Raw genomic sequence first — 51587 nt, 5'->3', positions numbered from 1 at the left:
GTGCTGGTGCTGGAGCTGGTGTCGGTGCCGGTGCTGGTGCTGGTGCAGCTGCTGGTGCTGGTGTCGGTGTCAGTGCCGGTGCTGGTGCTGGAGCTGGTGTCAGTGTCGGTGCTGGAGCTGGTGCTGGTGCTGGAGATGGTGTCAGTGCTGGCGCTGGAGCTGGTGCTGGGGCTGGAGCTGGTGCTGGAGCTGGTGTCAGTGTTGGTGCTGAAGCAGTGCAGCTCGAGCTGGCGCAGGGGCTGGTGCTGGCGCTGGAGCTGGTGCTGGAGCTGGTGTCGGTGCCAGTGCTGAAGCTGGTGCTGGTGCTGGTGCTGGAGCTGGTGTCAGTGCCGGTGCTGGAGCTGGTGCAGCTGCTGGTGCTGGTGTCGGTGTCGGTGCCGGTGCTGGTGCTGGTGCTGGAGCTGGTGTCGGTGTCGGTGCCGGTGCTGGAGCTGGTGCTGGTGCTGGAGCTGGTGTCGGTGTCGGTGCCGGTGCTGGAGCTGGTGCAGCTGCTGGTGCTGGTGTCGGGGCCGGTGCCGGTGCCGGTGCCGGTGCCGGTGCAGGAGCAGGAGCAGGGCTGGCAGCGGCGGGCCGGCGGGGGCTCGGGGTTCGGCGCGGCCCCGGCACGGCCCGGCCCGCTCCCGGCGCGGCCCCGTCGGGGCTCCCCGCCCCGCGCCGTCTCGCCCGCGCCCGGCTCCGCGGCCGCTCCCCAGACAGCACTTGTTGCTGGGGATTGGAGCAATAATCGTAACCGTAACGAGCCATTATGGCCTTTAACAGCTTCTGCTTTGCATTAGCGGGGCCGCTCCTTCCCCTCCAGAGCCCTGATCCAATCACCCCCATTAGCGCGGCTCCAGGCTCCGGCGGCTGCGCCAGGGAGTCCGGCCCGCCCGGCCAGCGCCGCCAGCACCCGCCGCCCCTGGCACCCCTGCACCTGCCGACCCTGCACCCACTGCCCCCGGAACCCCTGCAACCGGCACCCACTGCCCCCGGCACCCCTGCACCTGCCGACCCCAGCACCCACTGCCCCCGGTACCCTGGCACCTACCAACCCTGTACCCACCGCCCCCGGAACCCCTGCAACTGGCACCCACCGCTCCCAGCACCCCTGCAACCCCGGCACCCACTGCCCCTGGCACCCACCACCCCCAGCACCCCAGCACCCGCCACCCACTGCCCCCGGCACCCCTGCACCTGCCGACCCTGCACCCACTGCCCCTGGAACCCCTGCAACCAGCACCCACCACCCCCAGCACCCTGGCACCCACTGCCCCCAACACCCCCGCACCCACCAACCCTGCACCCACCAACTCTGTACCCACTGACCCTGCACCCACCGCCCTCGGCACCCCTGCACCCACTGCCCCCGGCACTCCTGCACCAGCCAACCCTGCACCCACCACCCTCAGCACCTCCTGCACCCCCTGCCCCCGGAACTCCTGCACCCACCGCCCCCAGCACCCCTGCATCCACTGACCCTGCACCCACTGCCAAGCACCCCCTGCACCCACTGGCCAGGCAACAGCACGCTTTTGCCTCCCCGGCTGCCAGGGCAGGGCCGGAGGCACGGCCTGAGCCACGCTGCCACCACGTCCCAGCCTCCCCGAAGCAGGGCCCCTCGCCTGGGCACGCGCAGCAGCGCGCGTGAGAACCCTGGCCGGGGCCTGCCTGCTGCCTGCGGCCCCAGCGCCGCTGTGCCATGGCTGCAGACACCGCAGAGCCCAGACTGGCACTGCCCTGGGTGCTCCCGTAGGCACCGACCAGCAGCAGCACGCAGTGAGCAGGCCCCATTGCAGGACTTCTGCCTGGCTGAGCAGGACCCAGTGCAGGATCTCTGCCCAGCACCGACCAGCAGCAGCACAGCGAGCAGGACCCGGTGCAGAACACCTGCCCGGGTGAGCAGGACCCCGTGCAGGACCTCTGCCCAGGTGAGCAGGACCCGGTGCAGGACCTCTGCCCGGGTGAGCAGGACCCCGTGCAGGACCTCTGCCCAGGTGAGCAGGACCCGGTGCAGGACGTCTGCCCGGGTGAGCAGGACCCCGTGCAGGACCTCTGCCCAGGTGAGCAGGACCCGGTGCAGGATCTCTGCCCGGGTGAGCAGGACCCCGGTGCAGGACCTCTGCCTGGGTGAGCAGGACCTGGTGCAGGACCTCTGCCCAGGTGAGCAGGACCCGGTGCAGGACCTCTGCCCGGGTGAGCAGGACCTGGTGCAGGACTTCTGCCCAGGTGAGCAGGACCCGGTGCAGGACCTCTGCCCGGGTGAGCAGGACCCGTTGCAGGACATCTGCCCGGGTGAGCAGGACCTGGTGCAGGACCTCTGCCCGGGTGAGCAGGACCCCGTGCAGGACCTCTGCCCAGGTGAGCAGGACCCGGTGCAGGACCTCTGCCCGGGTGAGCAGGACCCGGTGCAGGACGTCTGCCCGGGTGAGCAGGACCCCGTGCAGGACCTCTGCCCAGGTGAGCAGGACCCGGTGCAGGATCTCTGCCCGGGTGAGCAGGACCCCGGTGCAGGACCTCTGCCTGGGTGAGCAGGACCTGGTGCAGGACCTCTGCCCAGGTGAGCAGGACCCGGTGCAGGACATCTGCCCGGGTGAGCAGGACCCCGTGCAAGACCTCTGCCCAGGTGAGCAGGACCCGGTGCAGGACCTCTGCCCGGGTGAGCAGGACCTGGTGCAGGACTTCTGCCCAGGTGAGCAGGACCCGGTGCAGGACCTCTGCCCAGGTGAGCAGGACCCGGTGCAGGACCTCTGCCCGGGTGAGCAGGACCCGTTGCAGGACATCTGCCCGGGTGAGCAGGACCTGGTGCAGGACCTCTGCCTGGGTGAGCAGGACCCGGTGCAGGACCTCTGCCCGGGTGAGCAGGACCTTGTGCAGGACTTCTGCCCAGGTGAGCAGGACCCGGTGCAGGACCTCTGCCTGGCTGAGCAGGACCTGGTGCAGGACCTCTGCCCGGGTGAGCAGGACCCGGTGCAGGACCTCTGCCCGGGTGAGCAGGACCTGGTGCAGGACCTCTGCCCGGGTGAGCAGGACCTGGTGCAGGACCTCTGCCTGGGTGAGCAGGACCTGGTGCAGGACCTCTGCCCGGGTGAGCAGGACCCGGTGCAGGACCTCTGCCTGGCTGAGCAGGACCTGGTGCAGGACCTCTGCCCGGGTGAGCAGGACCTGGTGCAGGACCTCTGCCCAGCACCGACTGGCCACAGCACACGGCGAGCGTGACCTGGCACTTGATGCCCCCCGGCACCTGCTGCACAGCCAGCGGGGGGGGGGAAGCGAGCACGGCCCCAGGCGCAGCACAACGCGGCTGCCTGCTGCCCAGGGGGGCACAGCCCCGCAGCGCCCACGGCCCCGCTGGCACTCAGCACGGCCACGTGCAGGGACCCCCGACCCCTTCCCATGGGGGCAGCCAGGACCGCGCCGCACCTCGTCCCTGTGAAGGTGGGGGGACCCTGTCCCCAACCCGCGGCTTCCCACCCCTGGCCCCAGAGCTGCCCCATGGCCCCCGGCACCACACAACGCCGGGGTCAGCCAGCGGCCCCCGCAGAGGGTCCCACCCGTGGGTCCCCCCATCCAGCCTGACCCAGCCGAGGGGGCAGGGATGGGAGCCCTGGGGAAAGGCTGCACCCCTGGAGCCCTCACACTCCCCCACACCCCACAGCCCCCCGAGTCCCTGGCACCCCCCCAGCCCCCCCCAGGGCCCCTGCAACTCCCTGAGCCCCGACACTCCCTAGGGACCCCGCAGCCCCCTGCACCCCTGGAGCCCTCACACTCCCCCACACCCCACAGCCCCCCGAGTCCCTGGCACCCCCCCAGCCCCCCCCAGGGCCCCTGCAACTCCCCGAGCCCCGACACTCCCTAGGGACCCCGCAGCCCCCTGCACCCCTGGAGCCCTCACACTCCCCCCCACCCCACAGCCCCCCGAGTCCCTGGCACCCCCCCCAGCCCCCCCAGGGCCCCTGCAACTCCCCGAGCCCCGACACTCCCTAGGGCCCCCGCAGCCCCCTGCACCCCTGGAGCCCCCACACTCCCCCACACCCCACAGCCCCCCCAGGACCCCTGCAGTCCCCCGAGTCCCTGGCACCCCCCGAGCCCTTGGCACCCCCCCAGCCCCCACAGGGCCCCCACGCACACCAGCCCCCCGGGGCCCCCGCAGCCCCCTGCACCCCCCACACTCCCCCACACCCTGCAGCCCCCCGAGTCCTTGGCACCCCCCGAAGCCCTTGGCACCCCCCAGGGCCCCCACGGACCCCAGCCCCCCAGAGCTCCCCCAGCCCCGACACTCCCTAGGGCCCCCGCAGCCCCCGGTCCCCTCCGCAGTGCTCTGCTGCCGCCTAGCGACGGTCAGCGGAACTAGACGCAGGCAGCGGCCTCTCTGATTGGCGGCGGCTGCGGTCTGTCAAGAGAGTGCCCCGCTGCCATTGGCCCACGGCCAGGGGGCGCCCTCCCCCCGGGAAAGGGCCGGTGGCGACTGCGCCCCGGGAGGGCACGGGGGTCACGTGACCCCGGGGCGGGGGAATGGCACGTGATCCGGGGGCAAGCGACGCCGGTCGGGCGGCCGCGGCTCCCCCCGCGGAGCCCGGCCCGACCCCACGCGTGACCGGGAGTCACCCCTGCTCCGGCCCGAGAGCCCCCGCGGTCCGGCCTGCCGCCACAGACGCTTTCGTACGGGCTCCCCCCGCCCCGCGCCGGGGTCAGGGTCAGCACCGGGGCCGGGGATCAGCACCGGGGTCGGGGGTCAGCACCGGGGCCGGGGATCAGCACCGGGGTCGGGGGTCAGCACCGGGGCCGGGGGTCAGCACCGGGGCCGGGGTCAGCACCGGGGTCGGGGCCGCGCTGCCCGCCGCTCCCACCAGGGGGCGCGCTAGCTCTTTGAGCGCGGCCCGGCCGCTCCCAGCATGCCCCGCGGCCAGGCGGGCGCGCGGGGCACGCCGGGAGGGTAGTCGCGGCCGGCGGCGGCGGCAGGCTCCGCCCCGAACCCGGAAGTGAGTGGGGAGGCGGAGGAGGTTCTAAGATGGCGTCGCCTCCTCAGGGGGGCCCGATGGCGATCGCCATGCGGCTGCGGAACCAGCTCCAGGCCGTCTACAAGATGGACCCGCTGCGGAACGAGGTGAGCGGGCCGCGGGCCGCGTCGGGCCTGCGGGAACCGGGCCGCCGCGCATGCGTGGGCGGAAGAGGGCGCCGGCGCCCGCGGCCCGGGGGACGCCGGGGAGCCGCGCAGGCGCCGTGGCGCCTCCCGTGCGCATGCGCGAGCCCGCCCCTCCGCGTGCGGCCGCGGCGCGGAACGTGCCGGGCGGGCGAGGCCGCGGGGGCGGGGCGGGGCCGGGCGGGGCGGGGGGCCCGGAGGCGGAGGGGCGGGGCCAGCTGTGGTTGGGCGGGGCACAGGTGGAGCAGTGGGGCAAGGAGGGGGTGGGCCGGGGGCAGTGGGCGGGGTCAGGAGAGGGCGGGGCCGCGAGCAGTGGGCGGGGCAAAGGCAGGTGCAGTGGGCGGGGCGGGGCCCGGGGGGGCAGGGCCAGGCATGGGGCGGGACCCAGGTGTGGGGGGGGAGGCCAGAACTAGGGGCGGGGCCAAGTGCTGGGGTGGGGCAGGGGGCGGGGCCAAGTGGGACAGTGCCAGGCATGGGGTGGGGCAGAGCCAGGGGCGGGGCCAAGTGGGGCGGGGCCAGGCACGGGGGTGGGGCACGGGGCGGGGCCAGGGCCAGGGGTGGGGCCAAGTGGGGCAGGGCCAAGCATGGGGGTGGGACATGTGGCAGGACCCACGTGTGTGGGTGTGGCCAGGGGTGGGGCCAAGTGGGGCAGGGCCATGTGTGGGGGTGGGGCATGGGGCAGGGCCCGAGTGTGGGGGTGGGGTCTGGGGCGGGGCCCAGGTGATTGAGGCCCAGCCGTGGGTGGCTGTGCTGGGCTCTGTGGGGTTGTGTGAGGCTGTGGGTGCTGGCAGCCTGGTTCCTGTGGGTGTTGTGCCCCACAGCAGGACCTGGGGGGCTGTGTGAGGCTGTGGGTGCTGGCAGCCTGGTCCCTGCGGGCGCTGTGCCCCACGGTGGGACCTGGGGGGCTGCCCCCGATGGCAGCGCTGTGCCCCGCCGCGGTGGTGGCTCGGCTCTGCCCCCACGGCCCTGCCCGGGGGGCTCTGTCGCAGGTGAGCTGGGGACGCGGGGTGGGGGCGCCCGGCAGGGCTGCTGCTCCGGGGCCCCTGGGGCCTCTGGCCCCGGCGCCGCCAAGGGGGTGTTGGCCCACTCTGGGGCGTGAGCCTCTGCCTGGCCGCAGCCCCCAGCCCCACGCTCCCGCCTGCCCCACTGTCTCCCGGGTCGGAGCGCTGCCCCGGGGGCTTCGCGTGCTCGGCGCTGCGGGGCCGGCGGTGCGGACGCAGTCAGTCTCTGCGGAGCCTGCTGGGCTGGGCAGCGGCCGCCGCCGGCGGGGAGCGGTGGTGCAGGGCGCCCCGTCGTGCCAGCCGCCGCGGGGCGCCGGGCCGAGCCCGGCAGCCGGGGTGCTGCGGAGCCGACTGACAGGCGCTTGTCTCTGCAGGAGGAGGTGAAGGTGAAGATGAAGGAGCTGAACGAGCACATCGTGTGCTGCCTGTGCGCCGGGTACTTCATCGACGCCACCACCATCACCGAGTGCCTGCACACGTGTGAGTCCCCACGCGGTGGCGGCAGCAGCCTGCCGTGACCGGGCGCTCCAGCTCCGGCTGGACACGGGGCTTGGCCCCGTTGCTTGGGCGGTGGGACCCAGCTGTGTCCCTGCTGGACCCTGGCCGTGTCTGGGCAGGGCTGCGCACCGCCTCTCCCAGCTGCGAGTGTGTCTGTGCTGCTCTGGGACTGTGGCTCCAGCCCGAGGGTGCTGGGGGCGGATGTTGGGTGCCGGGTGACACTCAGTGTCCGGGGGTGCGGGGCTGTCTCGCGGCCCCGACCCCTCCGACATCCCGTCCTTCTCGCTGCAGTCTGCAAGAGCTGCATCGTGAAGTACCTGCAGACCAGCAAGTACTGCCCCATGTGCAACACCAAGATCCACGAGACACAGCCGCTGCTCAACCTCAAGCTGGACCGTGTCATGCAGGACATCGTCTACAAGCTGGTGCCCGGCCTGCAGGAGAGTGAGTGACCCCAGGCGTGTGGGGTGAGGGAGGGAAGGGCTCGGGGGGCTCATCAGCCCGGGAGCGCAGTGGGGAACGGCCATGGTGAGCTGTGTGTGGGACGTGTCCAGAGGAGAGGCAGACTGGAGGGACCTGCTGGCTCTGTCGCTCTTGGGAGATGCCTCCCTGCAGCGTGCAGGGAGACTGCCGGTGGGTCTGGATTTTCAAGATGCTTCTGACCGCCTCTGTGGCCTCTGCTAGGATCCGACCAGCCCTTGGGGGAGGATCTTCATGCATAAAAGCAGTTTTAGAGCAGAGAAAAAGAAAGCAGGAACACAGTGCTCACAAAGGTCAGTGCTCACAAAGGAAGGAGGTCACAGGGGCCCTGCTGGGTTGTGCTGCTGGATGCGTGCGTGGCTGCTCTGGGATGAGGAGTAAAGCGAGGTGGCAGTTTGCTGCTGGCTCTGTGTTGTTCAGCACTTTACATCAGGCGTGGAGACCTGCAGAAAACTCTCGCTGCCCCAGGGCCGTGGCTCTGCGTGTTTTGCTCGGTGGTGCTGCTGGGTTAAGTAGCTGCTGCTCCCGTTCAAGGGGGGCTGGGTTGCTGTGCTGTGCAGGGACCCAGATTGGAGAACTGAGCTGGGTTTAAGTCTGTGCTTTATTAAGGAGGTGTTTTTAACCCAGCTCAGCTCCCTGATCTCATCACTCCGGGGTCTTGCAATCAGTTGTGCTTGGCACAGTGGGGTCTGAGCTGTGGGAACAAGAGCTACTTAAGCCAGGACTGCCTCTGAGAGGAACGTCCCTGGAGCCAGAGTGTGAGTGACTGCGCGATTAACACAGCGACGAGAGCCGGCGGTGATGAATGCAAAGCAATGCACGCAGGGCGAGCAGCCCTGGCGCTGCAGGCACAATGGTGGGCTCAAGATTAGCCGCTGTCACTCAGGGCAGAGATCAGGAAGGCACTGGGGATATTTTGCTGAAAATGTCAGCTTGCTGCTCGGCAGCAGTGAGGAAGCAAAGGGGTGTTAGGCATTGTCACGGAGGGATGGAGAACAAACAGAAAACGTGATTACGCTGCTGTAGGAATCCACAGCAAGCATACAGCTTGGTCCCTGGCCCTCCACCGCAGAAAGGGAAGAGGAAAAGTGGGAAAAGGTTTGGAGAGGAACGATGAGAGCGTGGATGGTGTCTGGGTTGGAAGAGAATAACCAGACAGGGCTCTGCAGCCTGCAGAGTGGTGGGTTTTGATGGAGGTCTGCAAGATGGTGCAGAGAAGGTGAAGAGGGAAGGAGAATTCGTGGCTGCTTGCTGCACAGGAATTGTTGGGTGTTTGCTGAATTGCCAAGCTGCAGGAAGAGCAGCGAGACAAAGGGCAGTGAGGAGCGGGGGGACTCCTCGCCTGTGGGTGTCATGGGGCCAAACCCCGGATGAGTTCAAGGATCAGCCAAGCCTCAGGGTACGGCCAGGGAGCGATGTCCCCTGGCGTCTTGTCAGCTGCCCTGTAGGGTGGCCCCAGGCGCGGGGGGAGCTGGGTGCCTGGGCACAGGGGGCGCAGGGTGCAGGGCCAGCCCTCAGCACCGCTCGTCTCTCTCCCTGCAGGTGAAGAGAAGAGGATCCGCGAATTCTACCAGTCCCGCGGCCTCGACCGGGTGACGCAGCCCAGCAGCGAGGGTGTGCCGCTTGCAGGGACTGGCGTGCTGGCCGGGCACCTGCCGGGTCTGCGCTATGCGGGCGGGGGGGTTGGCCTGTGCCAGCCGTTTGGGGTGGGGGTCCTGGGTGCAGATAAAGGAAACGGAGCTGGGGGGCGTCTCGCTATGGCACCTCTGGCCGAGACCGGCTGCTGGCTCCGAGCTGCCCCGCTGCCAGTCCAGGGCATCCCGGCCTCGGCTGCAGGACGCCGGCTGGCTCGTAGGCCGCGCTGGGCCCCGGCCCCCAGCCGCGGCAGCTGGCAGTGCCGGGAGCGCGATGTGCTGGTGCCGCAGGGGCAGCAGCAGGCTGACTCCTGCCCCACTCTCCGTGCCTCCCCAGACCTGGTTGGGGGCGACCCCATGGGGCTCCCCTACAGCAGCTTCGATCACTCCCGCGCCCACTACTTCCGCTACGACGAGCACGTCTCGCTCTGCCTGGAGAAGCAGAGGTGAGTGCCGCGAGGCCGGGCTGGGGCCAGGGCAGGCTGCTGGCCCCGCGTTGCCCGTACCGCAGGTGGGGAGCGGGGCCTGGGGAGGCTTGGAGCAGGGGTGGACAGCAGGGAGCCGCGGAGGCGGGCCTGGGTCAGCCAGCGCGGTGCTCAGGGCGATGCACCGCGCTGGGGCCACCCACCCAGGCGGGACCCTCTCTTGCTTCTGCCTGGGGGAAAGGGGACGCGGCTGAGGCCTGGGGCCCCTGCTGCCCCTCTCCTTTGGAGCTGCCCGCGCTGTCCCCCCCTCCTGCAGCAGCTCCTGCCTCGCCGTTCTGAGCTTTAATAAATGCTGGGGAGGGCGTGCTGCACAGCTGCCTGCTGGCTCCCGACAGCAAAGTCAATAAGCGGCAGCTCTGGGAGCTGTAATGGGATCGATGGCTGCAGCTCAGCTGCCAGCCCTGGCCGCGGCCCGGCGCGCGGGCCGTCAGCCTGCCCAGGAGCCGCCGAGCGAGGCCCGGCTCCGTGCGTGCGTGACGGGCAGAGCGAGGGGGGAGCGCCCAGGCAGGCAGGGAGGGAGATGCCGAGGGGCTGGCCTGGCCCGGGGCAGCCCCCGGTGCAGCCCTGCGCCGGGTCCCGCGAGCGGCCGGCGTGCCCGCGCTGAGCCGCAGGAGCATCCGGAGCCGCCAGCCCTCGAGGACGCGTGCCGGGGGCTGTGCCCGGAGAGGAAGCAGCGGTGGTTTACGGACCCTCCCCGGCGAGCAGGGTGCCCCGGCAGCGCAGGGCCCCCTGCCCGCGCGGGCGCGTGGCTCCCGCCTCACTGCGCTGGAGCTCTCGGGCTGCCCCTGCTTTTCCTTCCACAGCTCCAGCAAGGACAAGAACAAGGCTGTTCTGCAGGTGAGCGCGGGGCTGTGCGGGCACGGAGCAACGTCTCTGCCGTCTGGCCTTGCCCCTGAGCGCTGTGCGTGCTCCGGGAGGCCGCAGGCTCTGCCCCAGGCACGGCCTCGTGCCCAAACGTGTCCTCAGAGCAGGGAGGAAGGGCAGAGCCCTCCCTCCAGGCTGGTGTGCGGCGCTGGGACATGGTTTGGCTTGGCGTGCGGGGTCCCGGAGGGAAGGGGAGGGCGTGCAGACGAGGCAGGCGAGGAGACCTGCAGCCTCGCCGTGTGGGTGCTGGGCCCAGCGCAGGGGTCCGTGGGGGCGGCGGGGCGCCTGGCGGGCCCCCGCCGTGACCCGCTCTGCCCCCCTGCAGCAGAAGTACGTGAGGTGCTCGGTGCGGGCCCAGATCCGGCACCTGCGGAGGGTCCTGTGTCACCGCCTGGGGCTGGCGCTGCAGCACGTGAGTGTGGCCCCGGGCTGGGGCCGGGCTGGGGGCTGGGGGCGGGGGGGGGTCACAGGCCCCCAGGTGACACAGCGTCCCCGTGCGTAGGTGCAGATCCTCTTCAACAATGAGATCCTCCCCGACCACATGACGATGAAGCAGCTCTGGCTCTCGCGCTGGTTCGGCAAGGTGGGTGTCCCCGGCTCGGGCCAGGCGGGAGCCGGCGCAGGCGCGCCGCTGTGCCGAGTTGCGTGGGGCCCCGGTGCCTTCTGCCCCCCCGTCACCGGGGCTGTGCCAGCCCGGTGCATCCGGCACAGCTCCGGGTGCAGGCAGGGCTGCGGAGTCCCCGTCCCGGGCTGGGAAGGGGCAGGGAGGGTGGGAGGGGGGTCTGGCAGGGGCCGAGCCTCCCGGGAGAGGAGGCTCGGTCGGGGAGCAGCGTTCAGCCGAGGAGCCCGCGGAGGAGCGGGGAGTCGGTGAATCAAGGATGATTAATGTTGCCAAGACCTGGGGCACCCACCGAAGTGCGCAGGCAGGCAGCAGGCTTAGCGCAAACCCGGGGCGGTGCTTTTCCACGCGGGTCGGAAGTGTAAACGGGTCCCAGAAGGGGTTAGACAAGTTCATGGAGCGCAGCCCTGCGGCTATGAAACGCTGCCTGGGGCCTGATGCGCCGGGGAAGGGTCGCTGTCGCCTGCCCGCAGCATCCCCTGGTGGGGTCCGGGGTCCGGGCGAGAGCCCCCCCAGGGTCGCCTCTGCGTGGGGCCTCTACGCGGGGTGGGGGGCTGCAGAGCGGCCCTAGGGCTGGTGGGGGGCAGGAGGCTGCGTGCCCCGCGGGGGCTGCGGGGTGCCTGTCCCAAGGCTGGCGGGGGGTACGGGCCCTGGGGCAGGGGTGGCCGCTGCCCTGACTGTCCCTGCTTGCCTTGCAGCCCGCGCCCCTGCTGCTGCACTACAGCATCAAGGACAAGAGGAGGTAGGGGCTGGGCGCGGGTGCTGCCCGCCTGGAGCGCAGCCCTGCTCCGCACCCCCGGCCCTCCCCACTCCCCCTAACTTAAAACCCCCTCCTGCTCGAGTTTATTTTTTGAATAAAACAGTTGAAAATCCCCTGACTGGTCCCTCCTCCGGCAGGAGGGGGTGGCAGCTGGGGCTGGGGCTCCACCTGCAGCGGGGAGCGCGGGGGGCTGCTGCTGCCCTCCCCGAGCAGGGGGGCTGAAGGCCCAGCTGCCCCAGCCCCTCTAGGAGGGGGGTTGCAGGAGGGGGAGGGCAGGGACCGCTGCAGATGCTGCCAGCGTGGGGGTGTGCTGGGGGCGGCTGGGGGGTCGGCCATGGGCTTCAGGGGGTGAGGGGCTGAGCTGGGGAGTGCAGCACTGAGGGGCTGCAGTGGGGGGGTGCAGCACTAGGGGGCTGCAGTGGGGGGTGAGGGGCTGTGCTGGGGGGCTGCAGTGGGGGTGAGGGGCTGTGGGGGGGTGCAGCACTAGGGGGCTGCAGTGGTGGGTGAGGGGCTGTGCTGGGGGGCTGCAGTGGGGGGTGAGGGGCTGTGGGGGGGTGCAGCACTAGGGGGCTGCAGTGGTGGGTGAGGGGCTGTGCTGGGGGGCTGCAGTGGGGGGTGAGGGGCTGCGCTGGAGGGGTGCAGGTGGTGCAAGAGGCAGGTCAAGGAGCTGGGTCGTGGGGTGCAGCAGGGTGGACAAGGGGCTGGGCTGTGGGGCGCAGCACTGGGGGGCACGTGCGGTGCAGCAGTGGGCTGCACTGCAGGGCCTGGGCAGTGCGCTGTGGGGCGCAGCAGAGGCAGCGAGGGGCTGCGCGTGGCGCAGGAGGTGCCGCTCGGGGGGCTGCAGCGGGGGGGTGCAGCGCGGGGGCCTCACCGGCCCCGGCCGCGGTGCGCTCCGCCGATCAATCACCGTCACGGTTGCCTGCGAGCGGCCCCGGCGCGGCCCCCCGCCGCCTCCGCCGGTGCCAGAATCCCGAGGAGGAGCCGGGGGGGGGGGACGGGGGACGACCGCAGGCTGCACCCCCCCGCCGCCCCCCGCGCACAATGAGCCGTAATAAAGTCATGGGCCCCGGGAGCCCCGGCGGGGGGGCCGCCGCGTCGCAGCCATCTGGGCGCTGCCGCCGCCCCCCCGAGCAGCTGCCGGCGGGGGCCCGGCCCGGCCCGGCCCGGCGGCGGCAGCCCCCAGCCCGCAGCCCCCAGCCCGCCGCCCCTCTTCCCGCAGCAGGAACAGGTGCCCGGGCCCCGCTAATCCCGCGGCGCCGCCGCCGCTTCCTCGGGGCGGGGGGCGCCCGGCTCCCCCGGCCCCCCCCGCCCCGCCGCCCGCCCCCCCGGCCCCCGCCGGCCTCGCTCACGGGCCGCGACCGAGCGGCCCCGGCGGCGGTGCCCGTGCGGGAGCCCCGCGCCCTCTGCCCACCCCTCCGGGCCGGCGGCTCCTGCCGGGGCGGCGAGCGCGTCCCGGTGCCGGTGCCGGTGCCGGTGCCGGTCCGCGCCCTCGGGGCGGCGCTGCGGGGGGATCCGGTTACCGGCCCCGCGGCCCAGCTGTCCCCATCCCTCAGCCGGGCGCCCCAGGCCCAGCGGCACGCGTGGGGGAAGGCGGGCCGGGGGCTGCGCGGGGCGGCGGCGGCGGCGGGGGGGGCGGCCGGGCCCCCCCGTGTCTGTCAGCAGCGGCTCTGGCAGGCGGCGCCGGCGGCGGGGCCGCGCTGCGCGCCGCGGAGCAGGAGCAGGAGGGCGGCCCGGGGGGGGGGGGGGAGCAGGGGGCGCCCCCCCCCGGCGCATCCCGCGCTTATCAGCGGCCGCGAGAGCGCAGGGAGCCTAATTCAAACCAACTGCGGGGCTGACGTTGGTAAATGAACATCCGCTGCCCCGGGGGGGCTGGGGCCGGGGCTGCGGCAGCCCCGCCGTGCCCCGGGCACCTCGCACCCCCCCGTCCTGCCGGGGAGCGTGGGGGTGCACGTGACCTGGGGGCGGGGGGGGGGGAGCGTGGGGGTGCAGGTGACCCCGGTGGGGCAGGGGAGGCCTGGGGGTGCAGGTGACCTTGGGGGAACAGGTGGGACCTGGGGGTGCAGGTGACCTGAGGGCACAGGACAGCCGGGGGGGATAAGGGTAAAGCCGGGGTGCAGGTGACCCCAGTGGGGCAGGGGGGGCCTGGGGGTGCAGGTGGCTCGGGGGCATGGGGGGGGGCTAGGGGTGCTGTGACCCTGGGGGGACAGGTAAGACCTGGGGGTGCAGGTGACCCCGGGAGCACAGGACAGCCGGGGGGGATAAGGGTAAAGCTGGGGTGCAGGGGGACCCCAGGCGAGCAGGAGCAGCTCAGGGATGCAGGGTAAGGCTGGGGGTGCAGCGCAGCCCCAGGGGCGAAGGCAGAGCCTGGGGCTGCAGGGCAAGCCCTGAGGAGCAGGAGGGGCCCAGGGGTGCTGGGACACAGTGGGGAGCCTGGGGCTGCACGGGAGCCCCGGAGGTCCAGGGAAGCCCAGAGGTGCAGGATGAGCATGAGGGATGCAGGGAACCCAAGGTGCAATGTGAGCCTGGGGTGCAGGGAAGCTCAGGGATGCAGGGGGTGCCCGGGGTGCCGGGGAGCCCAGGGGCACCCTGGTGTGGGCCGCGCTGCCCAGGACAGGTGCTGGGCTGGGCCGGGCCCGGCTGCGAGCAGCAGTCGCAGCGCTCAGCGCAGGGCGAGGGCCTTCTCACATCCCGCCCCGCGTCATGCTCCGAGGGGGCTAACGGCCCCGGGCTGCAGCCCAGCCCAGAGGAAAGCTGAGCCCCCCGCTCTGCACGGCCCTAACGCGGGGGGCAGCTGCAGAGCCCTGGCTGGGGAAGGCCACTCCAGCCTCAGCCCTGCGGGGCAGCCCCCGGGCACAGCTTGGGTCAAACCGCAGCCCTCAGCTCGGCTCTCAGGAGCTCCCCAGCCATGCAGGGACCCCAGGAGCTCCCCGGCAGAGCAGGGACTCCTCTGGGTGCTCCCCAGCCATGCAGGGACCCCAGGAGCTCCCCGGCGGAGCAGGGACTCCTCTGGGTGCTCCCCAGCCATGCAGGGACCCCAGGAGCTCCCTGGTGGTGCAGGGACTCCCCTGGGTGCTCCCTGGCCGTGCAGGAACTTCTCTGGGTGCTCCCCAGCCATGCAGGGACCCCAGGAGCTCCCCGGCAGAGCAGGGACCCCCAGAGCCAGGCTAGGTGAATGGTAACGGACAGGCTCAGCTGGGGGATTAACACGGCTGGGTCTGCCAGGGCGGCTCGGCCCTCCGAGGGCAGCACGGACCCCGCAGCCCCCATGCCCAGGGCAGCCCAGCACTGCCAGCAGGTCAGAGCCCAGGGGGACGGGGCAGCCCCAGCCCTCCCCTGTGGGCTCTGTGCACAGCCAGGCTGCTGCGCAGCCCCCCGAGGCAGCTCCAGCACTGCCGCCTCCCGCTGCCCCCATGGCCCCTTGTGGGGCTCCTCCCCCCACCCTGTTCCCCCTTCCACGGGGCCCTGGGGTGCTGACTCTGGCCTGCAGCATGGGGATGGGGGATGCTGTGGGGTCATGGTCCCCATGGGGGAGGCTATGGGGCCATCATGGCCATGGGTGATGCTGTGGGGCCATGGTCCCCGTGGGGAGATGCTCTGGGCCATAGCCTGCATGGGGGATGCTGTGGGGCCGTCATGGCCATCGGTGATGCTGTGGGGTTGTGGTCCCCATGGGGGGATGCTGAGGGGCTGTAGTCTGCATGGGGGATGCTGTGGGGCTGTGGTCCTCATGGATGACGCTGTGGGGCTGTACTCTGCATGGGGGATGCTGTGGAGCCATCGTCCCCGTGGGGATGCTGTGGGGCTGTGGTCCTCATGGGGGATGCTGTGGGGCCGTGACCCAGGCCGGATGGAGGACCCCGTGTGCCCCTCAGGGTCACGGCGCTGCCACCTCCAAGGGCCTCGTTCGATGGGGCTGGGCGGCGAGGGTGTGCTCGGGGGCCGCCGGGGGGCAGGTCCCAGCCCCACGGTGCCGTGTGCTGGTGGAGGGGCCGTGCGTGGCTGTCCCGTCCCACCCCACTGGGAGCTGGGGACGCCGTCGGGGCGGTGCTCAGCATCCACCGGCTGCAGCCCCCTCGCCGCCACGCTCCGGCGGCCCTGTCTCTCGCCCCATTGCCTGCCCCTCACCATGGCCTCCCGGCGCCGGCCTCCGCTACCGACGCCGGCGCCGTGCAGCTCGGGCCAGGCCGTGGGGGCCACCGGATGAGCGGGGAGGCGAGGACGCGTGCGCGGGGCGGGGGTCACCGGTGTGCAGCATCCGTGGCACCGGCAGCCCTGGCCCCGGGGCGCTGCCGTACGGCTGTCGTGGCGGGAATGAGCTGTCATGCCGGAGCGGGGAAATTACCCCGTAACGAGGCGCGCTGGAGATTAGGCTAATGAGAAAATCAAAACGCAATTTAATTCCTGTCACCGCCGGAGCGTCTTTAAACGACTCCGCGCGGTTCCGACGGGCCGGGGGGCTGAGCCCGCGCACCCTGCGGTGCAGCACCCGCTCCCGGCCGCCCCGGCCCCGGCGGCCGCCGGGAGGGCAGCGCCTCGGCCTTCCTCGGTGAGCTCGCGGGACGCTGGGCGACGGCCCCGGCGGCAGCGCCGAGCCCCGAGCCTGCTCCCGGCCGGGCCAGCGCTGGGACCTGCCGCCTCCACGGCCGGGTGCCCACGGCAAACGGGGCGCCGGGGCAGGCAGGTGCCTCGGGGTCCTCCTCCAGGAGCGCCGCGCGTGGGCGAGCGGCAGGGGCCGGCCTGGCGGCCGCGGGAGGACGGAGGAGGTGGGACGGGCAGGGTGAGCTCTCACCTTTGCCGGTTTATCTTGGACGGCGACGTTTCCTCCGTCTCTTTGTTTGCAGGGCTGCGCGCCGCCTGCGCCCCACCCTGCCTTCCTCCCGCAGCCGGGCCGCCGGGCACTGCGCTCCGGGATGCACGCCGCGGCCGGGGCCGGGGCCGCAGCCCCCAGCCTGCTCGATGCCTGCGCGACGCTGCCCGACGGCCGCGCCGCCCTGGGCTCTCCGCAGCCCCGGCCGGTGCACACACGGGGCCCGTGCATGGGGTGCGCACGCAGGGTGCACATGCACGGTGCATGCGCGCACGGACTGCGTGCCCGTGCAGGATGCGTGCGCCGGTTGCGTGCCCCAGGTGCACGCGCAGGCAGGATGCACGCAGGCAGTGCACGCGCACGGTGCTCGTACGGGGTGCGTGCAAAGCTGCCTGCCGGCTGGGGTGCTGCCCGGGGCCCCGCCGGCACACGGGTGCCACGGCGCTGGGCCCGGCCGGCCCCGCTATTGTTGTGGCCATGGCCCTGCGCGGCCTTTGAAGTTGGCGAGACTTCCTGCCCCGAGGTTTTATGGCCCGATCTGTCTGCACCGTGCGCTTCCCCCTGCCCATAAATCACTCGGCACTGGGAGGCTCGGGGGAGCCCGGCACGCCCAGCCGCACACCCGCAGCCCCGGGCCAGCGGGACCAGCCTGGGCCCCGCGGTCACCCCGCGGCCTGCCTGGCCTCCCGGGGTGGCAGGGGACGGAGCCAGCCCCAGGCCCTCCGTCTCCCAGGCCGCGTGCGGGCTGCCGACGGCCGGGCCGCCCACGTGCAGCGGGACCGTGCACCCGGCTCGGGAGGGTGCAGGACATGGTGGGCATCTCCCGCCTGGGACCCCCGGAGCCACCCTGCCCGGGGGCATTCCCACGCCACGGAGGGGGCACGCCGGGGTCTGCCCACGCCTGCAGCCGGCACCTCCTCGCCAGGGGCCGGGGAGCGCTGCCGCCTGCCGGCGGGCAGCTGCCAGGCTCTGCCAGCACCGGCGGCCCTGCGGCTCCGGTGGTGCTTGTATGGGGCCACACGGAGTCCCCTGCCCGGGCGCTCGCCCCTGTGCCCCCGCGCTGGGACTGGTGCCGGCCCTGCCCCTGCCTGCTCCATTGTCCCAGGGAGCTGGTACCCAGCCGGCCCCGTCCCACAGCCCTGTCCCTGCCGGTCCTCCCCCACCGCCCCCCCCGGGGCAGTAAAACAGGCAGCGGTTTAACTAGCGGGACCCGAGGTCAGGCTTTTAGGGCTAATCGCTGCAAGATTGGAAACACTGGTCGGTTAGAAAGACAACTGAGCCCGGGCTCCCAGGGCCGGCCGGGAGCTCATCTGTCCCGCTGCACCCCGAGGTGCTGTCCTGTGCCAGGGCGCAGGAAGGTGTGGGGGCTCAGGGACAGTGCTGGGGCGCAGAATGATGCTGGGGTGCAGGGATAGTGCTGGCGTGCAAAATGATGCTGGGGTGCAGGGATAGTGCCTGGGGTGCCAGACAGTACCTGGGGTGCAGGGGCGGTGCTGGGGCACAGGATGGTGCTGTGGCACAGGGACAGTGCTGAGGTGCAGAGACAGTGCCCGGGGTGCAGGGCCGCTGCTTGGCTGCAGGATGGTACCTGGGGTGCAGGGACAGTGCCTGGGGTGCAGAGACAGTTCTGGGGCACAGGATGGTGCTTGGGTGCAGGGACAGTGCCAGGGAACAGGACAGTGCCGGGGCACAGGAAGGTGCAGGCTGCAAGGACAGTGCCACAGGACAGGACAGTGATGGGTGCAGGATGGTGCCACAGGACAGGAGGGTGCTGGGGTGCAGGATGGTGCCAGGCACAGGGATGGTGTCACAGGACAGGACAGTGGTGGGTACAGGACAGTGCCAGGGCACAGAAGGGTGTCAGGGTGCAGGAAGATGCTGGGTGCAGGAATGGTGCCACAGCACAGGAGGGTGCTGGGGTGCAGGAGGGTGCCGGGGTGCAGGACAATGCTGGGGTGCAGGACGGTGCCAGGCACAGGGCAGTGCCACAGCGGAGGAGGGTGCCAGGGTGCAGGACACTGCCAGGGTGCAGGATGATGCTGGGGTGCAGGAGGGTGCCAGGGTGCAGGATGATGCTGGGGGGCAGGAGGTGCCGGGGCGGGCAGTCTCGTCCCCGGCCCGCGCTCCCACGGCTCCTCCGGCCCCGGCTGCCTCCAGCCGCCCCGCCGCTTCCGGCTTGACTCAGCAGCGCAGACGGGGCGCGCGGGCTCGCTGAGCCGCCGTTACCTTTGCTATTCAGAGCATTTCCTGGGTTTTATTGTCTTCCCCTCCTTGTCCCACCTTCCTTGCAGGAAGCGGTGGGTCCCGGCGGAGCCGGCGGCTCCGGCCCGGCAGGACCGCGCTCCCAGGCCAGCGGAGGCTGCGGCCGGCCGGCAGCGCCGCGGCGAGGAGCCCCGCTCATCCTCTCCCTCCCTGCCCCGGCCCGGGCGCGGGCCAAACGCCTGCGAGGGGGCCAGAGCGGTGCGGGGCACCGCTGCACAAGCTCGCCGCAGAGCCAGGGCTGCTCGGGGCCCTGGGGCCGGGACCCAGTGGGGTTTCTGCGGGGCCGGGACCCGGCAGCCGCCTGCCCGCGCGGGACGTCCTCCCCCGGAGGGGTCTGCAGCCCCCCCGCCGTGGCGAAGGAGACCCTGCAGCCTGGCACGGCGCGGGTGGAAAGGCAGGCCGGGGCGGTGACGCGGCTGAGAGCGGATGCCGCGGGGGGAGAGCGAGCCCCGTTTCCCAGCCCTGTGTCAATGCCCCTCCCAGAGCCCAGGGGGGACCCAGGCGTCCGGCGAGGACCCAGCCTGGCCAGGAGCGGCGGGCGGGCTCTGCCGCGCCGTGCCTTGTGGCAGGGGCTGGGCCGGAGGAAGAAGAGCCGTCGCAGAGGAAGCCCCATCCTTCCTCCTGCTCCCGCTCCCATCCCGGCTCTATTCTTAGCCCTGGTCTGTCCTGCATCCTCCCTGCCCCAGGCCAGGGTCTGTCCCCCATCCATGCCCGGAGCGGGAGCCTTTAGGAGAGCAGCCCCCTTGGGCCCTGCAGGGATGGGAGACCCGTGGGCACACTGCTGTGGGTCCCTGCTGCAGGAACCCTTCCCCGTCCCTGCACCCAGGGCCGTTGTCCCCTCTTTCCGCTCCCCACCCCCCGGCCCAGCCACAGCCGTAACTCTAGACCCCGACAGCTGTGCCGTGCCAGCTGGCTCCACGGCACGGTGCTGCACAGCACAGCACAGCACTCTGCTGCATGCCGTGGCGCTGCATGGCTCAGTGCAGCACAGCATGCTGCAGCACAGCACAGTGCTGCATGGCACAACACAGTGTGGCATGGTGCAGCACGGCACAATGCAACATGGCACCTCATGGCACAATGCAGCGTGGTACAGTGCAGCATGGCACAGTGAAGCAATGCATGGCACAGTACTGCATGGCACAATGCAGCACGGCACAGTGCAGCCCAGCATGGTGCAGCGCTGCATGGCACAGTGCAGCACGGCACAGTGAAGCACTGCATGGCACAGTACTGCATGGCACAATGCAGCACGGCACAGTGCAGCCCAGCATGGCACAGTGCAGCATGGCACAGTGCAGCACGGCACAGTGCAGCCCAGCATGGCACAGTGCAGCATGGCACAGCACTGCATGGCACAGTGCTGCATGGCACGGTGCAGCACAGCATAGCATGGCACTGCATGGCATGGCACGGGGAGGCTGGGGGCCAGGGAGCCAGCTGGGGACCGTGCCCACTGTCCCACCTGCTAAGGTAGGGCCAGACCCTTCTGTGCACCAGCATCATCCCTTGTGCAGGCCCTGGCACTGCTGGGGGTCGCTGCCCTGTCCTTCCCCACGGACCGGCCCCAGCCCCGAGGAACCACGGCGTGGGGCTGGGGGAGCTGGCACAAGGGCCCATCCGTGGTGCCCGGTGGTCCGGGGCCGGCCGCGCTCTGCAGAGCCCTGCGGGGGAACAGGGCTGCAGGGGGCCAGGCCACTGCAGCCTGCCGATGCCTCGGGCGCCAACGGCAGCGCGCCGCTCCCTGCGCTGCCCGGCCGGGGCCGGCTGCACCTCCGCGCTCTGCGTGCAGCTGGGGCAGGGCGGTTTGCCGCGGGGGCCTGGGCTGCCTGGGGGGCACTTTCCCATGGAGGAAGGCGACTCGGCTGCCTGGTGGGGGGCGGCGGTGTCCCTCGGTCTGCAGGCATGGGGACGGGTCTGTCCTGGGGACGCAGCTTCTCCTGCAGTGAGGACGCTGGGGACGGGACCATCCGGGGACAGGGGCTTTGGGACGATGCCGCTCCGGTAGGGCAACCCCGGGGACGGGGCCTCTTGGTGTGGGCTCCAGGTATGGCACCTACCCAGGAAGGGGCATCTGATGGCAGTGTGTCTCCTGGTACAGGGACACTGGGGACACTGGGGACAGTGCCTGCCCATGTCCTGTGGCCCTGAGGACAGCACCTACGGAGGGGCAGGGGCCCTGGGGACGGTGTCCCTCCCCTGTGGGGACGGTGTGCCCTGGCGGGGGTCACGCGTGACCCGCCGTGTCCCGGGGGCCTGCCCTGGGGCCGTCCCCGCGGCGTAGCGGGGTCAGCGTGCCGGGAGCGCCGCATTCCTGCTCCCCGGCTCGGCCGATCGGGTTACCTGCAGGCATGAGCCGGGCCCGGCCCCGCCGATTAATCTTCCCCTTGTAACACTTTGTAATTTGCCATTACAAAGCCCATTAAACGCGCTGGCTGGTCCCAGGCCGGGCGCAGGGGGGGCTCGTAAATATGGGCCGTGTCAGGAGGCAGGTACTTAGAGCCCTTGCACGGGGGCCACGGGAGCAGGCTAAGAAAACAGCATGATGGATGGGGACGGGAGCGCTCCCCTTTCATCTCCAGCCCCGGCCCTGCTGGGACTGATTACGGCCCGGCCAGAGGGGGAGGCGGCGGGGCCGCGGCCGGGCATGCGCCCACCTGAGCTGGGCTGTGCCGGGAACACCGCAGAACCAGCCCGCCGTGCCTGCGGGAACCGGGCCGCCGTGCCTGCGGGAACCGGGCCGCCGTGCCTGCGGGAACCGGGCCGCCGTGCCCGCGGGAACCGGGCCGCCGTGCCCACGGGAACCGGGCTGCCGTGCCCGCAGGATCTGGGCTGCCGTGCCCACGGGAACTGGGCTGCCGTGGCCACGGGAACCAGGCTGCCATGCCCACAGGAATCAGGCTGCCATGCCTGCAGGAAACGGGCTGTCGTGCCCGCAGAATCTGGGCTGCCGTGCCCGCGGGAACCGGGCTGTCGTGGCCACGGGAACCGGGCTGCCGTGCCTGCAGGATCTGGGCTGCCGTGGCCACGGGAACCGGGCTGTCGTGCCCGCAGGAACCGGGCTGCTGTGCCCGCGGGAACCGGGCTGCCGTGCCCGTGGGAACCGGGCTGTCGTGCCTGCAGGATCTGGGCTGCCGTGCCCACAGGCACCGCAATGGCTCCTCCACCCTGGGGCCAGCGCACGGCCACGGCGGGGCTGCAGGCAGCCGGACCCCCGCAACAGGGGTACTGTGGCGGGTGCCACCAGGTGCGGGCGGCGCACCACTGCAGAGCCCAAGCAGGGCTGGTGTCACGCGCGCGACAAGGGATCACATGCAATTAGCCGCCAGACAGAGACGCGGCATTTCAATAACGCGTAGAATTGATTTAGACAGAGTGAGATCGGCGTGCTGCCAGGAACGGCAAAATGAGCCTTCCCCCTCCCCAACCTGGGGACCCCCAGCCAGCCCTGGCCCTCACCAGCTGCGAAGCACCCACTTGCTGCCGTGCTGCGAGCGTGCCCGCGGGCATCCCAGACGGGGCCGGCCCCATGGGCTGCGCACAGCCCCCGGTTCACCCCACACCTCCCTGGGGCGTGCTGATAGTGTGAGGGCAGGGAGGGCTGCTGGCCGCCGGCGAGTGCCAGCGCTGGCTCTGGGGACAGAGCCCGCCGGCTGGGCACAGCCTGCTCCCTGCGTATGGGGCTGTGGGCAGTGGGGCTCGTGCAGCCCAGGCCAACGTGAAGGGTGGGTAGCAGTCCCCCCACTGCCAGGCTGCATGCGCGTGCACAAGTGCCTACGTCATGTCCCTGTGCGCATGCAGGCTCACACGCCCTCATGCATGCACTCACTGCTGTCCGTGTGCGTGCACAACAGCCGCAGGCATGCACACACGGCTGCTCACGGGCATGCACACGTGCTCCCATCACTGCATGCCTGTACACAGGCACCAGCACACATACGCACGCACGTCCTCATGCATAAACTCCTGCACTTATGTAACCATGCAAGGGCAAATACCCCTGCACATCCATGCACCCACATGCACACAAACCCTGCGGGTCCAGCAGCAGCAGAGCAGTGGGGGGGGGCTCTCCCTGCAGCAGAGCCAGGGCCTGGATGCGGAGGCTACACGCAGCCTGACTACGCTCACTGCCTGCTTGGCTGCGGGATCCCTGAGCCCACGGGCTGGCACAGCCCCCCGCGAGCCCTGAGCACTGCTGGCCTTGTCCCTGCTCTGGCTGGTGCTGAGGGCAAGGGAGTCCATGGGACAGATCGAGGGGACTGCCCCTCTGGCAGGGGGAAAGGATGGAGCAGGATGGGCAGAGGGACAGGATGAAGCAGGATGGGCAGAGGGACAGGATGGAGCAGGATGGGCAGAGGGACAGGATGAAGCAGGATGGGCAGAGGGGCAGGATGGGCAGAGGAGCAGGATGGAGCAGGATGGAGCAGGATGGGCAGAGGGGACAGGATGAAGCAGCATGAAGCAGAATGGGCAGAGGGGAAAGGATGAGCAGAGGGACAGGATGAAGCAGCATGAAGCAGGATGGGTAGAGGGGCAGGATGGAGGAGGATGGAGCAGGATGGGCAGAGGAGCAGGATGGAGCAGGAGGGGCAGAGGAGCAGGATGGAGGAGGATGGAGCAGGATGGAGCAGGATGGGCAGAGGGGCAGGATGGAGCAGGATGGAGGAGGATGGAGCAGGAGGGGCAGAGGAGCAGGATGGAGCAGGATGGGTAGAGGAGCAGGATGGGCAGGATGGAGGAGGATGGAGGAGGATGGGCAGAGGGGCAGGATGGAGCAGGATGGGCAGAGGGGCAGGATGGAGCAGGATGGAGGAGGATGGGCAGAGGGGCAAGATGGGCAGGATGGAGCAGGATGGGCAGAGGGGCAAGATGGAGCAGGATGGGCAGAGGGGCAGGATGGAGCAGGAGGGGCAGAGGGGCAGGATGGAGGAGGATGGGCAGAGGGGCAGGATGGAGCAGGATGGGCAGAGGGCCCAGCCAGACCTGCCTGCTCCCCTCTCCCTTCCCGTGTCCCCCGCAACACCGTCCCCGAGAGACAGCCCGCGCCGGGGGGACAATCAGTGGCTGCCCCCGGCAGCGCCGTGCCTGCCCTGCACCAGGCGCCCGCCCCCCCACAGCCACCGCCGCTGCGTTTCGCTGAACTTTTCTTTTTAATTAACCTCTCGGCGGCGCGGCCCAGCAGCCTTGTCGGGGTTAATGATATCAGTGACCCGCTGCGTGGCGGCCCCGATCGATCCCCCGCCCCGCGCCGCCGCCCGCCGCTACGCCGCTGCACACCCAGCGCGTGCTGCGCCGGCCTCGCCATGCAGTGCTACACCGTGCCGTGCTGTGCCGTGCTGTGCTGTGGTGCACTGTGCCGGGCCATGTTGTGCCGTGCTGTGCCATGCTGTGCCAGGCCAAGCTGTGCTGCATTGTGCTGTGCTGTGCCATGCCGTGCCATGCCATGCCGTGCTGTGCTGCACTGTGCTGTGCCGTGCCATGCCCTGCCATGCTGTGCCGTGCCATGCCATGCTGTACTGTGCTGCGCTGTGCCATGCCATGCCGTGCCATGCCATGCTGTGCTGCACTGTGCCATGCCATGCCATGCTGTGCTGTGCTGCACTGTGCTGCACCGTGCTGCGCTGTGCCATGCCATGCCGTGCCATGCCATGCTGTGCTGCACTGTGCCATGCCATGCCATGCTGTGCTGTGCTGCACTGTGCTGCACCGTGCCGTGCTGTGCCATGCCATGCGGTGCCGTGTCATGCTGCACTGCGCCATGCTGTGCTATGTCATGCCATGCAGTGCCATGCCATACCACGGGGTGATGGCAGGAGCTGCGCTGCATCCTGATCCCAGGCAGCCCCAGCACCAGGCAGGGGACGGAGCCTGGAGGGACCTCTGGTGCTGCCCACTGCCCGGTGCGATGAAGCCCCAGCAGGAGCCCTGGCTGGGAGATGCTCCCTGCGTGCCGGCAGCAGTCATGCCCGGGCAGCGCCGCAGCCTGGGCCCCGCAGCCCCCCCCCCAGCAGCTCCCTGTGCCTGGTCCACCCCCCGGGGCTCGGGGCAGCTCTGCAGCACGGTGCAGGCCTTGGGGCACCAGCAGGCCGTGGGGCCCTGGGAGCGCTGCAGGGCGCCAGGAGGGCCATGCTGGGAGGCAGGGGGGATCTGGGGGACAAGGGGAGGTCTGGGGCACATGGGGCTTATGGGCCACGGGGGGCCTGCAAGGCACAGGGGCTGCGGGGCACCGGGGGAGGGCTCCAGCACATGAGGCCTGCCAAGCTCATTGCAGCTGCCCAGCTGCAGCCGCTGCCCCCTCCCTGGCAGGGATCGTCCCAGCCAGCCCCAGTGCCCAGCCCTGGGCTCGCGTCCTGCCGGGGCCGGGCACGTCCGCGGCAGCGCTGCAGCAGCCCTGGCCAGCACGGTGTCCTCGGCCCGTTGGACCCCTCGGCCCCGGGGGTGTCCGTGCCCATTCGCCCCCCGCAGCGCTTCCCGCGGCCGGCAGCCGCCTTGCACATCCCTCCGGGACACCCAGCCGCACGGGAGCACCTGGCCCCGGCATGGGAGGAGGGTGACGCTGGGGGACACCGGCTGACGTTGGCACCATGTGGGTCCCGGCTGCTCCATCCCGCGCTGCACACAGCGCAAATCGAGGCTGCGTGTCGGCTGAGTGCAGCATCCTGCCACCCCAGGTGCTCCAGCAACCAGCGTGGCCAACATCCAGCCGCAGCCACCTCCGCCGTGGGGATGGGGATGTCCCTGCTCAGCTCTGCTGTGGGGACGGGGATGTCCCTGCTCAGCTCTGCTGTGGGGACGGGGATGTCTCTGCTCAGCCTGGCCGTGGGGACAGGGATGTCCCTGCTCAGCTCTGCTGTGGGGACGGGGATGTCTCTGCTCAGCCTAGCCATGGGGACGGGGATGTCCCTGCTCAGCTCTGCTGTGGGGACAGGGATGTCCCTGCTCAGCTCTGCTGTGGGGACGGGGATGTCTCTGCTCAGCCTGGCCGTGGGGACAGGGATGTCCCTGCTCAGCTCTGCTGTGGGGACGGGGATGTCTCTGCTCAGCCTAGCCATGGGGACGGGGATGTCCCTGCTCAGCTCTGCTGTGGGGACAGGGATGTCCCTGCTCAGCCTAGCCATGGGGACGGGGATGTCCCTGCTCAGCTCTGCTGTGGGGACAGGGATGTCCCTGCTCAGCTCTGCTGTGGGGACGGGGATGTCTCTGCTCAGCCTGGCCATGGGGACAGGGATGTCCCTGCTCAGCTCTGCTGTGGGGACGGGGATGTCTCTGCTCAGCCTGGCCATGGGGACGGGGATGTCCCTGCTCAGCTCTGCTGTGGGGACAGGGATGTCCCTGCTCAGCTCTGCTGTGGGGACGGGGATGTCTCTGCTCAGCCTGGCCGTGGGGACAGGGATGTCCCTGCTCAGCTCTGCTGTGGGGACGGGGATGTCTCTGCTCAGCCTAGCCATGGGGACGGGGATGTCCCTGCTCAGCTCTGCTGTGGGGACAGGGATGTCCCTGCTCAGCTCTGCTGTGGGGACGGGGATGTCTCTGCTCAGCCTGGCCATGGGGACAGGGATGTCCCTGCTCAGCTCTGCTGTGGGGACGGGGATGTCTCTGCTCAGCCTAGCCATGGGGTTGAGGATGTCCCTGCTCAGCTCTGCTACGGGGATGGGGATGTCCCCACTCGATTCAGCCATGGGGATGGGGATGTCCCTGCTCAGCTCTGCCATGGGGATGGGGATGTCTCTGCTCAGCCTGGCCGTGGGGACAGGGATGTCCCTGCTGAGCCTGGCCATGGGGATGGGGGTGTCCCCACTGGGTTCAGCCGCGCTTTGACCCAAGGCAGCGGGGAGCAGGCCCCGGTCGGCGCAGGAGGAGGGCAGCAGCGTTTGCTCTGGCCGGAGGCTTTGAAATGCAAACCGCCCCCGGGCCATTTGGCCGGAGTTTGGCCCGGGCCCATCTGGAGGCGGCGGCCGCAGGGAGGGGGTCTCAGGGGGAGGGCGGCAGCTGGGCCCCGTGTCCCCGGTCCCCCCGCGCGCCCCGCGGTGCACGTGCGGCCGCGCGCGCCTGTTGCCTCTGGGTGCGAGCGTCACGCGCAGCCCCGCGCGGCTTTGCGCTCCCGCGTCCGCACGGAGCGCTGGGTCTGCGTCCGTGCACGGGCGCGGGCGTCCACACGCACGGGCGTCAGGCGTCGCGCGCGGCTGTTGTGCGCCTGTTGGGCTGTGATGCACCCACGTGCGTGGGTGTTGGGGGGGGACCGCCTGCAAGCGGCGCACGGGGGCCCCTGCCTGCTCCTCACCCCGGCCGCCCCCCGGCCCCCGTGGCCACCGGTCAGCGCGCCTTGATGAGCAGCTCGTTGGCCAGCAGGCCCTGGCCGGGGCTCACTGGTGTCCCCCTGCTCCGGGCACCCTGGGGACAGAACCTGCCGTTCACCCGGCGCGAGCTGCAGTCGCCTCGGTCGCCGCTTCGCCCGCGTCCTGCCCGGCCTCGGAGAGCAGGGCTGGGATTCATTGCCGACAATTGGCCTGGCCTCCTCCCACGGCGCAGGGGCGCTGGGGGCCGGGCGCAGCGGCTCCTCCGTTAATGCCCCGCTCGCCTCCGCTACTGACAGTTTAATTTTGCACTGAGCCATTCGCCTTATTAAAGGAAAATTCATTTGCAAGCAATTTCCATGTGCAAACTGCTCTGCATTTCTACCAGCGGCGCGGGGCTGGCAGCGCCCCTAATTGCGTTACCGCCAGGCGGTGCGGCACGGCGCTGCGTTATTGAAATGGATTCGCTAAATAATAGATCAGGGGCAGAACGCAGCGCCTCGCCATAAGCATATTAGAGGGCTGCGCGGCCGCCTCCCGCCCCTAATCGCGTTACCCCGTGGCGGGGAGTTCGCCGGGCGGCGTGGAGCTGGGGCGACCCCGGGCGGCACCCTGCACCCGTGGCTGCCGGGGGCACAGAGGGGCAGCAGGGGCCCGAGCCGGGGGTGTCCTGAGCCGGGGGTGCCCTGAGCCCGGGGTGTCCTGAGCTGGAGGTGCCCTGAGCCGGGGGTGTCCTGAGCCAGGGGTGCCCTGAGCCCGGGGTGTCCTGAGCCGGGGGTGCCCTGAGCCGGGGGTGTCCTGAGCCGGGGGTGTCCTGAGCTGGAGGTGCCCTGAGCCGGGGGTGCCCTGAGCCCGGGGTGTCCTGAGCTGGAGGTGCCCTGAGCCGGGGGTGTCCTGAGCCCGGGGTGTCCTGAGCTGGAGGTGTCCTGAGCCCGGGGTGTCCTGAGCTGGAGGTGTCCTGAGCCAGGGGTGCCCTGAGCCGGGGGTGTCCTGAGCCGGGGGTGTCCTGAGCTGGAGGTGTCCTGAGCCAGGGGTGCCCTGAGCCGGGGGTGCTCTGAGCCGGGGGTGCTCTGAGCCGGGGGTGTCCTGAGCCGGGGGTGCCCTGAGCCGGGGGTGTCCTGAGCCAGGGGTGTCCTGAGCCGGGGGTGTCCTGAGCCGGGGGTGCTCTGAGCCGGGGGTGTCCTGAGCTGGGGATGTCCTGAGCTGGAGGTGTCCTGAGCTGTGGGTGCCCGAAGCCGCAGGGGTGCTGGCTACGGGCAGTGGAGGGCTGGTGCCAGGGACAGACATGGCTCCGGGGGCAGCTCCTGGCCCGCTCTGCCCTGCCTGCAGCTCCCCGGAGCAGGTGGGTCCGTGCAGGGGACCATGAGGTCTGGCCAGGGCCAGGATGCTGCCCCCCAGAAGTGGGAGGGAGAGGGGCTCCCTGTCCAGCCGGCCCCACTGCCTCCCAACCTGGGCGTTAGGGACAAGGGTGCTGCCTGGGCAGCTCCCAAGAGCTGGAGTCACCCAGCAGGGAGGCCCCGGAGGAACCCTGCACACAGTGCCCAAACCTGCATGCGGTGCCCAGACCCTGTACACAGTGCACAGACCCTGCACATGGTGCACAGTCCCTGCATGCGGTGCCCAGACCCTGCACACAGAGCACAGACCCTGCACATGGTGCACAGTCCCTGTATGTGGTGCCCAGACCCTGCACACAGAGCACAGACCCTGCTCATGGTGCTCAGTCCCTGCATGTGGTGCCCAGACCCTGCACATGGTGCCCAAACCCTGCACACGGTGCTCAGTCACTGCATGTGGTGCCCAGGCCCTGCATGGAGGTCCCCAGCCCCGGAGGAGACGAGTCCCCAGGGGACAGACATGCAGGAGACAGGGCGGGCACTGGTTGCGCCGTGCCATGGCGTGCTCCCTCGCAGCGCCCTGGGCTAGCCTGCGCACCCGTGCAGGCCAGCAGCCCCGCCGGGCCGTGGGCACCCTGCCAGAGTGGGGCCGGCGGCCAGACAGGGCGCTCTGCCCCGCTCAGCAGGAAACTGAAATTTTCCTGCAAAAATTCGGAGGGCTCTTTTTTGTTTTGTTTTCCACTTTGTGTCCTGCTTTGGGGTGAAAAGCATTTCCCATCCTGTGTTCCTGGCAGCTGGAGCTGACACTTCCCCCGCCTGGCAGCGAGCCGGCTGCCGCCACCCTGCCTGCACCATGGGGCTGGGGTGCCACGGCCACGGGGCAGGCAGGACCGTCCGGTGGAGGAGAGCTGGGCAGAGGATTTACCCAGCACCCTGCCGAGCCACGAGCCAGGCAGTGCCTGGCACTACCTCGCTGCCAGGCTGCGTGCACAGGGCGATGCTGCAGCAGGGGTGATGCTGCAGCGGGGGTGATGCTGCAGCAGGGGTGATGCTGCAGCAGGGGCAATGCTGCAGTGGGGGTGATGCTGCGGTGGAGGTGATGCTGCAGCAGGGGTGATGCTGCGGCGGGCTGATGCTGCGGCGGGGTGATGCTGCGGCCGGGACGATGCTGCGGGGGGGGTGATGCTACAGTGGGGGTGATGCTGCAGTGGGGGTGATGCTGCAGCAGGGGCGACACTGCGGCAGGGCGATGCTGCATCCTCTGAGGATGCTGCCCCACAGCCCAAGAGCCGGCCCACGGCCAGCCCAGGTCCCATCCTGCTCCTGCCAGCCCTGGCCTGTCCCCCAGCCCAGCTGAAGTGCTCTGGACCCTCCTGGCCCAGGACTTTCTTCCTAGGCAAAGTTTCCTTCCCCGTCCCCCAAGCAGGTGGAGTTGCAGGGGGACATTTATTCAGCAGAGCAGAGCGGCTGCAAACCCTGCTCAGTGCAAGAACAAGGAATTAGCCTAAGCAGCAATTTCCTGGTGCGTGTCACAGGGCAGGAACGGGGACAGAGGCGCTAGTGGGGCCCAGGGCTCTCGGCGGTGGTGGTGGCCTGGCAGCAGCGGTGCGGCAGGGGGTCGGGGCTGCACACCCGACACTTGGGCGCAGGGGCCAGCAGGCAGCAGCCCCATGGAGACCCCATGGGGGGTGGCGTGGGGGGGATCGCCGCTGCCCCGGGCACCTCACTGCCCCCCGCCCAGCAGCTGCTTTGCAGCCGCTCGGAGACATGTTCAAACCTCACGCCGAAGACGCCGAGGGCTGGTGAGCCCCGAGCCCGGCCCGCCGCCCGCCCCGGCGTTTCGTCGCCCCAGCTGCTGGGGAACGTCAGGGTTGACTTTGTCCGAGTCCTGTTCCCAGCCAGGGTCGTGCTCTGCCCTCGTCGGCAGCTCCCGCTGCCTCTCCCCATGCTGGCTGCAGCAGCGCTCCGTTCACCTGCTGCCCCCCACCGCTGCCCCCCACTGCTGCCCCCACCGCCCCCAGCTGCACCCCGCCACCCCCTGCTACCCCCCTACTGCACCCCGCTGACCTCCACCACCCGCCGCCCCCTGCCACCCCACCGGCCCGGCCCCTGCAGGTGTTTCTGTCGGCCGCTCACGCACCCCGCGCACACGCTGCTCCCTTTCCCCGCGCGGGCCAGCCCTGGGGTGCTGCCACCCGGCAGCAGGTCCCGCGTCCCCCCGGGGCCCGTGCCCCCTGCCCGAGCCCGCTGCCCTGGCGACCCTGCGCCAGCCCTCGCCGCGCCACGGGCCCCGCTCGCCACCGCCTGCTCGCCACAAGCCTCTCCCGCGCCCTCCGCGCGGCTTGGGCGCCCTCCGAGCACCCGGGGAGAGGCGGCAGAGCAGCCCGAGCCCCCGCAGGCGCGCGCCGCCAGCAGCGTCCGGCCCACAGCTCCTGCAGAGGGGACCCCGCGGCACCGCCTTCGCTGCTGCGCTGGCCCCGGCCGCCGGCGCTGCTCCTCCCTTGCGCCAGCGCTTGCTGCTCTCCGCTCCCGTCGCATCCCACTGCCCGACGTGGGCCCCAGCAGCTTGCAGAGCCCCTCAGCCGGTTCCCTGCAGCCTCCTGGGGACGCTCTCCGGCCCGAACGGAGGCTGCCTTTCCCCTCCTGCTCCCTCCGTGCAGGGCGGTCTGCAACCCCCCACAGCCCTGCGCTGCTGCCGCCCCCCCCCACTCACAGACCCCCCCCGTCCTGCCTGCAGCAGCACTGCAAATACCCCAGCCCCCGGCCCCAAGCTGCATCTTCCAACCCCCCCCACAGCCAGTCTGGGTGCCCCCAGCCTGCCAGAGCCCCCTGCCCTTCCTCTCCCCGCTGCAGGGCACCTCCAAGCCGGCCCCCCACCCTGCTGCTGCCCCACGGCCCCGCAGGCAGACACCGGGGCAGCGGGAGTGCAGGGCACGGGGACGGCAGCGGGTGCTGCCAGAGTGCAGCACTGCACCTGTGCACGCTCCTCCCCGAGCACGTTGCCCGAGCATCAGCGTGTGTGCAGCGAGGTGTGCGCGTGTGAGCATCGGCGCATGTGCAGCGAGGTGTACATGTGTCACTGTGTGTCACAAGGTGGGTGTGTGCGTGTGCAGCGAGGTGTGTGCATGTCACTGTGCATCATGGGGTGGGTGTGTGCGAGCGAGCATCAGCACGCGTGCAGCGAGGTGTGTGTGTGTCACTGTGTGCCACGGGGTGAGTGTGTGCATGTGAGTATCAGCGCATGTGCAGCGAGGCATGCGCGTGTCACTTTTTCAGGGGGTGGGTGGGTGTGTGCAAGCATCGGCGCGTGTGCAGCGAGGTGTGCACGTCGTGGTGCCATGCGGCTGTCCCAGCACACGCATGTGTGCATGCATGTGTGCAAGCATTCCTGTGCTGAGCTGTGCGCGTCACTCGGTCAGCGCGGGTGTCGCTCTCGGTGTGTGTCGCCTCCCACTTCCCGCTGCCGGCAGTTTGTGTAACCGCCCCGTCTAGGGAACAGACAGAGCCCGGGACTGAACCCCGTCCGTGCTGAGCTCAGGCAGGAGGAGCCTAGGGGCACCGCGGGGGGATCCATCATGGGGCCGGGGGTGCAGAAGCAGCCTGCCGAAATGGAGGGAATCCCGGCATCCCCCGCTAACACCCACGCGGCCCCGCACACTGCCTCACAGGGCCCAGCACACCCCTGAGCGGTCTGGGTGTTATACACACACACGCACACACACGCACGCACACGCGCACACACACACATGCACACACACACACACACACACATGCACACACACACTGCCTGTGACAGCAGCACCGGGACCTGCCACCACCTTCCTGCTGCCTCTGTGTGAGCAAGAGCATCTGTGTCCCCAGGGCTGTCCCTGCCCTGCTTGTGTACCTGACCCCCTCCATGTGTGCAAGAACACATGTTGGTGTCCCTGTGTCTGTCTAACCCCTGTGCCTGTCTTCATGTGTATGTCAGTGTCCCTCAGCTGTCTGTCTGTCCGTCTGTCCCTGCCTTCCATGTCTGCATGCACGTAGGTACTGGTGTCCCTCAGCCTGGCTGCCTGTCCTCACCCACTGTGTGTGTCCCAGCGCACACCCATCCCCCGCATGCATGCACACCCATGTGGGTGTCCCAGTACACACCCATCCCCCGCATGCATGCACACCCATGTGGGTGTCCCATCCCCATTCTTGCCCATGCCCAGTGCGCGGCTGTACCTGTCCTGGTGTGCAGTGTCCCCGTCCCAGTGTGTGGGTGCCCCGTGTGCGGGTGTCCCCATGGTGGTGTGTGGCATCCTGCTCCCAGTGTGCAGTGTCCGCATGCTGGTGTGTGGGTGCCCCACCTGCAGGTGTCCCCATCCTGGTGAGCAGTGTCCCAGTCCCGGTGTGCAGGTTTCCCCAGGCCTGTGTGCAGTGTCCTGGTCCCAGTGTGTGGTGTCCCAGTCCCAGTGTGCAATGTCCCAGTGCCAGTGTGCAGGTGTCCCTGGGCCAGTGTGTGGTGTCCCAGTCCCAGTGTGCGGTGTCCTCACTCCCAGTGTGCAGTGTACTGGTGCTGGTGTGCGGTGCCCTGCTCCCGGTGTGCAGTGCCCCGATGTCGGTGTGCAGTGTCCCCACTCCCAGTATGCGGTGCCCCAGTCTGAGTGTGCAGTGCCCCGCTCCCAGTGCGCAGTGTCCCGGTCCCGGTGTGCGGTGCCCTGATCCCGGTATGCAGTGCCCCCAGTGCCGGTGTGCGGTGTCCCCCTCCCGGTGTGCGGTGCCCCGGTCCTGGTGTGCAGTGTCCCCCCTCCCGGTATGCAGTGCCCCAGTGCCGGTGTGTGGTGCCCCGGTCCCGGTATGCGATGCCCCGGGCTGGAGTGCGGTGCCCCGAGCCAGAGTGCAGTGTCCCCCCTCCCGGTGTGCGGTGCCCCCCTCCCGATATGCAGTGCCCTGGTGCCGGTGTGCAGTGTCCCCCCTCCCGGTGTGCGGTGCCCCGGTCCTGGTGTGCAGTGTCCCCCCTCCCGGTGTGCGGTGCCCCCCTCCCGGTATGCAGTGCCCCGGTGCCGGTGTGCGGTGCCCCCCTCCCGGTATGCAGTGCCCCGGTCCCGGAGTGCGGTGTCCCCCCTCCCGGTATGCAGTGCCCCGGTCCTGGTGTGCAGTGTCCCCCCTCCCGGTATGCAGTGCCCCGGTGCCGGTGTGCGGTGCCCCCCTCCCGGTATGCAGTGCCCCGGTCCCGGAGTGCGGTGTCCCCCCTCCCGGTATGCAGTGCCCCGGTCCTGGTGTGCGGTGCCCCGGTCCTGGTGTGCAGTGTCCCCCCTCCCGGTATGCAGTGCCCCGGTGCCGGTGTGTGGTGCCCCGGTCCCGGTGTGCGATGCCCCGGTCCCGGAGTGCGGTGTCCCCCCTCCCGGTATGCGATGCCCCGGTGCCGGAGTGCGGCGCCCCGGTGCCGGTGTGCGGTGCCCGCCTCCCGGTATGCAGTGCCCCGGTCCCGGTGTGCGGTGTCCCCCCTCCCGGTGTGCTGTGCCCCGGTCCCGGTATGCAGTGCCCCGGTCCCGGTGTGCGGTGTCCCCCCTCCCGGTGTGCGGTGCCCCGGTCCCAGTGTGCGGCGCCCCGGTCCCGGTGTGCGGCGCCCCGGCCGGCGCGGCCGGCTCCCCGCGGGCTCGGCGTGTGCGGGCGGCCGGCGCGGCCTTTACGAGCGGGCGGGACGGCGGAGCTATTTGTAGCGGGTTTACGGCCGGGCCGCGCTCTGAAACCCAAAACCCGCCCGAAGCGCCGGCCCCGGCGGCCTAATCACTGCCAGACGCGGCGGCCTCTGCGCTTTTATGGGGCATTTAGAGCAGGGGAGCTAATAAATTTCTGGGACGGCAAAAGCCCCGCCGGGGGGCGGGGGCGGCGGGCCAGGGCTCGGCGGGAGGCACCGGGCACCGCGCACGGCCGGCCCCAGGAGCCCTTAAAGCGCTCGGCCGCGGGGCGGCGGGGGCTGCCCGGAGCCCCGTCTGCCTGGCGGCGGCGGGGCCGCACCGGGCCCGGAGCGGCGGCCCCCGCCCGCCGCCCCCGCGGGAGCGCGGCGGCCGCCGGGCCGGGCCGGGCCGAGCCGGGCCCCCAACGCGGCCGCCGAGCGCCGGGGACCCCCTCCCCGCCCCCGCGGTCGGCGGCGGCGGCGGCGGCGGAGGCTCCTCCTCCGGTGCCCAATTAGCCGCCCCGGCCCCTCGCCTTTAAGGCTGCGGCACCGGGGCCGCGGGGGGAGCGGCGGCGGCGGGCGCGGAGCGGAGCTGGCCCAGCGGCTCCCGGCGCCGGCACCGTGCGCTCCGCCGCCGCGGGCTCCCGCCGAGGGGGCGGGCTGCGCCCGCGGGTTTAAGTGCGGCCGCGGCGGGCGCGGACGCGCTTCATGCGCGGGCGGGGCGCCCGGGACAGCGGCTGCGAGGGGCGATCCGCCGCCGCCGCCGCCCCGGCACCATGAGGCGGGCGCGCCGCTGAGCCGCCCGGTGCGGAGGCGGCGCGGCCCGGGGACGCGCCATGACCTCGGCCCGGGAGGCGGCGGCGGGCACCCCCCCGCTGCACCCCCCCGCCGCCGAGGACCGCCGCCGCAGCGCCCTGGACCAGCTCCCGCCGCCCGCCAACTCCAACAAGCCGCTGACCCCCTTCGGCATCGAGGACATCCTCAGCAAGCCCTCGGGGCGCAAGGCCCCCGCCGGGCACGGCGCGGCCCCGGCGCGGCTGCCGGACAAGGCGGCGGGGCCCGGCGCGCCCCGCACCGGCGTGTCCGCGCCCTCCTCGCCGCTGTGCGCCCTGGAGGAGCTCGCCAGCAAAACTTTCAAGGGGCTGGAGCTGAACGTGCTGCAGGCGGCAGAAGGTACCGGGCGCTTGGCGGGCCGGGCCGCGGCCGGGAGCTCGGGGCTGCAGCGGCCGCCAGGCCTCGGGGCGCCCGCGGGGCCGGGCCGGGGCCGGGCGGGGAAGGGGCAGGTGCCTGCGGGCGCCCCGGCCGCCGAGCCGCCTGTCCCGGCCGGGCCGGGGGCGGCGGGCGCGGGGCCGGCCTGCGCCGGGGCTCCGAGCGGGCCGGGGTCTCGGCTCGGCGGCCCCGGTGCGTTTGGTTCTTGTCCGCACCGTGCCGGCCCCTCGCGGCACCGGGGCAGCGGCGAGACCCGCGGCTCGGGCCCCGCCGGCGGGGAAGCCCCGGCTCCGGGCACCGCGTAACGGGGAGCCGCGGTGCGGAGGGCAGGCGGCGGCCCGGTGCCGGAGACAGAGCCCGGGAGCCCTCGGCGGGGCGGCCCCGAGCGAGCTCCCAGCGCCCCGGCCCGGGCCCGGGCGGCCGCCGAGGCGCCGCGGACGGAGGCGCGGACGCAGCGACCGCGACAGCGGCTCGGCGGAGAGCGACGGGGCGGCCCGGGAGCACAGCGGCATCGCCGCCGGCGTTTTCACCGGCGGAGCCGGTGCCGGGCGGAGCCGGGGTCGGGCCGGCGGCAGCTCCGGGCTCGGCGCCGCGGTGAAGCGTCACGGCAGGCAGCGGCGGCGGGCGGATCGGTCCCGCGGGCCACGGGAGCCCGTGAACGGATGGACGCCGCGACGGCCCCGCGGGCGGACCGCGACCCCGCCGTTAATGTGAATCCGTTACCGAGGGCGGAGAAGCAGAGCGGCCGCGGACGGATCGGCCCCGTCGGTAACAGCAAGCCTTTAACGAAAAGACCCGCTGGCCCGTCGTTTTTCGGGATCTCGGAGCCGAGGTGAATCCGTTGCATCGGAAACGCACGGACGGACCGTCCCCGGTTGGGCTGCGCGTACTTAGTGAGGAAATCCCGTTTGCAGGGACACGGGGGCCCGCCGGCCCCGCTCCCGTTACCGGCGGACAGGCGTCCGCGGCGGCCGTAAACCTCCGCCTGCTTCGCGGGTGGAAACGGGCTGAGGGAGCCCGCGGGCACCGGCCGCCGTTCGCCGCGATCCCCGCGGCGGGGAAGGCCGAGGGCAGGGGCGCCCGCGGCCGGTACCGGCGCCCGGAGCCGCCGCCCCTGCCCAGCCGGTGCGGAGCCGCCGCACGGGCGGGCTCGCCGGCCGGGCTGGGCCGAGCGGAGCGGAGCGGAGCGGGGCAGAGAAAGCCCGTGTGTCAGCGGAGCCCGGGCAGCCCGAGCGTGAACGGGCTCTTGCAGCCCGGGTATAAAAAATCCTCTATCGAGCGGACACCGCGCACGGGCCGGGCCGATCGCCGGGCCCGCAGCTAACGAAATAATCCATTTATCCGGACGGAGACACGGACAGGGCTGAGCCGATCGCAGTTCCCGTAGCTAACGAAAAATAGTTTATCCGGATGGAGATATGGACACGGACAGGGCCGATTGCCGTTCCCGTAGCTAACGAAAAAATCCGTTTATCCGGACGGACACACGGACAGGGCCGGACCGATCGCCGTTCCCGTAGCTAACGAAAAAATGCATTTATCCGGACGGACACACGGACGGGGCCGGGCCGATCGCCGTTCCCGTAGCTAACGAAAAAATGCATTTATCCGGACGGACACACGGACGGGGCCGGGCCGAGCGGCGTTCCCGTCGCTCACGGACAGACCCTTTGCCCGGACGGAGCCGCGAGCGGAGCCCTCGGCGGGGCGGCCCGGCGAAGGCAGCACCGGGGACACGCGGGGACGGGCCCGTTACGGGGCGGACGGCGCCGGAGGGGCGCGACATCCCGCAGCAAATCCGTCGCGGGCTGAACGGCCGCCGCGGGCGCGGCGGAGCCGGTGCCGGGCGGAGCCGGGGTCGGGCCGGCGGCAGCTCCGGGCTCGGCGCCGCGGTGAAGCGTCACGGCAGGCAGCGGCGGCGGGCGGATCGGTCCCGCGGGCCACGGGAGCCCGTGAACGGATGGACGCCGCGACGGCCCCGCGGGCGGACCGCGACCCCGCCGTTAATGTGAATCCGTTACCGAGCGCACGGGCAGCCCGGCCGCAGGCAGGGGCGATCCGCGTTTTTCGCCGCGATCCGTTTCCGAGCCGTGGGAGCGCGGGCTGGGAGATACCGCGCCTCCGTTACCGGCTGCGCGCGGACGAACCGGCCCCGTCGGTAACCGAAACCCTCTAACGGGTGAAAGCCCGGACGGACCCGCGGGCGGACCGGGACCTTAAAAATCGTTTAAACGAAAGGAGGCACGGACGGACCGCGGGCGGATCGGACCCCTCGCCCGCAGTGCGGACGGATAGCCCCGGCCCTGCGCTGGAGCGAGCCGGCGGGCAGCGGCCACCGGAGCCCCGGGACTACCGGCGGGGCGCGGGTGGGCTCGGCCCTCCCCGCGGAGCCGGGCGAGCGGGAGCGGGGCGGCGGCGGCGCTCGGCCGAGCCCGGGAGCCCGCGGGGGGAGGCCGGGCACGGGCACGGGCACGCCCGGCTCGGCTGGGCACGGCGTTGCACGAGTTAGCTTTGCGCGGCTGGGGCCGGCTCGCCTCGGCTCGGCTCTGCTCGGCTCTGCCTGGCGCGGTTCGGCATCGCCTGGGTAGGCAGGGGACGGCTCGGCTCAGCACGGCTCGGCACGGCACTGCAGGAACCGGCTCGGCCCGCTTCGCCATTTCATGGCTGGGCAGGGCGCGGCATTGAACGGCACAAGTCGGCACGGCAGGGCTCGGCTTAGCCCGGTCCGGTTCGGCATTGTCTGGCCGGGCAGGGCTCCGCAGGGGGCGGCCCAGCCCGGTTCGGCATTGCACGGCCGGCTCCGCTCCACTCGGCATCGTACGGCCGGGCAAGGCTCGGTTCGGCATTGCACGGCCGGGCAAGGCTCGGTTCGGCATTGCACGGCCGGGTCGGCTGGGCTCTGCTCGGCCCGGTTCGGCATTGCACGGCCGGGCAGGGCTCGGTTCGGCATTGCACGGCCGGGCAAGGCTCGGTTCGGCATCGCACGGCCGGGCAAGGCTCGGCTCCGCTCGGCCCGGTTCGGCATCGCGCGGCCGGGCCGGGCTCCGCGGGGGGCGGCTGGCTCGGCTCGGCTCGGCCCGGCTCGGCTCCGCTCTCCGCCGCCCGGGCGGTGCCGGGGGCCGCCGGGGGCCGGGGCCGGGGCCGGGGCCGGACGCCGCCGCGCTGAGCTCGCCGTGTCCCCGCAGGTCGGGAGCCGCTGGGCGCCTTCGGGCACCGCCAGGCCTCCAAGAAGCGGCGCAAGTCGCGGACGGCGTTCACCAACCAGCAGATCTACGAGCTGGAGAAGCGGTTCCTCTACCAGAAGTACCTGTCGCCGGCGGACCGGGACCAGCTGGCGCAGCGGCTGGCGCTGAGCACGGCCCAAGTCATCACCTGGTTCCAGAACCGCCGCGCCAAGCTCAAGCGCGACCTGGAGGAGATGCGCGCCGACGTGGCCTCGCTGCAGGCGCTGCCGCCCGCCGCCCTCGAGCAGCTGGCGGCCCTGCCCGAGCCGCCGCGCTCCCCGGGGCCCGGCCCGGCCGCCGGCCCCCCCCCGCCGCCGCCGCCCCCCCCGCCGCCGCCGCCGCCGCCCACGGACGAGCTCTCCGAGGAGGAGATCGACGTGGCGGACTGAGGCGGCGGCGGCGGCGGGCCGAGCCGGGCCGGCGGCCCCCAGACTGACCGAGCACACCTCAGCTGGACGGGGCGGCCGCGCTGCCCCCGGGCCGCCCCCGCCCCCCGCTCCGGGGGGAATTGGTGCAATTTTCTCTTTTTGTCTTTGTTTCTTTCTTTTTTTTTTTTTTTTAATTTTATTTTCTATCGTGTCTGTCCCGCCGGACCGTCTGGGCCGGCCCCGCCGCCCCCGGCCGCCCCGTGGGGCCGCCCCGCGAAGGGCCGGGCTCGGGGCGGGGGGAGCCGGGGCGGCGGCCCGGCCCGGCCCGTGTGTATATATTTTGAATAAAGGAGACACCTTATTAACGAGGAGCGGAGGGGCTCGTGGGGGCGGGGGGCCCGGCCCGCACAAGACACGAGACAGGCGAGGGATGGACAGACAGACAATGCAGCCCCCCCCCCCGAACAAGGGCACGGGGTGGGGGGGGGGGTGCACGCACACACACACGCACATGCATAAACACTCCCCTGCACCCTGAGCTGTGCCTGATGCACACATACACTCCTGCACCGCGGCAGGGGTGCCTGCTCCCGGTCCCCGTGCGGGTGCCCTGGCCCCCCACCCCAGGCCGGGTGTCCCCCTCCGGGCCGGGCCAGCCCAAGCAGTTCGGTCCAGGCTGGTACCACATCCGGCAGTGGGGGCCGACAGAGGAGCCGTTCCCAGAGCCTGCCCCGGTCCAGGCGCCACTGGAGCGCCACGGGGCCCCAGCCCATGCTCCCCCCGGCCCCACGGGGCCCCTGGGGCAGCCCAGCTGCACCCCGTCCCCATGCCCCCCAGCCTGTCGGGGCACTGCTGCGGGGCCCCTCGGCAGGCTGGTCGCCTTGGGGCAGGACAGCAGCCAGCAGCCCGGGCCGTGGGTCCCCCACGCCACATCTCCACACCGTCCCACGTCCCAGTCCCGTCTCTTGCATGTCGCGGGCACGGCCATGCCGCATACAGAAGCAGCAGCATCGGGAGGCCAGCACGGCTGGAGGCTCAGGGCCGTGGCCACCCGACTGGTGGCCACCCTGCCCGCACACCTGGGGAGGGGGAACTGGGGCCAGCCCGCACCCAGCGATGGAGCAGGGGAAACCGAGCGCCATCGAGCCATGCACCGGTGTTGGAGATGTGCTGCACCGCACTGCGGTCACTGGGCCCAGCCAGCGCCCGGGCAGGGGGTGAGCAGGGGGATGCTGTGGGTTGCAGCCCCAAACCACCCTCTGGGCCCCATCCTGCCCCCCCCACCTGCAAGGCTGACATACCCGTGGGTGAGCGCTGCCAGGGCACCCATGTGCTCGCGTGCGTGTCTGCAAACTCATCCCGCGTGGGAGCGTGCCGCCTCGCCAAGGCGTCTGCACGCGTGCGTGTGCACGGCGGGAGGCAGCCGCACAGATGTGTGCGTGCGCACACGCGTGTGTGCGTGCGTGCGTGTGACTGTCTCCAGCTGCACGCGCACACCGCCTCGTGCCTGGCTGCAGGGGGAGGAGGGCGGCTGGGGGACACGGCTTGGAGGGCTGGGATAAGTGCATGGCTGCGGGGAGGAGGGCAGCACCCAGCCCCTCCGTGACGGATTCAGTCTGGCAGCATTTCCAGCTCTGCATGCCAAAAAAGTGATTTCAGTCGGACTGGGAGGCTGCAGAGCCCGGATGAGGCACACGTGTGTGTCGAGCATCCCAGTCCCTTCCTGCACACCCCTGCCGCAGACACCTGCTCAGATGGCCTTTGAGTCCATGCCAGGTGCCCGTGACATCATGCTCCAGCGACGTCACTGTGCCGAGCAATGACGTCACCTCTGAGAGCTGGAGAGGCTCCGGCCTTGCCTGCAGACGAGCAGGGAAGTCCCCGGTGGTGGCGGGGAGACGCTGGGGGGGCCTGGGCATGGCGGTGTGCACTGGGGCCCATGCGGGCATGGTGGTGTGGTCTCCAGCCCCCTCCCGCCACCCCCAGTGTGAAACATTTCCTTTACAAATAGGCCTGGAGACGGGGCAAGCCGCGATCCCCGGGGATCCTGGAGGGACACAGCTAGTGCCACGGGGGTCACAAGCACGGTGCCCAGACACCACAGGGATGGGCAGCCAGGGGGGAGGTTTCAGGCACCGCCGCCTCCGTGCCCTTGTGAGAGGTCCCCAGAGCTGCTGTCTCTACAGCTATGTGTCTCTTGGCTGCGAGTCCCACCAGAATCCATATGAGGCCTTGCTGATCTAATTACGCTGGTGCAAACTTCCGAACGGAGACCCGCTTCTTCCATTATTTACTCAGTTTTTAATTGCATTGTCCTTCCCTTCCCCCAGCACTGCAGCAGAACTGGCCGAGGGGGAGGGGGGAGAAATGAGATTTAGCCCTGAAAGTGCCTTTGAGCATCCCCCCATGGGGAATTGCTTTTAATTTGACAGGTAGGAGGCCTCAGAAAGGCACGCTTGGTGCGTGCGCATGGCTGCGGCTGCAAACCTTCCCCGGAGCTGGGGAGGGAGCGAGGCTCGCGTCGCGCGACCCCCGGCAGCAGGCCAGGGCCAGCCGGTCACCTGCCGGCTGGAGCCTCGCAGGAGCGGTGCCCGAGCCGCTCGGCTGCCCGGGGGAGCGCGTCCCCCCGGGGTAGCAGACAGGGATTCATTCCAGGTGGCACGTCGAGGTAACAGAGGGGTGGCTGGGAGCTCTTTGCATGCACATCCATGCAAATATGGAGCAGCCCCTGGCCAGGGCTCTCCGAAAGAGCGGGGCAGAGGGCAAGAGACATGGGGGAAGGACCCCAAAGGGTCCCTCTCTGCCTCCCTCCTCTCACCCCTTCCCAGTTCGCACCAGACAGATCTGCTTAGAGCCCACCAGAGACCACCCACCCCAGGCAACATCCTCTGCTTCAGGACCCCCCACCCTGCACCCACCCAGCTCCCCAGGGGCCAGCCCAGGGCTGCCCCTTCCCTCCCCACTGCCAGGGGGTCCGCACACACAGAAGCAGGGCTTGTGCACGCCACAGCGAGGTGTGCACACGCAGCAGTGGGGTTTGCACACACAACGGTGGGGTTTGCACACGTAGCGGTGGGGTTTGTACATGCAGCAGCAGTGGGGTTTGTGCACACAGTGGGGGGGGGCACACAGGCAGCAGTGGTGTTTGCACATGCAGCAGTGGGGTTTGTGCACACGGTTGGGGGGGGTTGTACATGCAGCAGTGGGGTTTGTGTACCTAGTGTGGGGGGACACACACGCAGCAGTGGGGTTTGTACATGCAGCAGCAGTGGGGTTTGTGCACACGGTGGGGGGGGCACATGCAGCGATGGGGTTTGCACACATAGTGGTGGGGTTTGTGCACATGCTGGTGGGGGGGGGGGTCGCACACACAGCAGTGGGGGGTTGCACATGCCGGGCGAGCGGCAGCCCTGCTGACAGCACAGCAGTCGGAGCACACCCCGCCTTGCAGAAAGCAGAGGAGCAGCGTCAGGCAGGGACAGGCGTGATGGCAGTCACGGCTGCACTCCCAATCACTTTGGGAGAGTGCGGGGCCTTTGTCAGCAGCAAAAGAGGAGGGGGAACCCAGGAAAGGCTCAACTCTGCCTGGGAGAAATTGTCTGGTGGAAGGGGAGGACCACCCAGCCCTGTCCCACAGGAGCATCCCTCCTGGTACCACCGCCGGGGAGAGCAGGCTGGATGCTGCTCCAGCTTCCCAGGGGCTGAGCAGGGCCCCACCGGGCACCGGGGCAGCGCTGCCCTGTCCGAGCACACGCAGCCTTAGTCACTCACTTGGTCACCTGAAAGTGACAGTTTTACCCCAGGCCCCAGCAGCTGCTACGTTAACCTCTCGCGTCCTGGGCAGCCGCGGCCGGGCCGAGCGAGCGACAGAGCCGAGCAGCCGCGGCGCTCGCTGGCCGGAGGCCGGGCGCCTGCTCCGGAGCAGTCCCCGCAGCCCTTCTTCCCGGCAGGCAGCACCGCTGGGAGACGGTCCCTGTCTCCGCAGCGGAGCCGAGTGCCCCCGGGGCCTCGCAGCCCTGATCCACGTCCCGGTGGGCAGCCCACCGGACCGTCCCTGTGGGTTTCTGCGGCCAGACTCAAGGATGGAGCCGGCAGTCCGCAGCCCCTCGGGAGCAAACGGTGCAAAGCGTCCCAGCCTCGTGCTCGGCCCCGCACTGGGGGCTGAGCGCCGTGGGGGACGCAGCCATCCAGCCTGCAGCCATGCACGCAGCTATCTCAGCCCGCAGCGTGCGGGGAGCTGCTGAGGCCACACGGACACGCGCAGCCAGGCAGGTGGGACGCAGCGCCTGCACCGCTGTGCAGACAAGGAGCTGAGGGCAGTGGGAGGAAGGCCGGAGCCAGCCGCTCAATGCACAGACCCCGTGTGCAATGCTCCAGAGGTGATTTCTCCTGTGCATCTCCAAGCACAGTGGCCCTGGCCTTTCCTTGTGGCCAAAGCAACATCCTTCCCACCAGGTGAAGGCTCGGAAAAGACCCGCTGGCTTGAGCTGAACTGAAACCACTGCAAAAGGTCCTGTGTTTGGCAAGCTCGCAGCGCGGGGATGCCGAGGCAAAGGGCTGTGATTCGGCAGCGTCACGAGCCCAGGAAGCCCATCGACCGGCTGTGTCCACCCGAGGCTGTGCACAGCGGTGCTGGGGGCCACGGGGAGCCTTGGAGTGGGACCTGGCTCTGCTCGCACCTTGGCGTGACGCAGACATAAGGACACCCTGCTCCTGCAGTCCCCACTGTGTGCACAGACCAGTGCCCAAACCCATGCGCTCATGGGAGCAGGTGTGCATGCACAGACACGTGTGTGAACACGCATACACACAGGCACACAAAGACACAGAGGCAAAACCAGCACACACACAGCCCCCCGCACTGCCCACACCCAGGCACGCACCAGCTCGGCTGTCTCTGCCGCAGTACCGCGCTGGGCCTGCTGACCCGGTGCACGCGTGTGCGTGTGCAGGCACATCTGGATGCATGCATGTGCATGTGTTGTCTGTACGTGCACGCTCAGGCTTGTGCGCATGTGCCTGCGTGGGAAGCCGGCGGAGGAGGAAGCCAGCCCAGGGGACGAGCTCCCAGCTCCGGGGCCTGTTTCCATCATGCTGATACAAGGGAGCAGCTGGCGGGATCACACCTCCGCTGCTGTCGGGCCCCGCTGGCCCCGTGCCACGCGCCCGCCGCGTCGCCTCCCCTTCACTCCAGCTGGTATCCGGAGCCGAGCAGCTCGGCCCCAGCCTGGCCCTGGCTATTCCTCCCGGCCCCAGCAATTCCCCATCCCCCCACCTCTCCCCTTGGGACCCCTCAGCCCCCCCGGCTCTGCCCCAGCCTGGCCTCGGCCCCAGCCCAACACCCCCGTGCCCCACAGGCAGCTGGAGCAGCGCAGGGTGGGGATGGCTCCGAGGAGCTGGCTCATACGCCTGAGATCTCGTCTCATCCCCGCAGCGTCAGCCTTTCCCAGCACCTCCGTGTGCCCCATTCCCTCTCCATGCAGCACAGCTTTGGGACAACGAGTGTCCCTGGCACAGCTCGCTCTGCCAGCGCCCCTCACCGTGGCCTCTGAGCTGCGGCTCACTGAGGCCCCCCCCCCATCCCGGCCCCCTCTTTGCCGCCCCCTCTCCTGCCCCATGCCAGGCTGTCCCCCGGGGGCTGCTAATCGCAGGGAGGAAGCGGCTGCTGGGCTGGGCAGCGTCTGGAGTCGCCCCCGGCCGCCCCGCGTGCGATTCTGCTCCGGGAGACGGCGCAGGCGCTGGGCAGGCTGCCATCAGCAACGCCGCGTCGTGCCAGTTCCCACCGCCGCCGCGCGGCCACACAGCGGGGCCCGCCGGCACGCGGGAACAGCTGCCGGCACGCGGGAACGGCCGCCCCCCGCCACCCCACAGCGCCCCACGCCGCCTGCGCGGGCGTAACGCATGGGACGCAGGGACCCACGGTGCGACACCTGGGCACCGGCACACATGGGCACACACAGCAGCACCGAGACACACACGCTCCCAGGGCGCTCCTATGCATGGCTCCGTACCCAAATGAATGCACACACGGCCCCCACGCACACAGAGGCACATGCAGATCTGCACACACGTACAGAAGCGCACAGGCGTGGGCAGGCTCCAGGGATGCAAACATGGGTACGAATGCAGCGTAGATACAGCACGGCTGTGCACGCAGCACGGTACGTGCACGCAGGGACACGCACACGTTGGTGCGCGCATACGCACACCCAGGGGGTACACACAGGTGTACACACCATGGCACACAGCATGCACACGCAGAGGCATCTGCACAGTGTTATCACACACTCACCCCCGCCAGGTGCACCCACCCCAGTGGCACGCACACCCCAGTGGCATGAACACCTCAGTGGTACACACACCACAGGTGCACACACCCCAGCAGCACGCACACCCCAACGGTACGCACACCCCAACGGTACGCACACCCCAGCAGCACTCACCAGCACACAGCATGGACACACACCACCAAACAATGGCCTGAAGCAGAGATCTGTCCCCCACAACCATAAAGCACCGTGTGCACACACGTGAACACGCAGAGTGTGAACATGTGCGCTCTCACCACGTGGATCCCCCCAGCCTGCTCCCACCACATCCCACCAGGGACCACCAGCTCCTGGGCCCGGTGTCCGGAGGGACTGGAAAGCCCATTCATTTCTGCACAGCCCCGGTGTCGCCGTGCTCCTTTCCCACAGAAGCCGGGGCCTTGTTTAAAGTATGGCTTCAAGCCCACGGCCCTGGCCAGGGCACGGGGCGATGGCTCTGCCCCAGCCCCCAGCTCCTCGCTCCTCAGTTCCTCCAGCCGGCCAGGCCATGCCCGTCACCCGGGCCTCGGGGCAGCTCCCGCGCCGTGGGCAGGCAGACGCTGCTGTCGGCAGGGGGGGCGGGGGGGAGAGGGGGATTTGTCAGGCTCAGCCCCACACTTCGCTCCTCCCCATGCACTCTCATCTTTTTCCTCTTCCAATTTTCTGGATGATTAACTCTACTGCTGTTTCCTGACAACCTCTGCTGTTGGTATTAATTTCTTTTAACTAGTGATTAATTACTCGCTGTCTCCCGCGCTCCTTCTCCCTGTCGCCTATTTGCATATTAATCAAATTCTACTTGATGGCCTGCCTGTTACCCTCCCGCCACGGCCCCTGCGCGTCCCATCGCCGGCGAACGACGTTGCAGGCGCCGCTCCGCCAGCAGCGCCGGGGCCCGCGCAGCGCGTCCCGCTCCCGGCGCCCCGCGCACGGGCACCCGCGCCCCCCGCGCCCCCCGCGCCCCCCGCGCCCCCCGCGCCCGGCACCGGCAGCGGCACCGGCAGCGCCGCCGCGCGCGGGCCGAGGCCGCCCCCTGCCGCCGCCGCCGCGCGCCGCAGCAGCAGCGCCCGGGGCGCCGGGACAGCGGGGCCGGGGCTGCCCCGGCGGTGCCCGGCGCTGCGGCCCGCGGCGGGGAGCGGGGCTGCGCCTCGGGACGGCCCCCCCCAGCCCCGCAGCCGCCGCCTGCCGCTGCCCGCACCCGGCACCGGGGACGCGGCACCGGGCACGGACACGGCACCGGGCACCGGGGACGCGGCACCGGGCACCGGGGACGCGGCACCGGGCACAGACACGGCACTGGGCACCGGGGACACGACACCGGGCACAGACACGGCACCGGGCACCGGGGACGCGGCACCGGGCAGGGACATGGCACTGGCAGGGACACGGCACCGGGCAGGGACACAGCACTGGACACAGACACGGCACCAGGCACCGGGGACACGGCACCGGGCGCGGACATGGCACCAGGCACAGGCACAGCACCCAGCACCAGGGACACAGGGCCGGGCGCTGGGGACACGGCACCAGGGAGGGATATGGCAGTGGGTAGGGACATGCCGCCGGGCACCCAGGACACGGCACCGGGCAGGAGGAGGGACACGGCACTGGGGGAGATACAGCACCCAGGGGAGATACGGCACCAGCTGGGGACACAGCACCCGGGGCAGACACGGCACTGCGGGGGACACGGCACCTGGGGACCGAGGCACTGGGGGGGACACGGCACCTGGGGGAGGGACACGGCGCCCAGGAGCTCCCCTGCTGTGCACCAGACACGGCGACCCACGAAGCCGGTGACCCTGGGACGTGCTGCTGCCCCAGGCCAGCGAGGACAGCGATGCAGCGCGTTTCCAGCTGTGCTGCCCAGCGGATCCCCCTGCGGCGGCTCCGTGGCCCCTGTCCCTGTGGCCCACCACGCGTCCCGCTCTCGGTGGCCCCCTTCCCAGAAAGGGCCCCGGACGGGCCCAGGGCTGAGCGGGGGGCAGCCAGCCCCGGCCCCGGCCCCAGCGGCGGTCGGGGCTGCAGGGAGCCGCCGGGCACGTGGCCGCGTGCAGCCGCGGCTGTGGGGGACGGAGGAGCAGGAGAGCCCAGGCAGGGCCGCCTGGCAGCCCTCCGTGTTGGGCAGAGACCCCAGTGTCCCTCGCCGCGAGCCCGGCACGCGCCGGGCTGACAGCCAGGGCCAGACAGCAGCACGGTGCTGCATCGTACCCCGTCTTGGGCTGGAGGGAAGGGGGCTCTGCTGGCGGTGGCCTCCCCTGCGGCAGAGGCTGGCGGGCAGAGTTCGGTCAGACCGGGCTCTCCTCGGGGGTTGGGGGCACCCGGGCTCCCTCCACATGGGTCTCCCAGAGCAGGACCACTGCGTCCTGCTGCCTGGTGCCTGCATCCTGCACCCTGGACACCTCACCCATTCCCCAGGCTCTGCACCCTGCTCCCAGGGCCATGCACGTCCTGCTGCCCAGAGCATGCACATCCTGCTGCCCAGGCCATGCACATCCTGCTCCCAGGGCCATGCATGTCCTGCTGCCCAGAGCATGCACATCCTGCTGCCCAGGCCATGCACATCCTGCTCTCCAGGCCTTGCATGTCCTGTTCCCCAAGCCGTGCACCTCCTGCTGCCCAGGCCATGCACCTCCTGCTGCCCAGGCCATGTACATCCTGATCCCCAAGCCATGCACATCCTGATCCCCAAGCCATGCACATCCTGATCCCCAGACCATGCACATCCTGCTGCCCAGACCATGCACATCCTGCTGCCCAGACCATGCACACCCTGCTCCCCAGACCATGCACATCCTGCTCCCAAGGCCATGCACATCCTGATCCCCAAGCCATGCACACCCTGCTGCCCAGGCCATGCACCTCCTGCTGCCCAGGCCATGCACATCCTGCTCCCCAGACCATGCACATCCTGATCCCTAAGCCATGTACATCCTGCTCCCAAGGCCATGCACACCCTGCTGCCCAGACCATGCACATCCTGCTGCCCAGACCATGCACATCCTGCTGCCCAGGCCATGCACATCCTGCTCTCCAGACCATGCACATCCTGATCCCCAAGGCCATGCACATCCTGCTCCTAGGGCCATGCACATCCTGCTCTCCAGGCCTTGCATGTCCTGTTCCCCAAGCCGTGCACCTCCTGCTGCCCAGGCCATGCACATCCTGCTGCCCAGGCCATGCACATCCTGCTGCCCAGACCATGCACATCCTGCTCCTAGGGCCATGCACATCCTGCTCCCCAGGCCGTGTATGTCCCACTCCCCAGGCATCGCACTCTGCTCCCCAAACACACATTCAGCTCCCTAGGCCTTGTGCTGGGGGCCGTGGCTGTGGTCCTCTCTGCAGCCGCCAGCCCCGGGGCATGGGGGTTAGCATCCGTGCGCTGGTCCTTCTACTTTCCAGCTCTCCAGCTGCCATGGTGCCCAGTGCCTGCCTGGAGGGAGCCCAGGCCACGTGAGCAGAGGGCCCTGCAGCCCAGCGGCTCTCCCGCGCGTGGCATGTCCTGCCGGGGCAGCGCAGTGCCGGGAGCGCGCAGCATGGAGGAGGGCGCGAGGCGCGGGGCCGTGGGGTTGGAGCACGTTGGAGCAGGTTGCACGTTGGGGCTGGGGCAGCGGCGCTGGAGGACCGGCCCCAGGTCTATCCTGGCTGAGAGCAGGCTCCGAGTTTGCATCTCGGAGTATGCTGCTCCCCTGAATGACGGCCAGTGCATCACTAAGGAGGCAAAAACACACACAAAAATTTGGATGCTCTTTCTGTGCCTCGCGGGTGCCCTGAGAGCAGCCCCTTCCCACAGCCCCAAGCCTCCCTGCACCAAGTCATAAAACCCAGCTTTCAAACCACCGCAGGCGGCTCTGGCCCTAGGAAGGCGTCAGTTGGCGTGTGGAGCGCTCCGCGTCCGCGGGGCAGCCCTGCCAGCGCGCCGCTGCCAGCGCGCCCGGCCTCGCCGCTCGGCTGCCCGCGCTGTGCAAGGTCCGTCTGTGACGGACCGGAGCTGAGACCCTCCAAACTCATCTCAGACAGGGGCCGCCACCCTTCCCCGAGGTGGGAAGACGGGCAGGGGCAGCCCCAGCCCCGGGCAGCTGCCCGCGTTTCTCGGCCGGTCGAGCTGTTTGTCCGTCCGGCGGTCGCTTCGGAGGGGGAGCTCTACGCTGCAGCGCGGAGCAATCGCGACAACACAAATTCAGGTCCCAGGAGCGTCATCAGCACTGTCAATACTGTGGTTCTTTAATAAAAACCTCGGTGACCTTTGGCAAAACCATCAGGAGCAGAAAACGCGTCGGGGCCCGGCAGCCCCGTGGCTGCCCTCGGGCTGGCCGTGAGCCAGCCGCTTGGGTTTAAATGCCCCATGGAAATAATGTCTCCAAAATATGTGCAAAAAAATACAATTATGCTACACAAAGATTGAAAAACACCTATTATAATTATTCAATACTATTAAATCCTCCTACAAACAGCAGGAAACGTGTATAAACTTCAGTTATTTACCTCAAAGGCAAGTGAACTGAGGCTCCCCTGGAACCTGGTGCATGTTCCTGGTGCCCAGTGGGTGCTCCCAGTGCCTGGTGGGTGCTCCCGGTGCCAGTGGGTGCTCCCAGTGCCCAGTACATGCTCCCAGTGCCCGGTGGGTGCTCCTGGTGCCAGTGGGTGCTCCTGGTGCCCAGTACATGCTCCCAGTGCCCGGTGGGTGCTCCTGGTGCTAGTGGGTGCTCCCGGTGCCCAGTACATGCTCCCAGTGCCCGGTGGGTGCTCCTGGTGCCAGTGGGTGCTCCCAGTGCCCAGTACATGCTCCCAGTGCCCGGTGGGTGCTCCTGGTGCTAGTGGGTGCTCCCGGTGCCCAGTACATGCTCCCAGTGCCCAGTGGGAGCTCCTGGTGCCAGTGGGTGCTCCTGGTGCCCAGTACATGCTCCCAGTGCCCAGTGGGTGCTCCGTGCTCCTGGTGCCAGTGGGTGCTCCCGGTGCCCGGTACACGCTCCCGGTGCCCAGTGCACACTGCCGGTGCCCGGGGGGGCTGTGCGGCGCAGATGCCCGGCAGACACCGGTGCAGCGGCGCAGGGCACCGCCAGCGGCACGGCCCCGGCAGCAGTGCAGATGTGCAGGACCGCGCACCCCTCCGCCGGCCCGCGGCCGAGGCCCGCCTCGGGCGCCCTGTTACGATGGCCGAAGACCCGGATCCGGGGTTTGGGGGGGGCCGAAATCAGCCATCCTCACCGCATGAAATACCTTGGCCCACTGCCCAAAACCGCCCCGTTTCGATCGCCCGTGCTCCGAGGCCCAGCACACGCCGCGGCGCACGCCGGGGCTGCCCTTGCAGCGGGGACGCCGGGCACGTCCGCGCGGCCCCTTCTCCCCGACCGACCTTGGGTCTCTGCTCCTCGGAAAGGAGGAGCACCTCGGCCCTGTCCGCGCCGCGGCGAGGGCTGCTGCGTCCCCTGGCCCGGCGCGAGCGGCGCGGGAGGAGCGCCGAGGGCAAAGCCGAGCCTCCCGCGCGGCGGCTGTGGCACAGGCTCCCGCGCTGACGCCGCTCTAGAAACGACCCAGTGCTCCTGCCCCAGCCGGCGTTTGCCCGGCCCGCGCAGACCTGGAGCAGCCCCGACCTAAGAGCCGCAAGCGATCCGTCTGATCCCGTTCGTTACGGACAAGGGAAGAGAAACGCTGAACGCCAGCGCTGCACCGAAGAGGGCCGTTCCCACGGCCGGGCAGCGACCGCGAGACCTGCAGCAGGCGGCAGCGGTCAATGCCTGGCATCAGGCTAGGGAGCTGCAGGCGACCGAGCGCAGCAGCAGCCCCGTGCTTAGCGGAGAAAGTCTCTGTGCAAAGCCAAGCTGGCGCAAAGAGGGAGCAAAAGCCGAGGGACGAGCCGAGCGGTGGCACTGCCAGCGCCTCGCGCCTCCGCCAGCAGCTCGGCCCCTGCCCCCCGGGGCGGCCCGATCCGTGCCTCCGCGCTGCCAGCGCTGCCTCGCAGCCGAGCCTTTCCCACGCCGGCAGGGCAGCAGCAGCGGACCCGGGCATTCGCTGTCGCGACGCCGTGGCCAGGACTTGGGGTGAGGTGGGGCGGACGCGAGAGCGGCAGGAGCTTGGCTAAGGGCCTGGCGAGTGCTCGTTCCTCTCCCACGTGAGAGCCGCTGAACGCAGCTCCCCTCAGTAAATCACGCGAAGCCCTCCGATGGCTCAAAGGGCAGCTCCATTAGAGATAATCCTGCTAAAAACCCACAGATGTTCGATGGGAAACTCAGCCTCCCCTTGTGCCGCGGGTGCTGCTGCAAAGTGAACTTTAATAGAGCTTAACGGCAACCCCAAACGCTTCAAAGGCAGCAAGTTAGTCCCAGACAATCAATCGCTTTTTAGTCTTGAAGGGACTGAGAGACAAAATACATCCATTGCACCATGCATCTTCTCTGGGAAAGCTTCCAGCTTTGAAATGAAACACCCCTTCCCCCCTGGGAGCCGCTGGCTGCTGTCGCTCACATCCCCCGTGCCAGACGAGGGGAGGCTGCTTCCCGGTGTAGGGTTTCCCCACGGTTCAGGAAAACTGAGTCTTTCTGCAGCGAGACAGATCCGGGGCGATGATTGAGCCCGTATGGGAGCTGCAGGCCAGCCCTCGGCCCCCCCGCAGAGCCGGGGGCCCGACCTAGCCGAGAGCAGGCGCTGGGTTCGAGCTGTCT

The 51587-nt window shown here is 70.4% G+C and overlaps 2 protein-coding genes across 6 annotated transcripts; both read left to right on the top strand.

Moving 5' to 3' along the window:
• The first annotated feature begins 4476 nt into the window (after positions 1 to 4476).
• On the top strand, positions 4477 to 11572 carry PCGF1 (polycomb group ring finger 1). 5 transcript variants are annotated; one of them, XM_068944001.1, is made up of 11 exons: positions 4489 to 4672; positions 5006 to 5083; positions 6495 to 6600; positions 6910 to 7062; positions 7303 to 7391; positions 8641 to 8712; positions 9070 to 9178; positions 10021 to 10054; positions 10407 to 10493; positions 10584 to 10664; positions 11399 to 11572. In XM_068944001.1, exons 1-11 carry the CDS (start codon positions 4492 to 4494, stop codon positions 11444 to 11446), a joined length of 1038 nt encoding a protein of 345 aa, XP_068800102.1. In that variant the 5' UTR covers positions 4489 to 4491; the 3' UTR covers positions 11447 to 11572. The 5 variants fall into 5 exon arrangements, with proteins under 5 accessions (XP_068800103.1, XP_068800105.1, XP_068800102.1 ...); XM_068944002.1 differs by lacking the exon at positions 7303 to 7391 and having other exon boundaries at positions 4477 to 4638; XM_068944004.1 differs by lacking the exon at positions 7303 to 7391 and having other exon boundaries at positions 4483 to 4672.
• A 23077-nt stretch (positions 11573 to 34649) lies between these two features.
• LBX2 (ladybird homeobox 2) lies at positions 34650 to 38635 on the top strand. The gene is made up of 2 exons (XM_068942932.1): positions 34650 to 34986; positions 38208 to 38635. Exons 1-2 carry the CDS (start codon positions 34650 to 34652, stop codon positions 38633 to 38635), a joined length of 765 nt encoding a protein of 254 aa, XP_068799033.1.
• Positions 38636 to 51587: the final 12952 nt, after the last annotated feature.

The sequence above is a fragment of the Struthio camelus genome, chromosome 4 (assembly GCF_040807025.1).
Source record: "Struthio camelus isolate bStrCam1 chromosome 4, bStrCam1.hap1, whole genome shotgun sequence".
Lineage (NCBI taxonomy): Eukaryota > Metazoa > Chordata > Aves > Struthioniformes > Struthionidae > Struthio > Struthio camelus.
Note: the sequence above shows the minus strand (reverse complement) of the source record. Positions and strands in the feature narration are given on the sequence as shown.

Excerpts from the sequence above, each read along its gene's own strand:
- PCGF1 (XM_068944001.1), top strand. The coding sequence starts at position 4,492 with ATGGCACGTGATCCGGGGGCAAGCGACGCCGGTCGGGCGGCCGCGGCT. Across the intron at positions 6,601-6,909 it reads CACCGAGTGCCTGCACACGT|TCTGCAAGAGCTGCATCGTG; the intron begins GTGAGTCCCCAC and ends TTCTCGCTGCAG. Across the intron at positions 10,494-10,583 it reads TGGGGCTGGCGCTGCAGCAC|GTGCAGATCCTCTTCAACAA; the intron begins GTGAGTGTGGCC and ends CCCCGTGCGTAG.
- LBX2 (XM_068942932.1), top strand. The coding sequence starts at position 34,650 with ATGACCTCGGCCCGGGAGGCGGCGGCGGGCACCCCCCCGCTGCACCCC. Across the intron at positions 34,987-38,207 it reads CGTGCTGCAGGCGGCAGAAG|GTCGGGAGCCGCTGGGCGCC; the intron begins GTACCGGGCGCT and ends GTGTCCCCGCAG.